At 51.1% G+C, this 72089-nt stretch overlaps 1 long non-coding RNA gene across 1 annotated transcript; it reads left to right on the top strand.

The window, feature by feature from the left end:
* Positions 1-37814: 37814 nt before the first annotated feature.
* On the top strand, positions 37815-39420 carry LOC120616269 (uncharacterized). Its single transcript, XR_005656563.1, has 3 exons — positions 37815-38215; positions 38615-38738; positions 39194-39420. It is a non-coding gene; the product is annotated as an uncharacterized LOC120616269 (long non-coding RNA).
* The last annotated feature ends 32669 nt before the right edge of the window (positions 39421-72089 follow it).

The following is a 72089-nucleotide window of genomic DNA, read 5'->3' as shown; positions in this document are numbered from 1 at the left end:
CAGTTATTTTACGTAGCATTTTTTACATGTGTGGCTATGTTAATCGTAGCGAGGACAAGGCAAGTCCTAGCCGACGTGAATGTTGTATTCAGTGACCCAAAGAAATATCCACCAGGGCTGTGTAGAAACTGCAGTGGACGGACAGTGACCACATACGAACGGGTTTAGGTAGTCAGTGGCGCCGACGGCTCACGAACCTGAACACCGGCATTTTTTTGTTTTTTTTGTTTTTTGTTTTTCCCTCACTGCAGTTTATGTGAGAGTCACTGGAGAAAGAAACCTTTGGCACACTTATATTTTCTTGTGGAATGTAACGAATTTCACAGTGGAATAATTTTGACAAGAGTTCTTAGTTTCCTTCCATATGTTTGTTTTGTTTTCTAGAGAAAGGGTCCTTGCCCTGGCACATTTGAGTGCTACCGAGCACCATAGGAAAACGGTTTATTTTTTCGTGCAATGGTCAGTGGCAAAAAACGAAAAAGAAAAAATGAAAGAAAAAAAAGAAACAAAAAGGGAAGGTGCGTTGCAGTTGCGGGCTAACACAGAGACCTTAAAAACAGGCAAAGCCAGGGCCCCTCTCGGCTCCTCATCAGGGTCTGGACCGAGGAGAGGATTATGGATGAACACGTATGTGGAATGCCACACATTCCTTTCGTCCCTGCTGACCAAATATATAGCATCCTTTGTTTCAAAGACAGCCTGAGTCGCTGGGTTTTCATTCACCCCCAGAAACACTTGAGAAGCAATAGCATGAGAACAAGTGGCTGATACTAGAAACTTAAATTTTAATTTCGTTCTGTAAAAAAGGCGGCCTAAACGTTGTATCTGAGATATGGGAAATTAGAATGATTTCGGAGGAAAACAAAGAGCGACAGACGGTACCGGTGGATGTCGGGTTCGTCGAAGGGCGGGTCTCTTATTTCCTTGAATTTTCTATTGATTTACTTCAGAGTTATCATTTCTAAAGAGATTTTTCTGGGGCTAGGGATCTTGGCACGAAATCTTCAGCATGTCCAAGGAGGCTTCACTCTGGCACTTATTGATTTTACAGACTACAAAAGAAATTTAGGCCCGTAAATGGTTATGTGAGCTTGCCCCCTCCGCTCTCACCCCTTCCGTGTTGCACGCACACGCAGACACACTCGTGACCTCTTTGGCATTGTGCCCCGAGCCGATGAATAGTGTCTGCCTGTTCTCGCCCAGTTCACTATCGGTGGAACGGGGAAAGGAGAAGTAGGGCCACAACAAAGCAGTGCTGTAAGCGCTGTCATCTGTGGCCGGCACCAACTTGATCGTTCTCATTTACCATCGATTTAAGCTCAAAAGGAAAACAAAGAAGCGAACACTAATGATTCATCTGCAGAAGTTCGATTGGTGACTCTTAGGTGCCCGGCATTGCGCCGATGTGCCGAAGGAATGGGAAGTCGAGCAGGACGTGATATCTGCTCTTGAGATCCTCAAATTCTGATGGAAACAATATTTGTTTCCATATAACAGCAAATATAGAAACGCCAATGACATCATATAAGGAGTTCAATAAGAAATGAGTAGTCACTAGGCAGCTAGTACATGAGGAGGGTTACTAGGACAGAGTCGAAAGCAAATAGCGCGCACTGGGGAAAATCGCAGCGCATTAACGGGAAGAAGATCCGGTTTCACTGACGTGCAAAGAGCATCTTTGCATAGGATTACCCAGGAGAACAATGTGGAAATGTTGTAAATAAATACATCGTTCAAAGAGATACGCATAACCCTTACAACTATGAAAAGGTACTCGACCTTAATTATAAAAAAACCACAAATTAATATTACACTTAAACAGCATCTCTTACCTATTAAGACTGACAAAGATACAGAAGTTTAATAATACTGTATGATCGAGAATGTGGGACAAACTCTTCACATACTGCTTGAGAAAGTATGAATTGCTACCCCACATGGATGTGGGACGAATGAAAGTGATCCAAATCTCATACTCTCTGACAGAACAATTCCAATTTATTCTGTCGATATAATAGTACATATTTGCACAATGACTTCTTACAAGATTATCGATCGTATCATTGCTTATAATAGCCAAAGTTGGAAACCACTTTGAGTACACCGATAGGGGACTGATTAAATACCCTATGCTGCAACCCTACAATAAATGGTATGCGGCTATAGGAGAATGATGCTATAGTCTACGTACTGATAGGAAAGCAGCTTTCTCCAGGACACATCATTAAGTGAAAACACACAAGCAAACAAAAGCAACATGCAGAACATACTGTATAGCATGCTGTCACTTTTTTAGAACCGGAGGGAAAGGATGCTCGTATTTGCTTATTTACGCATCAAGACCTTTGGCAACGCAAAAATCAATTAACGGGAAGGAATACTGGGTGACGGAATACAGTGGCGGAAAGGAGACTTTTCATTGCACGCCCATTTGTATTTTTGGCTTTTGAACCATGCGAATGCATTGCCCGTTTGAAAAACTAAATTTACTTTTTGAAAAGAAAAGAGGAAGGAACAAATAATTCTAGCCTGGATGGTCAGGAAAGACTGTAGAAAGGAAGTGGTATTTGAGGTGACTCTTGGAAGATGAGAAGTTCAGGCAGAGAGGAAGGAAAAAAAGAATATCATGAGCAGATGCTCAAAAGTAGGAAAATATGTAGAAGGGTCAGCGAAGCCATAAACTGGCACTTAGAAGGAAGCTTCAAAGAGCTGAGGAGAGAGCAGTGATACGTAAAACAAAGGGAATGGAAGGTTCGGGAAGGAGGGCATGATCATTAGCATCGAGAGCTGCAGGGAGGTCACTCAAGGCTACAGCACTCCTGCAGCTTATCTGCAGTCGGTCGCCCGTTCAGCTCTTGTATTTTTGCCATTGGACTCTGTAATGAGGGTGGTGGTTTTATTTCTGGTTTTGTTAACCCATAATCTGCAGATTGTTTTTTTTTTTTTTTTCAATGAGGTGGCTAGAACGGTTAAGAGATATTTTCTGTTTGTTTTCTAGAAACGTAAGAGGCCGAAGAGACGACTCCAAAAATTTAAAAATCTATTTTGTGAGAGAAGTCGCATACGCTAAGCACCTCGTGGATGGTTACAAAGCCATCTCTTTCAAAGTACGAAGTAGAACAGGGTCGGGCCTGGTTAGTACTCGGGTGGGAGACCGCCTAGGAAGGCCAGGTGCCGTAGGCTAGAAAATAAAAAACAAGGGATTGTAAGCTGACAAGGTCCTTGCAACCTATGAGGTCGACCAAGGGTGGCCTCGCATGCATAAGCAAACGAACGAACGAATCGATAAGAAAAAAAGTTTAAAAAAAAATGAAAAAGTGCAAAATAGTACAGACAAACTCTTCATTTCCCCAGCACTCTATTAAGATGCTGAATAGTGCATGCTGACCGCTCAGCAAATGAAGTAACATGCATGTCAGGGAACCAGTACAGAGCACAGTAGAAACGTACGGGATAATGTAAGGGACGGCGGTCCCCTTGTGGCGATAGTGACGACCCCGACATGAAGAGGAGTTCTTACCTTACCTTAGGGTTTTCCTCGCACCTAAGCCAGCTCCTGCCGGCGCTTTCCTTCGGACTTGCCGTGAGTGCTCGGTTGTGCGGTTAAGTCAATGAAATCGGCTGGGGTTCCGAAAGGCCTTCGTGGATTTCTGCTGGGAAAACGAGTAGGACGTATCAGGCTCCTGGAGACAGAAGCAGCCACGACCTGAGCGAGACTGCGGTCTCGTGAAGGAGCCCGGCGTGGTGCAGGCCCGGAGGGGGGGAAGGGCCGCCGCCCATCCGACTGGCCAGCGGCTTGGCGGGTGGCGTCGATCTTTTTGCTTTTCTCAAGTTCGGTTTTTTCACTTCTTAAGGGAAGAGTCTGGATGAGATCCACGATTTCTCAGTGTTCCCCGAGCGGGGCCATTTTATTTTTCCAGGATCACCCTGCTAAAAAGGCGAAGAGGTGAACGAGTGCCGGGAGCCGCTCTGCACGAGGCGGGTGTGGGCAGCCAGCCGCGCGCTCTCCGTAGCGCCTTCGAGGGAGCCTCGGGATGAAGCGCCGTCACCCGTTTGTGAGCGACCAAATCAGAGCATCCTGTGGCCCCTTCGGGTTCTAGCTTCCTAGTCATTCGGGGCTTTAATATTCTGAGAGTACTAAACAGACGGATAGCCTAAGGATGGCGTTATTCTAAGGCGACTGTTATCCATGTTTCCTTTGATCATTTTAGTGGGTGTTCAACTTTTCATTCCAATAAAGCCATTCGCCTGGGCGTCTTGGCGGTTTAGGCTACTCCGATAACGTTGCTGAGATACCGAGAGAGCAGCTTCGGAATTTCGTAACGGAAAGATACGTGAGCCGGGGATTATTTATTGTATAGGCCCAAAAGGCCGAGACGGTGCACGCCATTTAAAGCCATCTCACCGCCGTCCCGGTGAAACGAACGAGCCCGATCCGTCTGATCTCGGAAGCTAAGCAGGGCGGGCCTGGTAGGTACTTGGAAGGGAGACCACCTGGGAAGACCGAGTGCTGTCGGCGTAAGGAAATAAAAAATAAGGGATTGTAAGCTGACAAGGTCCTGTAACCCAGGTCGAATTGCTGGTGGCTCCTCGCTTAAAAAAAAAAAAAAAAAACCATCTCACCTTAATGTCAAATTGCGTTTATTGGCATTATGTTTCTCTCCTTTGCTCTTCTCCTATTATTCTCTTCGATCTACAGGATGGTCAGTTATTGTGAAACAGAAGTATAATGTCTCAAAAAGTCACTCTTCCTCACGGCGCAGCTAGCTGTTAGTCTGTCCTCGGTTACAGTGCAATCCAAGGCTTAGGTGTTGTCATGATTTGGGGTAAACTTGAAGCCGTGTACTTGAAGCCGTCCCCGTGAGTTCATTACAGAGAAAGGGGATCAGCCGGGTAGTGAATCGATCTATATTTCTAACCCTTATGGGACGATTACCTCGAAGTCGGAAAGCCAGCATCTTGCGTGTCAGGGAGATGGATTGATGTCGCCCAACTGCGATCGATCAACATTCTCAGAGCAGTGACCAAAACGGATGGTTTAGGAGAAGAGTTCATGGTGCCGGGCGCTCACTTTATTCAACACAACTGACCGGAGCGGGTTAACTGCTGCCGGTGAGTGAGGACTGTGGTCGCTTTGGCCGCCTCCATGAGCTCGGGCAGACGTGTGTCAGCAGCATGCTTTATGTTGCGCCAGTGTCGAGGAAGGCCCCTTCCAGGCACGGCCCGACTCCCGTTGCTGCCGTGCAGTCCTCGCCATCGCTGGTACGTGCTACGCACGATCGGCACGTGCTCCCGAGAGCGGAGCGGCTGCACAGGAGACGGACGGGAAAGGGAGAATGATACCAATCGCCTCCGCAGGGATTGATTTTAAAGCCTGCCATCTCGTCAACCTCGTTTCAGGACGACAGCTGAGGCTTTTGCCAAGTATCGAACCTCTGACGCCATGCGGCTTGTCACTCTAGGCTCTGCCTTATTCTAAACGGAAGGGCTGACCCTCCGAGAAGCCATCGTCTGAATCTGAGTTGGGTTCGTCACCGAGTTCAAGATGATTATCTGAAGTTTGTTTGAACCTCGAGGGAGGATAAAATCGAACTGAAAAAGCTCACCAGAGCGAATTCCTCCAGTGATTTCTGGCCTTTCAGCCTTCGCTGAGAAATGAATGACATGAAAGCGGCTTTTGTCCTCTGGCTCTTTGGGACTGGACGCTAGAGTCCGGACATATCGGGCGCCGCTCTGGGGATAATCCAGCAGGGAAAGAAATATATTTAATCGTTTTTGAAATGAGAAAGAGGACACGGAGTGCAGTCTCAGGTCTCGACTGTGTTTCTTGAGCCGACGGACGTCGTCGTATACGACAGTGTCTGTCTCTCCCACTGAGAGTTCAGTGGCTAGAGCGAGTCCCACAGAAACTCTCAGAAATAGTACGAATTGCAAACTTTAAATGCGGGTCTAACTCATTCCAAAGTTCGGCTCTGCCACTTCTTAGAGATGAAACCAAGAGCAAGCGATTAACCTCTGAACTTCAGTCTACTTATCTTGGAAACGGGGCCGGCAATGCCGCCTTTGCACGCCTCGAGTAAAGATCGTCTAACCTCTCAGCACAGTGTTTGGAGCACGGTGATTCTCTAGAAACCGTAACTGTTTTTACGTTCATGGAACGCACGGTCGACACGTGACTTAGGCAGTTAACCTCCAAGCGTTTTGTAGTCACATTTGCCACCGTCCCTTCCAAGGCCAGAGGTTTGACTGGAAACAGCACTGACGGCAAGGCAAGGGTTCCTCTGGAGGAGGGTTAGTACACTAAACATCGCCATTTTGCTTTATAAATGTTTGTAAGACAGGGATCGCGTCCTCGTGGCAAACAGCAACCACGTGCAGTGAAATATGTTTTTCCTTTGGAAACTCTGCCACGGCACTATCCTCTAGCAGCCAACATTTTAAGAATTTTCAAAGGAGAACCGTTTTATTCATGGCGATAAGAAACGAGGGGCTTTGTTTAGAGTGGAGATTATGCTTTGAGAGGTTTCGATCCGCAGACTCTCGCCTTCCTCGTAAAGGGACAGGACCATTCTTTGGATCGTAAAGGCCTGTGCCGGGAGTGAATGACAGTCCCGAGCCGGCTGCAGATTTTGCACCAGGATCGAGCCGGTTTAAAGTGGCCATCGAGGGCCAAAACTAGTATTCGCTAGCTTGTGACACTTCGGCGGGACCGTGTCGGGAACTTCCCTTCCGAAATGGTTATCTCGAGATGCAGTACAACCTCAGTCACCAAACGAACAGTAAAATGGGAGAGCGTCAGTGAGTCGGTTCGTGGCCATTCATCTAGTCTGCTTAGTACGTCCATGGGGTGCAAATTTTTTTTTAAATCTTCAATTTAATTGTCGGGCTCTGTCCCCAAAATGAGGAGGCATCAAGCGGTCTGAGTGCAGAATATGTAGTTCGATATCCTGGGGAAGCCGCAGAATTCCAGCTGTTACATAGGAGGATATGGCAGAGTTGCAGTGGCTGGCTTCGTGGGTGGCTGACATGATGTACAGACTCAATTCCCAAGGCGACGTTTTCAAAATAATTAGAATACAGTTATCGTTGGAGTCACAGCTCCTTTCGAAGTTTCCACTGAAGCCAAAAACCCCTTCGCAGGATAGGTAGTTTTGATGCTTAAACGATTTTGTTCCTTTGTAGTCACCGGTCGTGTTTATCTTTTAGTTGAGAAGTTCGTCTTTTTCCTAAACGCTAGCCCAGCGCCGCCCGTTTTCCCTACGTCGCTTCGTTCTGAAATCTGAAATTCGTGACGAGAAAGTCTTTCGGAAAAAGAAAGCCACTCGTTGCCGGTAGGCGGTGGCGTCCCCTCGTCCCCCGTAAAGCCACCTTTCCGGGAAAATAAACCCGTGGATACCGGTCTGGTTTTCAGTTCTCTGAAACTCATTTCTTCGAGGCCGGCAACCCAAAGGTGCTGGCTTTAGGTGTCCGAGTGATCGAAGCAGCCGACTCTGGAGCGAAAGGCAGTGGCTCCCGATTCGGTCCCTTTACCGAGTGCAGGAATTTAAACTCTAGCGTAGAGAGTGATGATAGGGCTTGTCATCGTGAGTAGGCACGTACGCAGGGTGGCATTAAACGATGTGAAAGGTGACAGCGCACGTGTTTGTGAAGATGCGGGAGGAAGCGGGTATCTTTCCGGTTCTGCGTATGTCTCCCTAGGTTCAGCTTCCTCTCTCATATTTCATTCTCAGTACTTTCTCATCGTGCGTTCGTAGCGATTATGAAAAACGCAGTTACCATTTCTCGCTGAAGTCTGTTGCGTGGTAGCTCGTTCTCTGGGTTCAGCGCATGCTGTTCCTTTTTAAAAACATATCGTACACCTTGAGCTAGTCTCTCCTCTAACCTCTAGCTCTCTGATGACTTCAAGAGTTTAAAGGGACCCTAGCGTTTCGTCAAATATCTAATCGTTCCGACGGCTCTTGGATTATCCGGATGTCCCCGCGAAGGGGTGACCCTATGCGATGGGAAACTTACTTCCTTGTTCGTGCTCATGACACACAGGCCAGCAGCATCCTGGCTATTTTTAACGACAGCGTTACCTCGTCGGTAATCATTTCTTTTCTTCCCACCGAGAGGCGTTTTAAAAAACTCACTGCACGCTATCTGGTCTTTTCCTAACTGCGCGCTATCAGTTGCCGATCGCTTTTCCAAGTAGCCGGTGCTGATTGGAATGCCACTTCCATCCACTAAGACTGTCTGGGTAGTTGGAGGGTTAGAACAACATGGACGAGACAGAGTTAACGATGACGCGAAGCACCCTGCACATTTTATTCTTTCTGTTCTTTACCGGTGTGGGCGGTCCCATCTGAAAGGACAGCTGTCTCTCGTTGCACGGAATGTCGTCATTCCGATCGGATCTCGTGCCATTGGATTCGGTCTTCAGATGTCTGCCGTGCCGCCTCACGTCCGCTCACGGCGCCCCGAACGCAGCGACACAGATCGCGTCTTCCCTGGGTTCTTCTGGAATAGAGTAGGGCGGTCACAGAGTGTGCAGTGCCGCCGGCCCACATTTTGATAAAACCGCTTCTCCTGCATATATCTTGTTAACGGTAGGGGGCTGCTTCGTACCTATGTTTTTCTTCACGTTCCAGTCGTTTGCCCATTCATTTTTCCTTTACTAACATGGAGTGCTTTCGGGTAACGTAGCGTGTGACTTTATCTCACCAGCAAGCGCGATATTCCCGTCTCCCCTCGATCCTGCCCCCTCGCAGGAGTTCTGTGTTTCAGCTCATCTTACACGAGGACGAAGAAACGATTGCCCCCTTGGGCTTTTCGAAATCTTTTAAGGACTCTTACGTTGTTCAAAGGCTTCTCCCCGGACCGTGGTCTTTAGACATCACGATTCCATTTTATTCAGTTTGTTTGTGTGTACTTTGGACCGATAGGTGTTGCTTGGGAAGTTAAAGATGTCGAGTCTAAAACTTCGAAAGTGACCAGTCTAATTGAAATAGTGACTAGGCCATTTATAAGTAGGAGAGCTGCTGTCACAGGACAGGGGAACTGTTTCATTTGTAAAGAGAACGGAAACAAATTTGGGCATGGATGTTGAGCCAAGGCAATAAATAAAAGAAACAGGACAAGCTCAGGTACAAGAATGTTTTTTCAATTTAGAAGAAATGATTCATTGTCTAGGTCTGTCTGTGGAAATCACTTTTAAAATAGCGGAGAGGCCAGAAAATACGCAGTGATTTCTGGACCCCAAGAACGTTCTACGATTGGAACGACAGAATCATTGGAGCGGGGCGGGGAACAACCCCGTAGTTTGTGTGCTTTGTTCTCGAAATCCATTTCCCTTTGCTACAGAGAGAAAGGGCTGTTAACCTAGTGTCTGGAGCTTTGAATCACCCCCGGTCCTGTTGCCGGTGAACAGATAGCCTCTCACGTACTGTACGTGAGATGCAGTGTCAACGACCGAACGTGTGATCGCGAGATCTTACGAGGGAATGATAATCGACAGGATTAACGACAGCGTTGGATTTCGCGCAGCAGTTTTCACAAAAGGTAACCGGTGACACCGAACGCCACAAGTCGCATTGTCGGTAGAGTTCCTTCGGAAACGAAGGCAGGCCCTTAATTTGTTGGAGCTCATTTTGAAACCATGGGACCGTACGTACTCTCTGCTGTAGAAATAATTTATGAACATTAATTGCGGGAAAGAGAGGAGCCGTTTGCTTCACAGAGCCCATCAGCAAGCTGTCCTTCCGGTTTTATCAGTAAGCAAAGCCGAGAGCAAGTAACAGATGGAACTGTCCCTTGGTGGCGGCACCGAGCGCTCATGAAATATAGCACGATCTTCCTCCAGTGTGTTAACGTTTCTAACAGTGGAAGATCAGGAGCAGGCGAGGTGTGGGCTAGGATGAGTGACGGCCTCCGATGAAGCATCCTTTTCTTCCGGGAAGATTCCGGGAGCAGATTGGGCCTTGGCGGTCGATCTCAGTGGCTTGATCGAGTGTCATGACAGCATGCATCCGGAAAGGTCCTGTGGAAGAGGCACAAACCTCAGGAGACCGAGGCGAACGTCAGGCCCGAGCCGTGCTCGTGATGGCTGGCTAAATTCCGGTTCCTTTAAATAGCCATCGAGGAGACCACGAAGCCAAAGACGAAGCGCCCGGACGCGGAAACCGGGCGCCCGTTTACCGTCTGTCGCGATCATTTCGTCCTCTGCCAGTATTTTATCGTGCTCGCTCTAACTATCAGAAGGTATTGGTGCATTCTCTCTCTTTGGGCGGGGGGCTGAAATCTTCTTTGCGTTCGTCGTCTGTCTTCTCACGTCGGAGGCTGGGGATGCCGGAGTTAGTACACACTCTCTGTCCTAATGGAAGCATCTATCGGGCCAACTTCAGTGACCGCTGCGGAACAGCTGCCTCGGGCAGCCGGAGAGGAAGTGGTCCTCGGCTGCAGTGGGAGACCACTGAGTCACGCCTCGCTCACTCTCGCTTTCCCTAGTGGCTTTTCTGAAGGGTTTCCGCTCACCCCAGGTGCCCAAGTCCGCCTCTTGCCCTCGACACCGAACGCTTCTTTTCTCTCCCGCGTGAGTGAAAGATCAAGGCTGCCCGAGAGAACTCCTCGAATAAACGACGGCCGCCGGCCTCTGCAACTCCCATACCCCCGCCTTCACGGATTCTCGCCTGTTCTCCGATTTCAGGGAGAAAGGTCCTTGCCTCCTTTGTAAATGTAACTAAACACGGGTGTGCTTAGTTCCACCCAATGCCACTCATTCTTCCATGCTTTCGTTAATGTTCAGCCTCATTCTCTTCAGCGCATCCTCCCATCGACTCGCACGTACCCCCGCAGAGGAAAAGAAACGAAGCATCTCTCGCTACACCGCATCGCCCTTCCAGCCGCTCTCTCTTCCACGCCTACGGAACGCCTCGAAAGCTCCTGCCGTCGTTCCTGTTCGTTGACTTTTCTCTCTAGTGCAACAGCATTTTCCGCTCCCCCGTTCTTATGAAAGCCCACGATTTCCGTCTGTCGAGAATGGCGGTCATAGTTTTAGACCCTTCGGCACGTGAGCACTCTTTCTCCGAGGGCGAGATCCTCGAGCTTCCACGTCTTGGGAGGAAGCAGGGCTTCTCGTGCGAGGACGAAGAGATCGGACGCTCTGTCTTTCTGCACCCGGGCGGCCGGGGCTGGGCCCATCATCTCGGCTTAGCGGTCAGGTGGCCCCAGCTGGGAACAGAGCAGAAGTTATTCACAGAGCCTGGAGCAGAGGTGATGGTGCCAGCTCTGGCGTCTGTGGTGGGTGGCCCGAGCGAGACTTCTCCGCGTTGTCTCGCGTCCACTAACCTCTTTTGGGTTCTTTGTGCTCTCTGAGTCGGTTTCCCAAATATTGCAGAATTCTGTGAGCCAACTAGCGTCTCCGCCCCACGTTTCTTTCATCCCTTGATTCAGACGTGTCTGGTTTACGTTACTCACCGAGGCAGCTGGCGGTCCTCGGGAACGGGTTTCATGAAATGGAGTCTCGGGAGAGCGGGGTTGGGAGTGAGGAAGGGGGCTTGGTTTCCAGACTGGGGCCGAAAACCGTGAAATCCCATTTGTCTTTGGGGACGGGTCCGAGGCAGGCCGGCGCACGCAGCGGCGAGAGAGCTAGTTGACTCAGCGTCTGGCCTCTGGAATGAAAGACGCCCTTGGAACCACACGCCCGTGCAAGGTAAGGCGTTGGGGGAACCGAGCTGCCGCCGTTATTAAACGGGGAAAATAAAAGACCAGGGGCACGGAATGTTTTGAGAGCATCGGCTAGCCGACAGAGGCGAGCGGTGCGTTTCTCTCCTCAAATCCTTGATTGGGGCACAGGCGGCATCTCGGGAACTCTGACGATGCTCAGAGTCTCTTAATTCTCTCAGCTTCTTTCAACGTTCAAGTACTCGAAATGACCCTCGGGCTTCGATATAGTTGCCGAATCATACTATCAATGAACTTCGAAGTCCGGCTGGTCTTTCTATGGAAAAGTGATGGTCCCGATCCGAAAAACGTAGGCCCCTACGCATCAGACCTGGACCGTGTGAGCCGATGCTAAAGACTTGCGCCACGCTCAGCTCGCACCCCACCTACCGGCCCCCCGAGCCGTGTGCCCTCTCCTTATGCCTCATGGGACTGTCAATCTCTTCTCGACCCTATGTTCAGCGACGTCACGTGGCCGACTTGAGGTCAGCTGTGATAGAAGTGTTTAAGTCATTTAGTATATTTTTTAACTTTTCAGTTGCAGCTGACGTAGCCTGTCATGTTAGTTTCAGGCGTACAACGCGGGGCTTAGACATCTATACAACTTACGCGAAGCGACCACTCTCAAAATCGAGTCTCGCCGGACACCGTCCGTAGTTATTAACGACGTTGTCGACTATGCGTCTTACGCCGCGCTTTACATCCCCGTGACTGTTTTGTCGCTACCGAGTCGTCCCTCTGAATCCCTTCCGCCTTTTCACTCATCCTCCGACCCCCTCCCATCTGGCACCCGTCCAAATGTTCTCGGTACCCGTGAGTTTGTTTCCATTTCGTCTGTCCGTTTGTTTTGTTCTGTAGATGCCACGTGTAAGTGAACTCCCATGGCATTTGTCTTTCTCTGTCTGACTCATTTCACTGAGACCCAGACCCTCTAGGTCTATCCGCGTTGCTGCAGATGGCAAGATTGTCCTCTTTTCTCAGGGCCGAGTAATAGTCCTTTGGATTTACGTACCACCTCTTCTTTGTCCATTCATCTCTTAATAGATGCTTGGATGGCTTCCCTATCTTGGCGATCGTAAGTAATGCTGCGATGAACATATGGCTGCACGTGTCTGTCCGCATTAGTCTTCTGGGGTTTCTTCGCAGGAAGGCCCGGAAGAGGAATGACCGCGACCGGGTCCTTTTTTATCTCTTGCGACGGCCTTTGTTTTAAAGTCTGTTTAGTCTGGGGCACGTTTTGCTGCCCCGGGCAGAAGTATCGTAAATGCTACAGAGCGGGATTCCCCTCCCCCTCCTGCGGAGCGTGGGATTTCTAGACCATCCCGAGCACGTCACGGGTGGCCTTGGGATTTCCGAAGGGCTGCCCTCCTGGTCTGGATGGCTTCTTCTTGCCTGGAGACCGTGTTTGTTTTTATCGGACGGATTTTGCGAGAGAGAGCTGACGCCCCGCTTGGAACCTACCGACCTCGTCTTGTCTACAGACGTCCGGCTAATCGACTCCTCTGGGACGGGTCAGAGGCCGGCCGTCCCAGAGGAGTCAATTGCGTTGTCAAAGCTGGGTGGCGTTTGTCCTTTTATGTCAGGATGACAGAACTCGGGACTCTATGTAAGGACAATCGTGACTGATACGAGCGATCGACCTTGGAGAGACAGAGCAGAATTTTTCAAAGCGAGGACCGTGTCGCTCTGAGCTGGCCGGAACGGGTCCGACTCTCAGCTCATTTGCTTGACCGCAGTCTGGATTCGGAGGAGGCCGAGAATAGCGAGGGCGAGGGTCTAGAAATCTCTTAAATAAATAACACAGAGAAGAGCAGCACGTACGGGGGGGCGAACGCATCACATACAGATTGTGTTCACCTAGTTTGCCCCCCAGGGGGCCTAGGTCGTGACCAAGGCCCTAGGAAGAGTATCGGTGAGGGGAGAGGCGGCGGTTTTGAAAAGAGTTTGCGCTACCGTTCTTTGTAGGCCGAGGATGTCGGGGGCAGATGCTCCAGTCGAAATGGTTTCCGTGGTTGAAATGAGGAGGGACCTGCCGTATAGGGCAGCAGAGGCCGAGTGGCAGCGTGCAAAGGTCAGAGGCAAAATGGTCGCGGTTACCCTCACAGGCAGCGGGGCGCGCTCGTCCGTCAGCACGCTCCGAGTTACGGGGATCTTTGATGGCGGTCGGCCGGTCTCTTGATGAAACGGGCGACAGGACGTCAGTCCTTCCCGATCTGTGCTGCGGGAAAAGAAACACTCCACAGCTGGGAGGCACGGGCCGGACATGGGCCACCAGTATGGGGAGTCGCTCGTTCTCGCTTCGTTCCACAGTCGAGAATTACTGGGCGGTGGACTGCAATCACATCCCCGGACCGCGCAATGAATCTCCTTCCCGGCTGGCGCCAAAGGAGCTGTGGCCGTGTACTGTGTCCTGCGGATACACAGCCCTTCGTCTCCGTAGCCTCGTCTTTGTTCCGGGTGGATTCAGAAGGGCTGGGAAACGGTGTCCTTGCGGAGAAAGAGTTCCAAAGAATTATCGCTCTTTTACGCCGATGCTTTAGCAAGCATCGAGAGCGGCGATCTTGCGGTCGAAGGGGAATGTGCTTTTAGGGGTCGCCATTCACATAAATGTTCGCAGGTACCCAACGTGATGGTTTTGACTCTGTCGCCAGATTCTGGGAGGTGTTTGTACGAGCAGGGCCGGAAAAGCGAGCGGTCGGTCCTCGGCACGAAATGTCGGCGTGGCACAAATAATCTATATGTGAGTAGCCTACCGAAGAGGTGGAAAATTCCACGTGGTAGAATTGCATATTGGAGGGGAAATAACCAGAGCTTTGGGATGTTGTAAAACACTGATCCCGAGCTCCCGAATTCCCAGAGAAGGAGAAGGCCCCTGTGGTCTACCGATCGGAAAAGCGACTTGTACTTCAGATTAAGAGTGGAGCGTTGATCTGAGTCTGCCTCTCTGTGGTCCAGTCGTATGGTTCTTTTTCTAAGTCCAGAACTGAAGTGGGCCTCTTAAGCAGCTGGCAGAATCTCCCACTGGCTCCCCGTACCACGAACAGGGCCACGAAAGCTTCCGAAGTTGTCTGTCCCTACCTCCCAGAGTACTGAAATCCAAAGTAACAGCGCATCCGTAGGTGAATCGCAAAAATCGGAGACAGCGCCCGGAGCACGAAAGACTTCGCGGTGACGATTCTGCGCAAGTGTCTATTTAGGCTGGCGTAGATGACCTACAGGGTCGGAAGACGTGGACGCTCATCGAGTGATTAGAAACCGTACCCAGTTGTCCACTTAATGAGCGTTCATTGGGTACGGACCAAGATCCATCCTTTGTGCTAGGTGTCAGGGTGCACTTATGAGCAAATCTTGACACGGCCTTGGCTTTTGTGGCAGAGAGATTTTGGTGGAGGAGAGTGGCGTCGCTCAAGAGAATTCTAGGATCTCGTGTTGAGGGGAAGCCGTGTCGTCTTGCCGTGCGTATGTGTGTGTGTGTGTGTAGGGGGGGTTGGCGTTGGAGAAGGGAGCGGGGAAGGTGACGAAAGTCCTTCCGGAGCCAGTGAGACTTCGGGTGAGCTCGGCCTAGCCGCCGCCTACCTCTGCCTCAGAGGGGAGGAACCGAAAGGCCACAGACGGCACGAGAGAGGCGTGCGCTTGAGGAACTGAATGACAGACCGTACCCCCGGAGTGCGAGCGTGAGGGGCAACGTGGCGAGAGAGGAGGCGGTGCTAGGTGACGGAGGCGCGATTCGCCCGGTTCGTCTCGATCCTAACGGTAAGGCGAAGTCCAGTGCCTGTTTTTAAGGTCGTGATCAGATATTTAAAAGGCTTCTCTGACTGCAGTAAGGTTTGATCAGAGGGGCAAGATATGTCATTAAGCTGTTGCTGCGGTCCAAGCTCGTCGTATGGACGTGGCTATCGGTAGGTAGATTTATGGACTATCCGGGAGGCGATCGTAGTAGGCCGGGTGAAGGACGGACCGTTGACGATGGATCGAACGTTGGGCGTGCGGCAGTAGAAAAGGTGAAGCGGCGCTTTTGCATTTCGGCTCGTAGAGGAGACATAGATATATGTATATAAACACGGGGACGGCTATAATTCGAGATGGCCGGAGTGGGTCTGATTCCTGGTTGAGTCGCTTCATGACAATCTGGATTCGGTGGAATGAAAAAGACATGTACGTAGATTCATTTTTGGACCTATAGAGATCGAGGGGTCTGACGCTTATGTGAAGATGTCGGGAGAGAAATTGGACACGGGGTTGCGGGATGAGAACCGGTTCGGTGACGAAACGAATGATAAACACGGGGGTCCCTGGCCGGTAGACGGGAAGTGAGCCTCGGGACTGGGGAAAACGCGGAGTGAGAACAGCCCGGGGCTGTGCGCCGAAGGACTCCGGGGGGACGTGCCCCTTGCCTACCGGAGTCGAGTCAGTGCGGCGCGATGCGCCCAGCGAGAATTGGCGCGAGGTTTGTGGGCTTAAAAAAAGAAACCCAAACCCATGACACCCACGAGGCCCTCTCATTTCTAAGCGGCTTACTCTGAAATAGGGAAACGAACGGCAGACATTCCAAGCTCGATTCCTCTGGTTCTGATCATGTTGGCCGTTAGGTGTTTCGCCTGGTGATTCAACAAAGTGTAAAACAGGGGTTTTCGAGTTCGTCCCCAACCCCTGGGCCAGGGACGGGGACCGGGCCGCACGGCAGCGGGTGAGCGGCGGGCCAGCCGGAGAAGCTCCGTCTGTCTGTGCCTGCGGCCGCTCCCCGGCGCCGGCATCGCCGCCTGGGCTCCACCTCAGATGGGCGGGCATCAGCTTCTCGTCCGCCGGCGGTCCCCGGCCATGGCGGCACCAGGGACCGGTGCTCCTATAATGGTTCTCATTTCTAAAATGACTTTCTCATGCTCTACCTCGCTCTTGTCCTCGCTTCTCTCTGGGTGCCTTTGTCAGTACTTCGCAAACGTTGCTTCCTATTTAAGTTACAGGTCTGGGAATGTGTCTGCCCTCTGCCTAATTTCCCAGGCTCGAAAGGCGCTCATGTACATAATACATAACATCTATATGATAGATAGATAGATTTCATCCCGTTTTTGCCCGAAGGCAGGCCAGCAAAAATGAAAGACCAACCCTCATTTTTATTTTTTATCTTGAAAGTAAACATTCACATTCACGTTCACAAGCGAACAGTATTCTTGGCATGTTTCTCAGCAGATGGTCTCCGATTTTTCCTTCCCTACATAAAAGTGCACTTCTGAACGTCGACCACTGGGGGGAAGCATAGTGCAAAGCTAGAGTTGAGCTCATCCCTCCGGTGCCCCGCACAGACTCTGGGAAAAGCCTCTGGGTCACGCTCGTCCTGTGCTTTTAACGTGATGTCGGCAGAGCCTTTCGCCTGTCCCTGCCTGCCTGCCTGCCTGCCTGGTGCTTCTTTGTCAAGTTTCGTCCTCTTCCTCTTTTTCCGGGGCTCTCTGAGAGTTAAAGCTTTTATTTGGAAACTTCTAGCAGCTTAATTAATAATCGGGAAACCGAGCCGAGGCTGGCACGGTGCCCTTTCCCCGCTCCGCCACATGGGCATGCTAGGGTAATTGCAGTTATTTACATTTGGCGTCCAACTGACTCAACGAGCGACGCTGCCTTTTCGGGGGTCTCCGAGTACCGAAGCTATTAAATGAAACAGGTTAACGTGGCTACGGCGTTTAGCTGCGGGGATGGGAGGCGGCGAGAGTAAATCTGCCACCTGTTTATTTCCATGAAAATTCAATCACGGCACCCGCGGTTATTCTTCTTCCGCGAGCAATTAACAGCGGCGGTTTCGGGCCCCAGAGACAGGCCGGGCCGGCCGCCCCCCCACCCCCCGCCCCCCGCTTTCCTCGGCTCCCCTTAGCCGCCGGTGTGTTCTCGTGCCGAGGGGCCCCGAATCTCCACGCCGGCCAAACCCGGAAAAGCAGACCGGCCGCTGGGCGTCGTCGACATTTGCCGGCGGCAGAGCAAAACCGGAGAAATCGCAGCCGGCCCTCTGCGCCCCGCTCTGAGCGGCGGGGGTGCCCGGGGAGTGGCCGGCGAGCCGGGGCCGGGCCCGGGGACCGAACGCGCGGCCCGACGAAGCGGGGAGTGCTTTGAAAAGCGTCCGTTTCCTTCCTTATCTTTGCGGAAGACGTGCCCGTGGAAGGAAAGGTTGGTGAGATGCCAGAGCCTCCCGGCTCGAGCGACAGCACGGTGACAGAGAGAAAAGCCACATGCGTCCGCGGCAGGCGTCGTGAAGCAGCCTTTCGCTTCCAGAGGAATGAGTCTCAGAAGTCCTCCAGTGAAAATAAAAAAACAGAAAGTCAAAGTACAGGGCGGAGAACGCCGACTTCCATCTTTTTTTTTCCTTTTCCTTTCTGCTTCTGAGAGAAGGGAAAGAAAAATGGCAATTACCGACTCTTACATCTAGTGATTTCCTGCCTGATCTAATCCTTGCACAGGGGTTGAGAGAGTTGCTTCCCATGGATCCTTTGAATACCATTGTATGCAGACAAAATCGTACCATAGCGTTTATAGAAAATGTGTAGACAGTTTTAAGAGCACGTTAGACTGAAATGATGATCCATTAAATCGTACCTAGGTTTCCAGCTAAAAAAAATGCTTCTCCAGAAGTAGGTTGGTACCAGATACTATCACGGTGTAGTTATTAATAAATTCAGAGAAGGAGAGAAATCTTTTTTTTTTTTTTTTGGCATTAAGTAGATGATGAGTCACCTCGGGTTTCTGAGCTCCGAGCTAGGGGCTTGCAGGGGGGGGGGGGGGGGGGGGGGGAGTAGGGGATGAAGGGCTGAGGTTACTCCTCCACGTGGTCACAAGTCCCAGTAGATCCCTGAGCGGGCTTGGATGTCAGATGTCAGCCATGTGCAGAATACTCCCAGAGGACTGAGTGAGTATATATACTTCCTTCCTTCCCTCCTTCCCTTCTTTTCCTTCCTTCCCTTCCCTCCCTCCCTCCCACATCTGAAGGCGCCCCGCGCCAGCCAGCCTTAGTACGCTGCTGGAGTGGAAGGTAATGAGGTGGACTCTGAAGGCAGCGTGTCGCAGGAAGCAGGTACAGCCTAATTAAATGTAATCTTCTTTTAAATGGTTTCTCCAAAGAGAGACAGTCCGTTAGAAGTTCAAAAGGACATTGACAAATCCTCTCCAGGCTAGTTTGGACCCAAGGCTAATACCCGGCAGGTGAAAGAGCGAAGGAGATTTTGGAACCTGCGTTTTCTCCTGATGAGGGCCGATGGGACCGGAGACCACATCCTCGGCTGTCCAGTGGGTTCGAGTTCACGGTCCCGAGAGCGGTGCTTTTCTTGGACTCGCGAGAAGATCCGAAGACTTTCAATTTCGACGTAGAGCCCATTTTCTTTTCAGTTCAAAGCGTTTATTCTCCATCCTGGCTTTTGGGAAGATGCCTGATTTCCACCGCTGCTTTACCTCCTGAAGCGTTTCAGGCTTTTTGCTTCTGCCAAAATGAAGCAAACAGACAGCGTTGTACTTTGAAGTCTGAGTTAAAGCAAAACTAAATGGGCCGTGTTTATCTGATCCATTAAGGCATCGCCTCCATCCCTAGAACTGCTGTTTCTCATTTAGGCGGCATTCTATGCAATCCTCGGGAAATTAACAACAGAGAGCGAGTTGGGGGACGGGGGTCATTATACAAAGAAATGCGGGCAGAGGCTGGAAGAATTTGACGAGGCTCCAACGTCAGCTACATAAACTGACTGGGCTCCAGCATAAGCTGAGAAACGTCTCGGTGGAAGTGGGGCCGTGGAACGACGGTCACGACAGCTCTCAAAATAGATTCGAAACTCCTATCGTGTCAAGAGATCTGCTAGATTTAAGAGACTTTGGCATGACTGATGTTTATCGTCACAAAACCCTGGTCTTTCTCTCAGAGACTGGCACACGTACAGTTCACGTTAAGAGTCTGCTTAGCATGTGGTTAGATTTAGAAGAAAAATTCAAAAGCGTACATTAAAACCCACTGAGAGGTTTACAGGGCTTTTTTGTTTGGTTGGTTGGTTGGTTGGTTTGTTTTGGAAACCAAACTGATCCGCCTCGATCAATTAGAACCATAGGACATGGTAGGTATATGAGCCCTCGGGGTGTCCCCGGTCAACATCCTGTTCCAGTCTTCGCGGAAAGCGTCTGAAATCCCACGTGCTTGGCCTTCTTTCCAGCCAGCCCGGGCCCTGTGCGGGTGACTGCTCCCGAAAGACGGCGCGCTCTCTTTCCTCAGAAGCCCCGTGAGAGTCCGCAGGTCCTTGGTTTGACTGACTTTCAACGTCTAGTCGGTGCCGACAGATTTAACTTGACGCCGCGTAAGGACGGCGGTTGGAATTTGGAAGGCGAGCTGCACGGAACGTGCCAAATCTGAAAAAGCCCGAGATTCGTCTACAGAATTGGGCTTGACGGGAACACCGATGTACGATCTTCAGGTGCAGGTGTTTGTGTGTGTGTTTGTTTGTTTGTTTGATATCATAGGGCTCGAGGCAGCTTGGGATTTTCTAATATAGCTTTCCTCGAGTGCCAGTCCCCCTCCCCGCACTTCTAGTTGTAGAGAAGAAAACCAGAAAACTTGGCCAAGAGAAACGTTTTTGGCACGCGGGCCAGAGATAACAGCGGCTTCGTCCCTCAGTTTGGTTTTCCACAGCGTCTGTGTCACGCATCCATCCTTCCCACCAAGGCGGAGGATGCCAGTTCAGTTCCGATTTACACGCCGATAACCTCCGGATGATGCTATAGTATACGTTATTAGAAGTCCATGCATATCGGCGGTAATTCTTGGTGAAGACTTTCGTGGGTACCTGTGGAAGAAAAAATGTTCTCTGGAGCAGCTTTTAAGAGGAGATTTCTTCACCGAGAGCTGTATCCGTTTAATGAAAAACTTATTTCTCGAAGCATCTATCGACACATAAAAGTTTACGTCATTAAATGGCAGCCTATGTGTGGGGTGAATTCGGAAAACAGACCACTGAGAATCAGGAAAAATGCACAGATATTTTAACCCTCGAGATGCCGTTGCCGACCGACTGCATTACGCTGAAGTAAGATACTCAGTCGGAGGCCGGAACGAAGCAGGTGAGGCGTTCAGCTGTCATCTCACCGGTCTACATAAGGATACGGGACGACTCGAGAATGCCTACATCCACGTCAGTTTTGACAGGAGAATGAAAAAGTTCCTTACCCTTCCTCGCGAGTTTAGCACGCCAGGCTGCCTCGATGGCTTTGAAACGGAAGATTCATCAATTATCTGTGGATAGAAGAAGACATTCGATCGACTTCAGGTTTGGGAAAAGGCGGATCGGGACCTCTACGATCCGACAAAGTCTGTGTGAAAGAGAGAAGCAAGCAAGAGCAAAAAAGAGAAAATCAGTGAGGCTAGCGAGACAGGATCGCGGCGGGGGCGCCTCGACTCAAGGTCTTATCCTGCTTCCCCGCTTGCACGTTGCCTCCGGATACTTAGCCATCAAGTTCCACGTAGTTCGATTCTGGGTTCGATGTTTCATCTCGCCTTTTCAAACCACCCTCGATCGCCTGAGCTCATTCTATTGTAATCATGACAGAAAAGCATCAAAATTTCGTACATTTTATGCGTCTTCGCTTCTTAAATCGTGCAGTGAACTGAAAAAGGATAGTGAGTTAAGCAACGCAAGGACTCGGGATGAGATTTTTAAAAATCTGCCGTGAACGGACAGCCGAAGATCCGAGAACAGTATGTTCCTCGGGAGGGGAAGGGAGTCAGAAGGGGTGTAAATCAGGGTACGATCTATCCCGTTTAATGGAGTCAGCATTCAGAGAGATTTGCATAAATGGCGAAGCATCGCCTCTCAACTCGCGAGCGTCCGGGAGAATCGACAGGCCCGAGGAGCGTCGTCATCGTGTGGCACGAAAGCCGGGAATTTCAGGCTACCGAGGCGGGTCGGTCGCGTCCCAAGAACTCCACGCGCACTCTGGTCGTCGCTGCCGGTGCCCGCCGTCGGCCAGAACCACCCGACGAGGTAGGGCGAGACGCCTCGAAAATGTTATTGGATTTGGCCTCGGAGCTTTTCTATCGACCCGTCTCGTTTTAAGTTATTTTTCTAAACGTGGCGCACTTCCGACCTCACTTTGACGGTCCCTTCCCCAAAATACACGCAAACCTACTCCTCTGTGTAGGTCTGAGACAACCGGCCCAAAGCGTTCAGAATCTCTTCCCCGCCGTGTCGTCGGCCTCGGACAACCTCGCAGCAAGGTCGGCCCTACCTCATTTACGTTTCCAGCCGCTACGACCTTTTCCCCTTTCGGTGCACGAGTCGTTACCGAAAGGTGGGAACCCGATCAAAATGGAGACATCGTACGGCCTCCAGACTCGATTCAAGAAAACCGCGCCGAGACATCTCGCCGTAAATTCTCTGCAGCCTCTCTCAAAACATCCCTCACGCTTCTTAGGAGGCAGTGTGGCGTGAGAAGTACTGTATTGGAAAAATGAATGGTTTCTTACGTTTACTAACGGCAAGTAAATTTTATCGGTCACAGTATGCTCATTTCTCGAATCGCTAGGGCCGAATGAAGGGTCGGGCCCGTTCTCCAGCTGTTCTGGGAGAAATGCCTGAATGTGACTCAGATACAGTGATGACCTGTTTTGGAGAATAGGCCCGGTCTGGAATGACCGATTTGGGTTGCTCTCGTCGTGAGCTGCTTCCGGGCCTGGCAGGCGAATCATCCTAGCAGATGCCGCAGTCGGCTTCTTATTCGAAACGATGTTCTATAGCATGTCGTGAGAGAATTTTCCGTGCTCATGTCAAAGCTTGCACAGTTGCCTTTCTGAAAACTCGCCCACCCTAAAGCATTTAGGCCAAAGCCGCTTAAACCGTTTGTGCTCAGAGAACCGTTTCGTCGCCGTCGTGGCTAGCGTGCGTCCGTTTACCTGTCACGCCGCCGCGTCCCGATACTTTCGTCCGACGCACCGCTCCCGTGCTCGGGGGACGGGGCGATATCGGCTTCCCCGAACGAGTCTCTCCGCGCTGCTGCCCGGTTTCCGTCTCGAGGTCGCTGGGGGATGGTAGCCGTTCGCGGGCCGCATTCGGAACGGCCCCGAGGGAGGCCGCGGTCTGTAGCGTAGAAGTTTGGGGGCGTCGAGCGCTAGGGCGTTCTCCCGTCACGGCGAAATCGGAACGCGTTTTCCTCCAGGGAGAGTAGTCCGCTTACTGCATACCTTATTCCGGCTTTACGAAAGGAAGGTATTCACCTGGCTGTGGATTTTTTAGATTAGGAATCGACAGTGTTGACATCCTTTTTAGTCTACCGTTTCTTATGCCACAGAATACCGTCGTGCCGGTAATCCAGCGCTTTGCCGGAGAATATAACCGTGGAATCCGACTCCTGTCCAAAGTCTACATGGAAGAAATCGTTGTATCCTCTAGCTCAGCTTCAGGTGAAGCCGATTCCAGGCTGTAGCCGATTCGATGGTTTGGCGACGCGACTCGACCCAAGCTAGCGACCCATAGCCGAGAAGGTGAATCGCTGTGCCTTGACTTCTGGAAGCGTCGTTTGCCTGAGCTCATTTAAATATAAGGCCGGGGCACGCTCGAGGAGATCCTTTAGATATTAACGTCAAACTCAATATCGTCTTGTCCTCAGGGATTTCTCGGGACCTTTTCCATGTCCTCCATTTGACAATGTAGACAGGGCCCTCTCGTGCAGATACGAAAGCCATGTGATGCTTCACGTGCAAGTGATGTTTCAGGCCCCATGTGTCTCACCCACAGACGGGAACGAGTCATCAGTCTGGCGAGTCCAGGCTCAGATCTTCCTGGAGCGTTATTCGTTTATCCACGCAGCAAATCGCGTGCAGTAGATAGTTTCATGCTCAGCTATCGAACGAGTCCTGCTACTTCCGTGGTGAGTAGGAGAGAGAACAGAATTCCCGCTTTAGAGAAAGGATCCGGGGGAAGAGATCGGCACAGAGTCCAGGAATACACTCAGTTGACGTAAAAGTACGACAACGAGAAGTACTCTACAGGGAAGAGGTGTCGTCATGGACGCGTATGTAATCGTCGTCGGACTTGCAGTCGTGTCTCTCTTGGCCGAATGATTCGCTTTCTTTTCCTCGTTCTGCGCTGCCGGGTACGGATGACAGTTCGGTCTCAGACCCAGGCGCGCACAGCCTCCCTAATAGCAGGCCACGTGCCGTTTCGAGGGTCCGCTAAGAGGAGAGGCCGTCCTCTGGGACAGCGTTTCTGCGGGGAGGTGGCCGACGCCCTCGCCGGTGAGTGTCGCAGACGGGGCCGGCGTGAGTGGTTTTTGCCACACGTGCCTGTGGCGTTGCTAGAGAGAACAGTCTGTCGGAAGCTGCCGTCTAGCCTCTCCGCACCGACCGAGCCCCAGAGTAACGGGGCCACGCTCGGAGAGCCTCTCCTCGGGGGTCAGGGCCATCTCTCGGAGCTCGGAGGTCGGCACGGGCGTAGAGGGGCTCTAGCGAGAGTCGGGAAGATTTCAGCACAGGATAAGCTCGCCTTCCACGGCAGCTGCCGGGCCCAAAGGGCGGGAGAAATGCCGACAGATCTGCTCTGTGGCAAGAGGTGGCGTCTGGGGTTATTGGGACTCAGTCACCAGTCCGGTGCCGCCTCCCGAGGGTCACGATCCCTCCCATCCTCACCTGCATTTTCGTCCCATCGAGAATAGAATAGAAAAGAAGGCGAAGTCTGGCTCTCTGGCTCCGGCAGGACCTAAAGGTGGCAAGGAACGTCGAGGCCGACGCCGGGGTCGGAGAGGTCGTCCCGGATCTGGGGAAGCGCACGCCGAGGAACGGCGAGATCGGGCAGAGCGTCTGGCCAAGGTCGTGGCTTCTCATCGAGCCTCCGACGGCTCCAGTTCGGGCCGGACCCCTGGACGCTGCCCAGAGATCAAAAGACACCCCGGGGCTCGCTCGGGGTTCGTAGAGGAGCGAACGGCAGCACGGCTAGGGCCTCGCCGAGGTCGCAATTCATAGACGGAAAGAAACTCTTCCTTTCAACCGGGCGGGAGTCACGTACATATCGGGACGGTTGGCGACCGACCCTGACGGGGCATCGCGGCGGGCTGGTCCGTGGTCGCCGTCTGGGGCGTACGTGCTTGCCAGAGGATCGCCCGGCAGCGGGGCGGGCCCGTGCGAGTGCATCTTTGCGGCTCTGCGGTTCCACGGTTACCTTTTCAGAGGCCCCGTGGCTCTCCGACGGCCGAACGCGAGGGGAGACTTTCTGCTCTCGGAGCGAAAGAGTTAGGAACGCCAAGCCGTGGTAACAGCGCGCGGCATCCGCAGGCAGCAGATTGTGAGTCCCGCTCATCGTTACGACCGTGCGTCCTTTCCGGTTTCCCCCTTCCTGCGTAGACTGCATCCGTCATCGGCGACGGAATCTTCTCCCTGACCTGGCGGGAACTGACCCGCGGGCAATGACCTCACGGTCTTGACTTTCTTTCACCTCGCGTAAGAAAACCGCGAACGTTTCCTGGCCAGTCGGAGGGAGGGATACCTTGGACCGTGGAGGAAAACAGAATAAATCCGTGGAATTCTGTTTTCCTCCGACGGACCGTGGGGTCCGTTACTGAGGGGAAGAAGAAGGGAGCCTTTTACGGGCAAGCAGGCATAGTGGCGCATCGAGTGACATCGCGTGACATTTGGCAGAGATCGCTGGCTAGCGAGGCATTTTTTCTGTTTCCGAAATATTACGAAGGACTCTCGATAAGTGGGAGAAGGGCACGGGTTGGTTACACTTTGTACCTCTTTGAACATTTCCGCTTGGTTCAGTGGACGACGTCTTTTTCCAGCCCTGTAATGCCGGACGCCAGTTCTCGATCACCCCTGACTCTGAGTGAACAAAATCTGTGGAGCCGAGCCGAGCCGCCAGAGAAAATTGCGTGCGGGGAGGAATACCGGACTTTAAAATTACCTGCCACACGAAACCCCCGCCTCCTTGTGATGTCCCGACGTTCCGTTATCATTTGACCGCACAGACAGTTCCGAACGTGAGAGATTGTTCGTTATACGTTCCCGTTTGGGGAAGGGTGTGGCCGACGGCGTGGCCGAGACACTCGTCGCCTCGGGCCTGCTGGGTCTCCGTCCCCCTTTGCTAATAAAACACTGCGCTTTTACCTCACGGATCCATCGTCCTCCGGTCCTCGGGCCTGGCGCGGGAGGGCGGGCGAGCCGGTCCCCGTCACGTGGCCCGAGTCCCGGCTAACCCGAGTCCCGGCGTTATCGTCGCGGGGACAGAGGTGACCTGAAGGCTTCTGCCACGTGCCCGTTTCAGGCTCAGGACGGTGGAAGTAGCGGCTCCCTCAGATGCTGCCGATGCGCTTTTCCATGGCCCGGGAGGTGCCAGCCCGGGGAGCGAGCCGATCCGAAGGGAGAAGAAGGGAAAGGTGGCGCGGGAGCACGCTCCGCGGCGCGTGGCGAAGCCGTGGCACAGCCGCGTCTTCCAGGTGTGCGAAACGACAGGTTCCCGCCCTGGCTTCGTTCGGCTTGTAGAATGACGGTTCGCGGCGGCGTTGTGGCATCAAGGAGCACGGTGCGTTAGAACAGGGAGAGAAGGAACTCGTTTCGGGGTTGGAGTAAAGAGCTCCAGTCTCGGTGCGCGTCCAGCCGCACGGCCCGACGCGGTTCCCGGAAACACACGTTTAATACTAATGTTTGGGTCTATTCTAACCTACTTTGGAGACTTAGTAGGGGGGGAAATAGACCAAATTTCCCAAGCCCCTAGGCCTCGGAAGGGTTCTTGGTAGCTGTCTCCGAGGCTACCGTCTCCCTGGTTTCATCTGTATTCGACAGTGGCCGAGTGGGGTTTCAAAGAGAATGAAAATGGGAGGGGACGAGAGGGGGGCGGGGATCGGCAGGGGGGCGGGGCCTGAGGAGAGCCCGGCCTGCCCTCCTCTCCGGCCCCTCGACGGGTCGTGGGCGCAGTCGACCTTGGCCGCGCGCCGGCGCCTCTCGTCCCCCTCCCGCTCCCCAGCTCGCCGCGGCCGGGCGGGCCCGTTCGCGCGCGGCACCTGCCCGGGACGTGGACCTGGCAGTTGCCGTCTCCTCATCCCTCGTCAGAGAGGAAGAGAGGCGCGGTGTCGCGTGAGCCTGCCGCCCTTCGGACTCGGGGTTCCTGCAGTCGGGCGGTTCCGCTCACGGCGTGCGGAGCGTCGGCTCCCGTTTGACCGCAGTTCCGAAGCGGGGCCGTGCGGGCTCCTACCCGTTCGGCTCTGAGCACGGAGGTCCTCGGAGTCCCGCTCGACGATTGCGATTTGTGCGAACGAGAAACGGTATGTCACGCGTTATCGACTCTCAGCTCCCCGATAGGAAACACGTATAAAAATACATTGATTTACGTGTTTCTTCTCCGGGAAGGAGAAAGTCGAACCCGGGGCTTCACAACAAAATGGAAGAAACCCAACTGGAAAGGCTTCAACGAAGGTCAGGATCCGATGAGGCTGCGGGTAGTAAACCACCCACCGAAGAGAAATGCAGTCGCATACATTTCCAGATGACAGCACCGGGTATAGAACGGCGGTTATGTATTCAATTTTATGCCTGTCCTATGGCACTGTGGATGAACGCCTTCGGAGAGGAGAGGTGGCTTGGTGTTTTTCCTATCTCATTCGTCTTGGCATCCGTCTTCTCAGATGAGCACCCGACCCGTGAGTCAGATTCGGCAAGTATTTGTTAAACGTTTTGCCTCAGAGTCTGTAGTTTAGCAAGGACGTGTGTTACTCTCTCCAGGTAATCGGCTTATTCGGCGTATCCCTAGAACATTTTCAGTCTAATAACCAAAACCCTAGAGAAATCATGTCATAGCAGCTTAGCAATACGGGGAAGGCAGAGGAATGAAATCTATAGGCATAGCCACAGGTTTTGCAGGACCTAAACTGGCGGATGATACAAGTAGTAAACAGAACGAAATACTAAAAAGTCCGGGAGAGTTTCGAATCCCCCTCTGCATTCAAAAATGCTTCTGATAGACTCTGATTTTAAATCTACAAAGACCTGTTTGCGGAACACTTCCTAGGTAGCGTTCTGGTGAGAAAGTATTGGCAGAATGAAGAGTATTTCACTCGGGGAAGATGATCCTTGTAGATGGGAAACCGGCAAGGAGAGGGCTGACGACGGACGACATATTCAAAGCACTTTCTTCTGGGAGATGAGTGAAACGAAGCGTCTAACTCAAGTGGGGTCTAAGAAGAGTAGAAGACGGAGCAAAGCGTGAAAGCTTCAGGCCGAGATGTCGGAGCTTGACACGAGGAACAGTGCGAGGCCCTGGGCTGTGCCGACAAGTCGGGCGGATCTACCTTGGGAAATCGCGTGTCGCCGACCGATGGCGAGTCGTCCCCGAAGCGGGAGATTCTTCCCGGGCCAGCTGCTGGAGGTCCTAACGTAAGCGGCTCAGACAGTTCGGTAGGTTCTCCGTTGCTTTCACCGAAATGAAAGCATCTTCTCTTTTGTTCCCGAGGATGGTATTTCATGGTATCTGCTGGAAGCGAGGGACAAGGCGGTGGTAGTGGTGGGACTCGTCAGCCACGGCGTTATTTGTTCCACTCGGTTTTTATAACAGGGCTCCCCGTGCCGCTCCTTCCCTATCTTCGGGAACGACGGGGGGATCCGATGCCGCCCGTCGGTGTCGGGCGAGGGAGGCTCTGTGTACGACTAGACCACACACGAGCACGTTCGTATCCTGAGAATGAGTCGCTGCCGACCCAGTGCCCGGAATCAACGAGTACCACAGAGGTCGCGGCGTGCGTGGCTGCGAGAGCAGAACGTGCGTTTCCACCGGGCTGCTATAGTTTTGGACTTGTTAAAATTTTAATTACGGTGACATCGGTTCACGACATCCAGGAAGTTTCGGGTGTGCCGTTTAACGGTAGAGCATATGCAGATACACACGTGCACACAGATGTTGCATCGTGTGTTCGCCACCCATAGGGGTCCGATCTGTGGTGACGGAAAGAAATCTACCTCGCCCCGCCCCCTCAGCCCCTACCCTCGGGGAGCCGCTGGCCTATAGTCCACGTCCACGAGTCTCTGTCCTGGTCCTTTGTCGCTTTCAGATCGACATCCCATAGACAGAGACAGATAAGCGATATCGTGGGGTTTTCGACTGTCAAGGGAGCAAAACAAACCCGATCATCCCAAGGTCGGTCTGTGCCGTCGCATGGGGCGGCGTGTCTTCTCTCCTTACGGCCGAGCAATAGGTACCGTGAAATACGTAGCGCAGCCTCTTCCTTCAGGCGTCTATCGTGGGACGACGCTTCGGTCGCTTCCGGGTCCCGGCCACCGTGAAAGGCGCTGCCATCTTTTCACGTGTGGGGTTTCAAGCCTTGACTGGGTCTGTGCCCCCGAGGGATTGCTGGATCGCCTGGCCGCTCAAGTCTCAGTCGGTTGGTACGGCCGCTACGGAAAGCGGTGCGGAGGTTCCTCGATTTGCAGTCCCGCCAGCAGGGGACGAGGGTTCCCGTCGCCCCACAACCTCGCCAACACTCGTCATGACATGTCCCGTCGATGATGCCATGTCACACCTGTCAGAATGGCTACCTCCTTGGGGTTTCGACGTAACGGCTCGTGAGGTCGAACACCTTCTCGCACGTCGGTCGGGCCGAGGATCTGAACGGACGCTTCTCCCGCGTCTCGATCGGATCGTTCGTTCGTTCGTTTTTCGGTGTCGTCATTGCGCCGTAGGGTTCGTGGTGCTTTCGAATAGCCAAACTATACAAAGACTCTAGGGGCTAAGATGCAATCAACCGACGGTGGACGGAAGGGAGTCTCTCATAAAAGCGTTGGCTTTTGCAGAGTGCCACAAGCGTCCCGGGCCCTGTCGCATCTCAGAACGGCCTCCGGCGATGGACTTCCGGGGAGGAACCCGAGTCGTGCGGAGTGGGGGTGAGGTGTCCATCCGAGGACCCCGGCGCCCGGCGACTGGCCCTCAGCCGCAGTAGCCGCATTCGAAGTGCCCGGTGGCCGCGTGCGGCGGGCGGCTGGTCCGTGTGTCCGTTCCGGGCCAGAACTGTGAGAGAGCCCGCCGGGAACGACGCGTAAGCTTCCCGGGATTTTCCCCGTGAGCGGGTCTCTCTCTTCACCCTGTTTACGGTCTCTCGTGCGGTCCCGAGGCAAGAGGAGGCCGTGAAGAGAAAGTGTTAAAGATGACAAGAACAGTTTCCAGTACGTAGATGAGAAGTAGGGAAAATGGGTCATGCGAATAAGGAGATGAATAAAGTCATCGGAGCCTCAGGTGCCGAAATCGGCCACGGCTGGAGACACTTCCGAGCCGTGGCTTCCTCTCTTTTGGGAGAGGAGTGGTCTCCCCGGGTTGGGAGGATCATCCGGCTGTCCCTTCTCCTCCTTTCCCCGGGGGGCGGAGGGGGGGGTGTCTTTCCCCTCCGGAATATCGCAAAAAAGAGATCCAACGTTTTACAGAGAAAGCTGATCTCCCCGGTGTAGAATGACCCTATCCCTCCCGTCGATGGACCCGCTCGGATCTCGTCCCCGAGAGACCCCGGCTTTTTTCCCGATGCAGGTTCCGTTAGAAATTCTCTTTCAGGAGTGAGGAAATGAAAGGGTCCCTCCACGTATGCTATGATTGTCCTCTACCTCAAGTCACAGCCCATCCCTTCCCCGCTCGCACTTCTCCTTATTTACAGTGTTAGAAAGTCATCGATGTACTGGAACAAAAAGCAGAGCCGGGGGAGAAATGCAGCCGACCGCAATCACAGTCGTATGCGCGTTGGTTGCCGCCAGACCTCCGCCGAAACGTGAGCTTCCCGCGTGCGGGGATCTTTACCGGTTTGGCCCAGGGCTTTACGGCTGTGCCGGCTTCTGCGGAGAGAAGCAGCCGAGAAAAGCCCTGGGCCAAACCGGTAAAGACATCGTCGAATCAGTTTAATCACATGGAATAATGTGTCACCGGACGGAGGTAAAGGGACAAGACGGTCACGGCCCGAAAGAGAGACACGTATAAATCTGATGAGCTCACCCTTTAGAATGGCCTCGCTTTGTCGACGGCTTGCCGTAGTGCTATTCTAACGGAGGCCATCCTTACCGACCCGCATCACGTCCCTAGGCTCTGATCTTGCGCCGTATGATGTGATGTTTGCACTAGGCAGAAAATGAAGAGACTCTAAAAGTTGCTGTAACTTTTAAAGAAAGAGATTTGAAGAAATGGGAGACATCCGAACAATGGATAGTAAATGGAGCTTTTCAGACGACACGTTAAAAGTAAATGAGGTTACGAACGAGGATACGGCCGGACAGCGCTCTGCTCTTCGGATGAAAGGTAACTGTTTGGTCACATCAGATCGGGATGGCCATTAGATAGAAGAGATTATAGTGATCTTTGATTCGCCAAGAAAAGGAAAAGAAAAAAAAAACAACCCCAGCATAATTGATCACAGTTCAAAAGCTATCTAAGGAGGTGAGCTTGGTCTCATTTCCGACATTAGCAGGGGACCTCCTGCGTTTGCGGCGGTACGTGAAGGGGCCAGGCCAGATGCCGGGTGAGCTTGCTTCTGACTCTGGACAAGCCAGAGTCATAATTCCAGAGATTCGTCTGTGGACTGTTGTAATTGCTGGAACTAATCAGTTGGGCCTCGAGAACGGGACCGATGCTCTCTCAAAGCATGTCGTGCCCATCATAAAGTCAAGATCACACAGCTGGCTGTTCTTTTCAGTCGGCCCCTCCTAGCAATTGTGCTCATAAACAATCTGCAGTTTTTCTTTCGTTTCCGACACCAGTCTCTCTCTTCTGTCACCGTGTCGGACACGAAAGGTAAACGACTTTTACGATACGCTTTTGCATCACGACTCACCGTACGGCTTCCTGCCCGCTTAATCCTCTCTCTGTTTTCCTTCAAGAAGCCATTATGGTCATACCCCTAGTCTCGAAGGCATCGTGACTAAGAGTTTCCGTTGCTGCCCATTTATTTCATTGTAAATTAGTGGGATACTGTCTTGATATCCAAAGCCACCGACATGCTTGTTTTTTGTTTTGGTTTTTATAGTTTTCACGAGCTGCGCTCATTTCCCCGGAAAGCTTCACGTCAGCATTGGCGAAGCTCGGAAGAGCTCCGGTTCGATCCCAAAGGTAAGGTCAAGTAACGACGATCTGACATGATAGGAAATAGGAAGCAACACTCTGCATGGAATAACTGAAAGCTGCTGTTTCAGTAAAGGAGCAGAGAGGGCAGTGATAATCGGGGACGTGTGGGGGAGGAAGAGGAAGTGGGTCGCGCGCGGCTCACTCCAGTTCGGATCGACGGAAGCTTCATGCTGGGCGGGCAGGGCCCGGAAGATGGGGAGCTTCGTGGTGAGCAAGCTCCATGCAGATTTAAATTCCATTCCATTTCCCGTTCCCTCCACCTCCACGTCGAAGCAGCTCAGTCATCCTCACCGGGAATTGAGAGGTCAGGAGTTCCCTTCCTCCATCCTGCCCCTGGCCCGTGGATAGGGACCGTTCCACGGAGGAAAGGTGGAGAGTCCTTGGAAGGATATCGCCCTGTCCCCAGCCGACTCCCAGGACGGAGGTTCCACGATGGGAGAGGCGAGCCGAGAAGACTAGAGGCCGTCTACAGGAGAAGAATGCCTCTCCCGTAGACAGAGCTGAACAGAGTCTCTGGCAAGAGCTACAGTTTCCATGGGCCCCCTTAGTGTGGAGAAGTTCAAGGCCATTTCAAGTGACGTCTGTTCCTTTGGGCACGCAGGCATAGGTTTATCGCTCTCGATTAATGCAGAGCGTCACTCACTAGTCTATCTCGGCCACAGGCCAGCTGGGTCCACAGGTTTTGGCCATCTCGAGGACATTGTCTAACGATCGGTGAGCCGCCTCCTTTGTCTAGCACCAGATCCCGAGAGATCATGGAGCGAGCCAGTCCAAGGAGAGCCCTGCGAGAATGATGTCGTCATCCCAGGGTGACTGCGCCCCACCTACGGCTGCACCCGAGGAAGGATCTCACAGAGGTGGAAATCGGTGTCACGAAGGGAGCGGAACCAGGACCCCAAGTGTAAGCAAGCAGGCAGGCCAGCAACAGGAACGGGCCTACGAAAGGGAGACGGGGCCACTCTGGAGACCGATTCCAATATAAGTCTTAGAAAGTGACATCGAGGCAAACAGACACTGCCTTGGAGAGTGCCAACTGAATCGATGTCCTTTTGTTTGCTTGTCGTATAATGGCTACTTTTATAGAGCAGCATGGCCCATACAAAGAACCCAACACAGGAACAAAGCGGGAAACAGACAGAAATTCCGGAGGTAGAAGACAACATCCCATCACGTGGACAATACCAATATGAGTATGTTCAAAGAATAAAAGGAACGGATTGTGGCACTTTTCCCGAAGAAGTACGAAAAGCGGAGAGGTAGGAAGTCTCTTAGGTAACAGCCAAAGAAATGAGAGAAATACTGTTTAGTGAAAGAACACACAATTTGAATCACAAGGCTCCACAGCACATATCCAGTGTTCAACAAGCCTTCCAGATTTATGGAGTCAGTAAAGTAATAATACATCTCAAACAAATCAAGCCACCGCTTACGAGAAACCGAGATTACAGCATCTTCGTAGGAGGCGCTGAAAAGAGAAGTGAGGAGGGCATTCCTCTCTGCCTGATTGTGCGCGAGAAGTTGTGACAGAGCGGCAAGCCACGGCGATAGAGCAAAAGGACACATCTGTGAGTGCATTTAGCCAGATTACTGGATCGCATTTATTTATTCCGATTCGTAGACTCCTCTGGGTTTTATATGTTTGTTTTTCCTGTCTTCTATTCTCTAGGGAATTTCTGAGAAATTTTAAAAAATTCTTGGTTGCCGTCATGGAAACATTTGCCATCTTGAGTCAGATCAGTGACAGCAGGTGGGACGGGGCCAAGACGGCAAACTGATGACTATTTTGTCAGAAGCGAGCGTTGCCGAGAGCGCACGTGCAGGTGAGTATCGCAGAGGGCTGGAGCCTGCAAACTCGACCTTCCTGCGATGTCTTTGTCTCCCTGCATCGGCCCAGCAGGGGCCAGCTGGCCGACGCAGGGAGACAGAGGCTGTGACAGGTGATTGGGTTTTGGCTTTTCCCTTCCCCTCTTCTTCCACGCGTCCTCTGTGACTGTGCTCTGGCTCTCGCCTCCCTCCACCCGGAGCACGTCGCAGAGGCTTCCGCAGCAGTCAAAGGTGTGACACCAGGCACCCGGGGTCGGGCGGCCTGCTTCCAGCCGCGCCTGTTTGGCGAGTTGAAGTTCAGCAGCAGATGCTTTGGCCGCCCCGGCGACGCGGTGCTCTGCCTCGTCGGTGCCAGCGACGGCTTCGGCGAGCTTGGGGTCCCGGGCCCCGGGGTTCCCGCGCTAGCGACCGGAGAGTGGGGCGTGGATGTCTGCGAGGCATCCGTCCTCAGCCGTGGCCCCGAGAGGGCGGATCCAGCCGCTCGGCCGGGCCAGGTGGGACGGGAGTGCAGGTCGCAGACACCGCGTTCCCTTCTTGCGGAGCCCAGGATGGTGGCGGAGCACCGCGGTACGAACCCTCGAGGATCTGTTCCGTTTCTGTGTCCCTGCTGGCTGCTCCAGCCCCAGCCCCAGCCCCAGCCGCACCCCTTCTAATGCTCCTGTAGCTTATCTCATTCACGTGTCCCATTTCTTCCCGTGAAAGGACCAGTCGAAGGTTGCGTTTTCCCGACGAAGACGACGATCCCGATATGTGACCGAAGTACAGTGTCGCAGAACCCCGACCCGGTGTTCCTTGGTTTCTCCTGCATTTCCTTATATTTAATTTCAGTGTTCCATGTTATTAAATATGACCAATGAGGGTTCTAAACGTATTAAATACGGATAATGTTAGCAATGAATCAAGATTGCTATTTGCAGACCATGTAATCATATCGGTGTCTTTGAACTCTAGAGTTCAAAGACGCCATGACAAAACTTGGTCTGCGATCGTTGACTCATTTAATCTATGTGAAGTCATGTTCTTTATACCCTTTTCTCTGAAAAGATTATTTATTTTAAAATAAATCCCAGAAGGACTTGTGGGTATAATACACGAGGTATAGCTCCTTATCTGTGCCTGAAACATTCGTCTAAAAATGTAGTCGTAGTGTTCGCTAGTCTGCGTTTCAAATTGTGAATCGTTTACAGATGAGCTATTGTGATTCCCCGATCACGATCGGGGAATTACACGTCGTAATTTCTGCAAGTTTCAAGGATCGTGACCCGACGATTCGTTATGTGTTCTTTCGAGTTGGTCTTAAACTTGGTCATGTGGTTTCAGTTTTTTCTCTGTGCACACAAACTCGTGACGAAAATCGACTTTTCTCTCTGTCTTGTGTTGTACTGTGGCCATAGCTCATGTTAGAATGGTCAGAGCTGGCATGGTGAGGACAGTATGGTCGAGGTCAACCCTTGGCACTTTGAAACTATAATCCATGAATTCAAAAGTTTGAAATCGACTCTGGTCAGTCCTCCAAAGTTTCTCTGTGATCAAATTCTGAAACCTGACTTTTCCTTTCAGGAATAAAACCTTCTCTTTAAACTGCAGTGAAAACTGAACTAGGGAGGATGCCTTAATTCAGGTAAATGTTTTCAGCTGACTGACTGACAAACATGTTCCCGGCCGAGGGAGGAAGGACTTTGCGCGAGCGAGCACGCGCTTTCTTCTCTCTCTCTCTCTCTCTCTCTCTCTACTCTCTCTCTCTCTCTCTCTCTCTGGGCCTGCTTGAGGCAGGCAGCTCTCGTGATAACCCGGTGATTTTACAGGGGCCTTGGAGGCGTGCTGTCTATCCCCGAGAATCTTGAGGCAGGGAGGGGCCTTGCAATCGCCCAGGATGGGGTGACCGAGGGTTTCACAGGAGTTTGCATTTTCAGGCAGAAAAGGCGGCTCAGAAGCAGCGCAAGCGATCGTTAATCCCAAGTTCAGAAGGACCTGGCCTTCGGCGCCCGCGATGGCACTCTCCTGACCCCCTCCTGCCGACGCCGCCTCCCGCCATCTACCGACCCGGCTGCCTCGGAAGCACGCGTGGGATCATGAGAGACAGTCCTGCATACTGCAGCATGGATGCCAGCCCGTAGCTCTCACATCCACCGGCCGGCGTCGTTCCACCAGTGAGCCTCCGAAGCACCCGTGAGTGGTGGTGACGCGTGTGTTCGGCGGGAAGAGCGGCCATTCCGTGTCCGCGGGTAGCCTGCCCCCTGAGGCCTGCTCTCTCTCTCTCTCTCGCCCCGGTGTGCTTCCGCCTCACTGTTTGTCTGGTGGTTTTTTTTTGGGGGGGGGGGGGCTGAGCAGGGGAGGGGAGATGAGGGAGCCAGATGTGACGTCCTGGATAAAAGGAACCGTAGGCCTTTGGTGATGTGGGGTGAGGAGTGGGGGCTGAGGGGAAGCGTTCGAGCCCTGTGATGAGGTCTCCACCCAGAGGCAGAGGCTCAGGAGGACTGCTGAGGCGCAGAGCCTCCTCCTGAGTCCCACCCTCTCTCTCAGCTCCAGCCCAGTGGGGCCGTCCTGTCCCACCCGAGGGCGAGGGCGTGGAGAGTCTTTCTCTGCTCAGGCCAGGGAAACGCGGGTCGGCACGTGGTCGACTATAGGACCGCTCGCAAGAGAAACCTTGATCGACCCGTGTGCAGATAGCCTCCTCTCTCGTTTTCCGTGGGGGGATCTCTCTTTTGAAATTCACCTGGTCAAGCTCCAGAAGGTGATCAGCCAGTATCTGAGAAAGATCCTTTCCTAGGGTCCAGGGGGACCCGGTCGTTGGGGTCCTCCCAACGACAGGGTCCTCCCGTGCGTGAGTGCATTACACCGGAATGCTAGTCTTGTCTCTCACATTGCTGGCCACTCGGTGTGGGCACATCTGTCAGTTCAGGTGCTTAGGAGCTGGTGTCCACTATCAGTCTGCAGACATTGTCTCACCTAAGAGCAGGGATTTCCCTGTGTAGACAATCACGGCTTCTCCAGGCAGAAACCCGAGGGCTGACAGTGAATCCCGTGGCAGCAGAATTCCCGCGCAGATCTCTCAGACTGAGCTGTTGATGTTTCAGTTCAGCTTTTCACTTCTTGCTAGGGCGGTGCCTGACATATAATAATTGTAAAAAAATGTGCAGACCTGGAGGCGTGCAGTATGTGAGCAGCTGGGGAGCAAGCTTGTCACGGTCAGAAGTGCAATGTTAGGGGGTCTCTGCGGTGGTGAGGAATGTGCAGAAACCTTTTAAAACACAGGATAAATGACGGCGTGTGCTCACAGCGTCAGTACGGGTGGTTGATAAGCATGAGCACGAGTGCGGTGGCGGGGAGGACGGGGCGCCTCCTCCGGGCGCTCTTCTACCTGCGCCGTCTCCGTGTGCACAAAAGAGGGACCACTCACACAGTGCAGCACGGCCTGCGGCGAGGTCTGTGCGAGTGAGGAGAACCGCAAAGAATTAAGCAGCTCTTTGGATGACACCTCCCATGGATGTGTGTGTGTTTCAGAATGACCACCCCCTCCCCCCCCCACAAAGGCTTCCTTTCTCAAAGAGCTAAACGGAGAAGAGACATGTGGGATTTAGGCTGTTTGTCCAGGTTATGGACAAACACCATCCTGCTACACATAGACGACGTCATCTGAAGCGCAGCCAGCTGGCAGTTCCCGCGTCAAGTGTGAGAGTCCCTGCCCATGCCGTGTTTATATGTCGGTAGTGGGCGAGAGACACTTCGATCCGCCGCCACCCTGGCTAAAGGGTCCCTTGCCAGCCAGCACCAGCCAGAACGTGCCGCCGCTGAAGGGATTCTCCGTCTGTCTGAAAAGGAGCGGCACCTGCTGCCTATGCACGACCAGACGATTTCCTTCTCCTCCCTGAGGAGAGTCAACTTCCAAACCCAGTGACGTCACTGAAGAAGCTCAGGGACTTTGGCACTGTAATTGGCGAACGCGTGGTTTCATTAAACAACAGCTGTTGAGGATGGATGGGCCAGACACCTACAGAAAGGTGAAAACATCCAAAGACCAAGCTGTTGTTTGGGTCCGGTCCGTCGTGGTTATCTGAGTTTCATTCTCCTACACCGTTCCCGAGTTTCAAGTGTCGTGATGGCAACCCTCAAAGCATCCATAGAGGGACTTGTCAGTCGTCAGAAGGCAAAGCCTCCAAGAGGTTGATGGGAGAACTAAGTCAAAGTCCTCCTTCTGGGTGTATGCTGCATTTGAATGCAAAAGTCCAAATGCAGATGTACTCCAGTGTTTTCCTGAGGAGGCCTGTGCCTATGTCAATCCTGCCCTTAATACAATGACCCTGCCTTCCACTTCCTGGAGTGCTGTCGACCAACTTAAAAAAATTCAAAGACTAGCCTGAAAGTTGATCAGAACTCGTGGATGCTGTACAGATGTGCATTTGATAAAACATTTAGTGTTCGAGGCTGAATAAGAGGGCAGTCACGTGCAGAGAGGCGGCCACCGCCGACCACATCCGGTTTCAAGGCTGTCTTTTATGCAGGGAGGACAGACTGACAGCACGTATTACAAAGTCAGTGAATATTTTGAACACAAGCGGGGCAGGAATGGACAGCCTCTCAGACTGACAGATACCTCCTGAGACCCCGACTTGGTGAGTGAATTCAGCTAGAGTAGTGGGCTGGGATGGCTGGGGAGAAGGGCAGGGCCTTGGTGATTTGGGAACATTTTGTACAACACTGAGATGACTGCACAAAGGATCCTGCAGCATAAGCCTGACATTGCAGCAACCGCTCGGCAGCAATATCTCATGCATGCTCAAGACAGCAAGATGAGACCAGCTGTTAATTGTCCCTTCCAGTCTGGCCACCGGTACTGCCATCCTGTTTTCCAAAGTAGCTAACATTGTAGACTTCCAGATCAACCCAGGCCCCTGCTGGGGAAACGGCATCTTCACGGTTAGGTGGTGTGAACAGAGAGGAGGAGGGGCACTGCAGATGGTGAGCTCCTTGGCATCAAATCTGAGCTAACCTCATGTCCTTGAGCTCTGCAGACTCCTACACGCCTCCTTCCCGATGAATCCACTGGCTGAAGCGTTTGTGCTCGACCCTGGAGCGTTTTACAACGTTTTCATGACCCTGGAGCCCAGTCTAACGCATTGGAACGCTCGCAGGCAGGTAGGGTTCCCTTCCCGTCGCTTTCTCCCCAAGAGGAGAACGTTTGCACACTTCCAACTGTTTTGGTCACTGACATGAGATGAATAGTTTTAGGGGGTGGAGCTGTTTGCGTTACCACGTGCATATTCTCAAAGGGTATCACACACGCAGCGTGACTGGCACGCGACGTCGCGTGCCAGTCACGCTGTGTGTGTGTGTGGAAGCGAGGTGGCGGTTCCATGTAAGAGTACCGTACTTTTCCTCTTTCCGCACCGACGAGAACTGGTCGTGTGCATGGCATCGTGTATGTCTTTCTCCCTATGGCATAGTCTCGGTGCTGAAGCTATGGTAAGTGAGATAAGGTCTAGAAAGGCTTCCACTGTGGACAGAGTTCTGGTAACACGGTGAATCGTGTGTCCACGATTCTAAATCAACTCAAGCAGCTCATAATTTCATCTTCCACATGGTCGTTACAGGCAAAAGATGGGTCACGCTGAAAACTTGGTTTGATGGCACGTGGAGATGAGGCTATGTACCGTGGGGCAGGGGGCCTGTGTCTCAGCCGGGGAAGACGGGGAGCTGTAACTACCCAGAAGTGAGCATGTCTGGATTCAAAAGGACCTCGCACGCGGCGGAGGCATTTCTAGGCCATCGGCGAGCTGTGGCGTGTCGCAGTGGCCCCGGGTCGATCGGGAAGAAACTCTTCTGGGTAAGCGCGTGCATTCGGGGTGCTATAAGTGGATTCGTGAACTTCCAGGCATAGCGACGGTATCATGAAGCCATGTTTATATGACCTCCCCCTCCTGCATCCCCAATCTAGGACGGGAGGGCCAAAATCTCAGACACCTGCGCAGATCAGACCCTAGGGCCAGGAGGTCCTCCCGGTCAAGTTGGATTGGGGTACGTCTCTGGATGTGAGTGACAGGTAGCTAGTTGGCCTGGGCCCCTGACACCAGTATCCGCGATTGACATGTGATTCCGCGGAATCGCATGTCATCTGTTGTTACCATCCTTTATCGTTCCCTTCTGCGGCACAGATCTCTGTGCCTCTCATCTGCCGTTTGCCAGGATGACCAGAGCAGCTTTGGCGGCGGAGCCGGGACACACAAACACGGCACTCGTGCCGTCTCCGTGTGCTCCCTGCCGTGATTCGCTTCCCTCTGAAATGTCTCCCGGAGGGAAAGGCCATCCCTACCCCCGCCAGCTGTAACCCAGACTAGCTGTCTCATTTTAAGAGCAACCAAAATAGCCGTTTTTTTTACCTTTTTCGGTGTGACTAGCTTGCTCTCTCTTCCACCGGACACCTAGGGACCTTTACCTGCGCTTGCAAAAAACGAAGTGTGGATGCTGTGCTCGCCGACCACCGCTACCACAGTGCAAGGGGTTCGGGTCGGGCCCGGGCCACCCGCTGTCTTCCATCCAGGTACATTTGTCTGTCCCAAACCTCCGATAGCGACTGATTTTCTTTTCTTTTCTTTGAAGTCCATCCTACTTGCTGCTTCTATATAAGACTGTAAGGTGTCTGCTATCATTCACAGCTTAGAGCTGATAACAGTAGTTACAACAAGGCTCATTCCTGCCTGGGCTTTCCATCTGCCCTCATCCCTCTTGTTCCTCCGATCCCAACTTAGAGAGAGAGGAGTGTGTCAGACCGCTAGGACTCTCTCTCTATTGACCCTGGAGGCTGGCACCACTTCCTCGAAATGCTTATTCTCCTAAACCACTTCCAAAGAATAGAATGTCCCCTGTTAAGTCTGACTTAGGGAAATCACGGCAGAGACAACTTGAGACTCAAATGAAAGGGCTGCCACTCAGTTTTACATCATCAATTTGTGTAGCATCGTGGATAAGAATCTCTCAAGAGTCCGATGGAGACGTCTACTCTGCTTCCAGAGTAGAGTACAGAATTGGGACTGAATAGTCCAGTCAGTCATCAGATATCCTTAAATGTTTAGGATGACTTTGCCATATTTCTCATCATTATGAAATGCACGTGTCCCTTTTGGTTTTCTTTTGGCAGTTTGGGGGCACACTTTGATGTCATGGAACAGTACACGTGGCGTTGACGCTATACTTTCGTGGCCCGTTATTCGTTATACCAACGGGACACCGTTGCCTTTGTGTAATTGGATTCTCAACAGCGTGTGACCCTGTCTTTCGTTGAATTAATCACGAAAGAGTCTCTCGTATGTATGTATGCCAAACACGAGCTGAATATGTTATGATTTGACAAAACGGAACCTCTTTACTGTCACTGCACCGATAAAGAACATTTGTAACTTTTAGCTGTGCGGTAGTTCATTTGATTGGAAAGAGCAAAGACACTTCAAAGTGGTATATGACGATCTGCTTCACACTTTTCCAATCAGCCAGACAACTTGGGCTGGAGGAAGGATATGGACCCAGCATCCTTCCCCACCACCGTGCTAGAGCAAAAAGGGATGTGGAAATGCCCGTTCATGCCTTGGCTGTTGAGGGTACGATGTCAAAGGGACTGAGAGGACGTTTGACGAGTAGCAGAACGTCTCTCGCCTCAATTTCATGGAAAACGGCACACGACATGATTTTGGACATGTAGTCAGATTCGTCCGGCCAATCTCAATGAACCCCCCAAAGGTACCGCGTATGTTCGTATTGAACAGCTCACGGCCTCGGTGCTTTTCTTTCTCCTGAAGTGTGTCACTCTTCCTCAAGCCCACGCAGCACGCCCGCTTACGCTTGGCCCCAGACTGTCCCTCCATACCGATCACCCAGTTTTCCCTTGTGTGTTTCCTTTTCTTTACCGACAAGGTCGCCAATGCAAATTGGTGGTACAGGAGCTGTCTCTAACCTCTTCTTCCCACCGCTGGAGAATGTTCTTCAAAATACCATTTCTGAGCACAGTGCCTTGAGCCATGTTTTCCAAGTTGGGAAGTTGACAAAGCTGGCAGTGATTCAACCTGCTGGCAGTTTCTTACGGGAGTTTGTCCTGTCAGTCAGTCAGTCACAGTCTGAGGCTGCACCAGGCTGGTACCCTGACTCTTACGTCTACGAGCATGTCCTCAGAGGCGGCAAGGGCATCTTGTGCCTTGAGTTTGTAAGCTTGCTATGAAAACCATGAAGGTCGGAGAAGGTCGGGTTCTTGCAGCTGATGAGCTGCATCTACATGTCTGACTCAGTGACTCTGTTTGTTTGGTCGGTCTCCTCTATAGACCAAACTTAACGTTTTTGTACAAACAGTAAGACATGACCTGAGGGAAGTGTCCAGATCACTCGGGCCGATTAGGACTTCTCTCACACATGTCACTGATCCACCATGTCGCCGCACTGCTGGGAGGCGGTGCTGGGGGCCGCGAGGCCCCACTGTCTGCTAGCACCTGCCTTCTGCTTTGCTGGCTTTCAGCCAAGTGTGTGTGCCTAGGCTCTGTAGGACACACTGACCTGTAGGACCTCGGTGACACGACTAAGTGAAATCCCTGTCGGTTCTTCATGCTCGTGAATTCCGGCTCGCTCTGTCTCGCTCTCTCTACCACCTTCTGTCTGCTTAGACAACCTAAAGTCCATGGGGTGAGCAGTTCAGAAGGCAGCATAGACAAATCATCTCTGCCTCCAGCTCCCTACTTTACTTGTCCTGGGGAAGTATTAATCAGATTCCGGGGCGTGATGGGAGTGGAATGGCATCGGGGAAGATGGCTGGCCGGTCACTGTACAACTGAGTTCCCTGGAAGAAATTCTCACGTCCCCCTGCAAACTCCCCCACTGTCCAGCTGGACGTGTCAGAGAATTGCGTCCAGGTCCCTGGCCTTACAATGCTGCTTTTAACCTGAAACTCCAGAACTTAATCTCAACCTTGAAATGAGACTCGAGTGCAAAGTAACTGGCAAGAGACTCCAGGAGTTTGACCGACAGTTTAGGGGTATTTGGAATCTGTGGACATTGGGAAGAAATGAGACTGCCCGTATGTTCCTATTCCGGTGATGGGTGGAACAGTAGGGGTTCCGGATCCTGCCGACTGTGCCCAGCGGAAACAGCTTTCGCTGGTGCTTCAGAGAGGGCTCCCCTGGAGGGAGGTGGTCTGAGCACGCTCGGTGGCGCCATGCGAATCGAACGTACCCCCACACCGTTCCTGATTTCGGGCCCTGCTGATCCCCGAGTCTGAGCATGCGCCCCAAACGGATGTGGGAAAAGCACGGCCCGGCAGGAGGTCTGACCAATCACCTAACCTGCAGAAGCCCGTGCTATCTCCATGGACTTCCGGTGGGCTCAGCGAGTCCCCGATGAGAACCTACCCCAACCCGCCTGTGTGGGCATTGATTCGGCAGTGACATAGGTGGTTGAAAGTGTGCAGGTCCGATATGGTGTCGGTTTCTAATGCCTAAGTCCCTGACATGCAGAGAGGCAATGTCTGCAAAAAGTATAGTTCGAATTTCCTCGCTCGCAGCACAGGGAAGTGGTCACTCTGAAGGAAGCAGCAGCACCCATGTCTGGTGCTGCACAAAGACCCCAAGGAGTTAGGCAGCCATGTATTCCGCTGGCTATGTATTCCGCTATGACGTCGACCGTCTACTTTCGGCACCCCGGGTACCTTCATGTGTTCCATTTAGCATAGTTGCTAATTTCCCTGGTAAAAACGACTAGAGTGTAAGAGAGAAAGTCCATAGACAATCAAGACTGGTCTGCTGTCACTCATCTAACTCGGTGACATTTCTGGGTGTCCCTGTGTCTAGGGGCATGGTGAGAGAGGTGTGAGAGCATGCACAGTGGGCCGTGGTCAGGCAAAGTAGCGAGCCAAAAGCTGCTGTCAGGTGTTCAGTTAAGCGCTCCGAGCATTGCCTTCTGAGTGACCACGTGACCTGAGCTGCCCCTCGTGGACTGGGTACGGTCCGACGCGCCGTGCCGTGAAGCCAGGCTCGCACCCCAGCGCTCCTCAAGAGGCATCTGGGCCACGTCCTCAGGCGACATCTTCGGTTCCAAACGAATTCTCCGTGTCTGAGGTCTAGGGAAGACAGTGCATCAGAGTTAAGGAAACAGAACCAGGCCACACGCGAAGGCACAGGAAGGTGCACGAGAACGTAAAATGTACGGGCTACCCAAAAACAGACGGCTGCAGCGCCCCCAGCCTGCCCCGGGAAGGCCTTCCCTCTCCTAGAAGTCCTCCCGGGGGCAGAGGCGCCGGGTACGTCCCCGGTTGTTTAGCCGCAGTCTAGGAAGTCGTATAATCTTTTTGGCCCGATGACCTAAATAAAGCCATGCTTTCTGCAAAAGACATCCGTAGACTGTGACCAGAGGGACAGCCGATCAGAGAGCCTCACTCCATCTGAGGAGCATTCACTTGCATGACAGGACAGTTCGTTCCCCGTGTCCTAACCTCGAGGTCACCAAATGGACACCGACCAATTACTGCACGCCTCCCATCGTGCAGCGGGCTCAGCTGGTGGCAGGTTGCAGTGACCATACACCGGCCTTGCTGAGCGAGAACGCTACATGTGTCTCGCCAGTCTGTCGGCACATCGGATCAGCGCCGATACCTGACCGGTGACACCGCATCACGGCTACGCGGGGGCAGGCCGATGGCCGGGGCAGCGTCCGTTCTCACTAGAAGAGACGCTCGCCTGCACGTGGATCCGCTGTAGATGTTATTTTGTTTGCTTTTTGTTTTTTTTTTTGAAAGCTTTGCCGATCACCCGAAACTTCCGTCTGGCAGAAGCACCGAGATGCGCTGTGAGTCCAAATCTCCCCGCGCTGCTTGAGACCTTCACCGCACCCTCCCCTCCTGCCCTGCCTCTCCTCGGCACAAAACTCCCTGGAGCTGGGGCAGAGGCGGAGCTGCTAGGTTCCGGGCTCTACCGCTTCACTCCGGGCTCTCCACCCACCGCAGGAGCCGGTGTGCTGGGCCTGGGCAAGAGCCTCTGTATTCAGAGTGGGGACTGCTCGGAGAGTCCCCGCACCCCTCGTCCACATCCATCGAAAACTCAGCCGGTCTCGCCCGGCTGTGAGGGAGTGAGAAAGACCATTGTCTCACCCTGCCTGGGGCGGTAGCAGCTCTTGAGCTGAGGGGCCAGGGAGCTCCCTCCTCTCAGCTAATGGAAGATCCACTCCAGGTGGAGTTGGCCGAGTTGTGCATGTGTGTATGTGCGTGTGGTGGGGGGAGCGGGGGCAGATAAGCCATGTCCTTCTCATTCCTAAGTGTCTTAATGTTGTGACTGAGACGTAATATGTATTCTTGAACAGAAAACATTTAAGAAAATTTTAGAAGTGATGTATGTTTTTTAGACTCTGCAGTTGGTAAGAAAATTTTTTGTCTTCAAAACTTAAGACACTTCCCAGTAATTCGAGAGATGGCCATCGCTCGTCTGCTGCTTCAGACAGAAGTATAGCAAGAAAACAAGTATAGAAGCCAGCCCACGGTAGACACTGGGATCCACAAACACGAGCCACCCCCCATGACATCCTGCAGAGTTCCAAGGCAGCACGTCATGGGAATCTGGAACGTGGAACTTGGTTTCTATAAACGACGGCCTGTTGAGATGGGAAGATACCAACAACCTACTGCCTGATTTCTTTTAGGCAGGACTTTGATGCTGGAACTTCTGTCTGTTGGCCCTACTGACTTGAACTGTAGGAGCTGGTGAGGTCCTTCTCTGTGTGTTGGTGTTTGTAAACGGTGGTTGTTGTGCAATAGTATCTCCTGTTTATACCAGCCATTATTTGCGCGCCCCAAGCTCCCCTCCACAATGGGATCTCTTGAAAGGCACGTATATGATTATCTGTCTATCTATGTCTCGGGGACATCTTCACAGTTTAGGGTTCAGTCTTTCAAATCAGAGTCCAAAATGTAGAACTCTCGTTTCCTTGGCTTTACAAAAACTGAAACCCTAGAGTGTCCTCAGGGGCTCCTGCCCAGCGGGCTCACCCTCGGGCTGTTTTGGTCCCACCGTTTGGGCAGAGAAACCCAGGTAGTCTCCAGATCTCGTTCTGCTGTTGGCCATGATTTCTTCGGGTCACTGGCCTTCCCACGTCCAAAAAACCTAGAGGACCCCAAACTCTTAGCCCGAGAGGAAGTAGCCTATGTTCTCGGCAAACGTTACTCTCTCTACGATGCAACATTTTGTTGTGGCCTCCAGGGGTTTGGGCCTTGGGGATGCTCAGGAACCTTGCTGTCATGGGCGTGTTGTGCCCTCTGCTGGGGAGATGTGCGCTACTGCTACAGCACCTAAGGGCCGGGCCCTCGTGTGCCCGGCCGAGGTCATATCCGTCCAAATACTGCCCTCCGGTTCCATCCAAGCATTAGAGCCGCTGTGAGAGACACGGTGAGTTAGTCAGTTAGTCCCTTGTGCTCCATTGCCGTGCAGCTCCCGAGCCAGCTTTGGGACCCAGGCTGCCGGGCTCCTTCCTACAGCATGACGACGAGGAACGGCAGCTGCTTGGGGCTCTATCTTCCTATCCCAGTCAACCCTCCCATTCACATAGAAAGCGTCGTGTATTTGTTAAGTCTTTCCTACGTACCACGAACAAGTTCCTTTGAGAAGGGCACGCGTGGAGAAGGAGTTCGTCTGTCTTATTCCATACACGTCAAATACGATGCTAGATTGTTTGCATTATCGTGAGGAGCCCGGGAAATATTTTAACGTAAGCGCCACCACCTATCGCTCGCTTTCCCACGGTTAGGTAGCAGAGGACAGGCATTACAGGGATCTGGACGACGGTGACGTTTCCTGTAGACCCGACGATGCGCCAAGCCCCTGTCAACTCAGAATCCTAAACTCCACCCCCGGCCTCCTCCGTACTGGCTTGAGTGCTGCCGACACGAGCTCGCGTTTCAAGTATCAGCTCTTTCTGCCCGAAGGCAACAAGGCAGTTTACAGACACCCGATGACCTAAGCCCCGTAGGTCTTGCGATGGGGGTGTGGGTGAGGAAACGAAGAGCACTGTTTCCAGGTGCCTCAGTCATTCCAGTTTTCTTTAGAATCGAGGACAAACTTCTTTTTGAATCCACCTTTGTCGTTTGTTCCTAGGCAAACAAGGTGACTCGGGAAGCCTGCGATGGGAAACAAGGTTCAAAAACAAACAAGAACCCAGGTGCCTGTTGGGCACCCCAGTAGCATGGGGACAAACCGTCTTTTAGCATTCTTTTCATGATCTCGACATGAGAAAGTAACGTCACGATTGGGATGCACAAAGTAATCTTAACGTTTGTATATCAAAGGGAGCCCCGTGGACTCTGTGTGTGGTACGGACAAGAATCTCACTCACTCACGCACACACACGTTTCTTCTCACGCAGCTTCCGATTTTCCGTGAGAACCACGATATACGTTTGGGCTCCATCTATCAGCAAATTAGATCTATTTCAGCAGCAGCGCCAGTGAATACTTCCTTATCTACATAGCCCAACTCATCGGAGGTAGGATCTATTAGTGAAAGCACCTCACAGTGTACCTGTGCCTTTGCCCGAGCGGCAGTGTCCCGTCTTCCACATCCCGCGGGCGTGCGATGGGAAGCGAGTTACCACTTGAGACGTGCGACTACCAGAACTGGCCTGCCCTTCCAAGCGGCCGACCTCTGAGTAAACGGTACAGCGCTGTGAGGACGAGACAGTCTTAGATCACCAAGAGAGGTCGCGTGACACTCATTTCCCCGTACCGACCCACCATCACCACAAGTAGCTTAAAAGATACCCGTAGCACACTGGACAGGAACTCAGATCGCAGCACCTGAATAAGGACTTCTATTCGGACCATGGAAAGAACCGCCACAAATCAACGGGCAACAGAATGGCTGTCGTCAAAAAGACGTCACTCCCGGCGAGAGGCTGGGAGAAGCGGCCCCGTGCACTGGTGCCGGGGTGCTTTTCCATCGTGGCCGCCCCAGTTTACTGCGGTTTCATCTTCCGCGGAGAAACGACCCAGCAGGTCCATTTCCGGGTAGCAGGTAGTACGGAGGTTCTTCCAAACATTTCAAATAGCACTGCCTCGAAAAGATGCCTGCGGCCCCACGTTCACAGAGACAGTATCTACGATAGCCATGACGTGGAAACCACCCGCGCCCGTCGACGAGCGAAGAAAGAATAAGTCGTGCAGAGAAAGACGTACAGCCGGGAAGATCTCCCTTCCGCGGGCGCCGGGCACGCAAATACGAAAATCCGATCTTTCGCCGAGTTACGGATGTTCTGGGGACATCCGTATCGCCGCGGGATGACCGTAGTTGCCACGAAGAGAGTACACCCGAAGGATTTTTTTCCCCTCGTTTCGGATCTACACGACGCGGTGGATGTTAACGAAACTCACCGCGGTCGTCAATTAACACGATGTACAACGCACACTTTCTGGTTTTCCCTTGTCATTTTGTCTTTACAAACCTTCCTCACACTTTTATCGAGATAAAACTGCCACGCGGCACTAGCTCTAAGGTGTCCAGCAGCCCGACTCGACTCGTGCAACGTCTCGGCAACATACTGTACACGTGATCAAGACAACGGACAATGGCGCACGGGCTAGCTGCGGCGGTGGACTCAGGGAATCCTCGGAACTTTTTCATGTTATCTTTTCAACAAAAAGGAATCTTCAGCAAAGTTCCCGTCCGGAAAACCCCAACGATAACTTCACGGCACGTCAGTCGTGTCCCGCGCCACGTCATCTTTGCCGACATTAGACTTGCCCTCGCATGGCCCGTATTTCCGTGGAGGAGACGTCAAAGCTAATGAACATCTACGAGGGATTTTACAAAGTGGCGCTGCGGGAAAAATACGAGCCAGGAAAAGGGGATCAGACAAGTTGGCGGTGTGCGGGAGACAGTCATTTTAAACAGAGAGGTCGGGGTGGGACCTAACGAGCAGGAGCCGGAGCAAAGTCGTGACACACACACCTCGGCGAGTGTGTGGAAGAACAGCCGCGGCACCGGCAGCGACTCCTCCTCTGATATCACAGCGAGGAGGGGAGAACGGGGACGAAAATGATCAGCATTTGCACGCTTCTTCTGGGTCCTTCTAAACGACATAAGGGGCAATTGGCCACTTCTTATTCCCTTTTCTGTCACACATCTTCGCCTCCTATAAAGCAGGGGCTTCATACCTGAGAGTGCTCCAGTTGCTACAGTCCACACTTGAAAAAGAACATTACACATCTGACGTGCGTCGTGGACAGTAATTACGCCTCGTGTAGGCTTGCGTCTGTAGACGCTGCGTTATTTAAAATAAAAGTCACACGACATCTCACTTCACACCCGGTGGCACTTAGGCGGCTATTTGCCTTCGATTCCCCCTTATTTTGCGTCTTTCTGCGTTCGAGTGCACGCTGGCTAATCGGAGACCCACAGCTCAAGGAAAGTGGGCGGTGTCATTAATAACTGCCCTAAAAAAAATAGTTCTTCCAAATGTCACCGTCACGGATCACGGGACAAAGGATGCACACGTCCTGATGGAAAAGCCGTTTATACCACGAAAGTGTCACTCGAGACGAGAGACGCCAAAAGCCACTCCGTGAAGAACCAAACGAGCCACGGCCGTCACACGACGGAACTAGGTACCTGTGGCATTCTCTACAGGCAGTGTAAGATACACGGCCGACATCCCCAACATCCACATCTTACTGTGCCTTCCCATCTCCGAGACAGAATAATGGATCACACCATGAATATGCGGTTTCCTTGTATGCGAGTGCACGAAAAAGGTCGCAGCAGCTCTTCGAAGATATCTGTCCCGAGTCTCTGTCCTCGAGTGTTTCGTATCACAGTGTTATCATTAGTCAAGGTTACCAGCAAACTACCTTTGTTTCCATTTTAAAATCTAAACATACATTTACTCACTGGACTCCCTTATAATTGATATGAGTCAATTCCAGTAACTTGGGAGAGGCCCGGCAAAAACAAACATGTACAGAATTTTGAACATTTACGCGGGCATCTACACGATTCCCTGGATTGAGGAGGAGCTTCCAGAAAGCAACAGTACCCTCAGCAAAGGGGGCTATAAAGCCATTTGAGAGAGGTCGATGGCGACATCAAAACCACACGACGCGGAGGAAGGCGTGAAAACGTACGGCTTTGGCATACAAACTCCAGTGGCTGTCGACTTACAGCAGCCTGTCTTTTTCTCCTCTTCATCTAATTACAGGTCTTGGCTCTGTGCTTAGCATGGGGCCGATGTAAAACGACCGACATTTCTCAGCACGCCACCATAGAAAATTATCGGACTCCAAAGACGAGAACGAGCGCAACAGAGAACGGACAGGAGAGCCGGCGGAGCAACAAAGTAGCAGGCGGTCCGTACCCTCCAGCAGCGACTGCAGAACGGAACGGACTCCGTTCTCCCATCGGAAGAGCGAAGCTAGAAAGGACGGGGAAACGTGGCCGAGTGCGCGACGTCCCCAGATCTCTCCCCGCGAAACGGCAATAAGCCGGACATCGAAAACGCGGCAAAAGACACACCCAAACGGCCCGGCGGCACGTCTCAGCGTGGGATCTGCACAGAAGAACTACCACGGGTCCGAAGCGCGCCGGGCGCCGGGCAGTGGACTGGGAGAAACAAAGCGGCTGCCCCTCGCAGCCGCCGGAGCGCCCCGCCGGAGCAGGGGGAGAGGAAACGGAGCGGCGAGGTCCCCAAACGTTCCCGCCCGGGAAAGCTGCAGGGCCCAGTCCTCAGGGCAGAAAGCAGAGAAGCGGGACGGGACTGCCGACGAACAGCAGCTGAATTTTGCCGGCCGGGGTCGCAAAACCGAGGCTGAGCCACAGCCCCCAACCCACAACCCAGAGGGCCCCTCTCCCCATAACCCTTCCGAGACCGATCGCCGCGGAGGCCCAGCGGGATCTGAGCAAACACTGCCGAGACTGTCGCCGACACCGACGGGGACTGAAACTGAGGGTAGCGACGTGATGTTAAATTTTCCTGTAGATATTTAAAGGGCCGCTACGACTTCATACAAAGCAGGGATCCAAGAGGCTTAGACGCCACCTACTGGAAACCAAAAGAAAAGCGCCTTCTTTGCAACAAGCTAAAGAGAGACCTTCATACCCTCAATCTTCTTTCTGGAAAACCAGCACAATACATTTCCGTTCACGCCCCGGCGGAGAAATAGTCCATTAAGCGCCACGACCCACCAAGGTGACGAGACATCTCACAGAGAAAGAGCAAAACCTCCAGGAAATAAACCTACGGACGTAGAAATATGCGACTTAAGTGCCAGAATTCAGCACGGTACTTCCGAAAAGAATCAGTGCCACCCAAAACGACGCGCATCGACACTTTCGAGATTTGAAAAGAGCAACTACATGAGCACGGCAAGGAGACTGAAGCCCTCCGGCAGGGCAGGATAGAACTTCTGGAGACGAAGGACACACCGCCAGGGCTGGAGAATGAAACGGCAAGCCTGGGAAAGAGTTGAGCAAACGGAGGACAGCATCAGTGACCGCGAAGACGCGAGTCCAGAAACGCATCGGAAGGAAGAAGAAAGAAACCGAAGAACGGAAAACAAGGAAAGAGAACTCCGAGAACGAGCGGATACCATCGGGAGAGGAAGCAGAAGAATACTGGGCATTCTCGGAGGCGAGGAAAAGGAGCAGGGACTAGAAAGCATCTTCGGACGAATGGCGGACCAGAATTTCCCAAATCGAAAGAATGAGCTGCAGCTTGCAGCTCAAAAAGTCAACAGAACACCCGATTAGTTATCCCGACCCAAAAGGCCTTCGCCAAGATGCACTGTATTAAGGTTATCAAAAGTCAATGACAATAAAGAACTCCCAGGGCAGCCAGGAAGAGAGACGCTAACCGACGCAGGAAAACCCATTCGATGATCCTGGGATTCCTCGGCACAAGCCTCACACGCCAGACGGAACGGAACCAAAGATTCACACTATCACATGAAAACAACGACCACCCGAGAATAAGGTATCCAGCGAAGCTCGCCTTTAGATACGAAGGAGAAATTCAGACCTTCCCAGACACATAAAAATCGAGGGAATCCTCCACTGAGGCCTAGATTACAGGAAATACCGAGAGGGGTCAGCTCACCTAAAACACAATGACAAAAAATTACTTAACTATGAGTAAGGCAACTAGCCGGCAGATAGAAGTAGAGGAGTGCAACCCTTATTAAGAACCAGGCATTCTAAACTTAAGCACCAAGAAGAGATCTGCTGTAGCAAGACAGTAACGCACATTCAGCATACAGAGGGACAGATTGAGACGACAATGACTGAAAAGCAGAGGACTCGAAGATCCAAATTCGCAAAGGGGAATGGAGGTAAGGCACATGCAGAAGAAAATAGATATATATGTACACATATATACACACATACCTACATACATACATAACGATCCTTGACATATGTGTAATGGTAACCACATGCCAAAGAGTCAGAACTGGAGTATATAACCATAAAACGAGGAGGACCAGAGGGAAGATCCACAAAACCCAACCAAAGTAAAAAACCAGACACACAAGGACAAGGCAACACATCTCAGTTCCAATGACAAACAGACTCAAAATGAAAAGGCAGAAAATGATATTTCGAGCAAACGGCATTCGGAGAAAAGCGAGAGTAGCGGTACTAATATCGGACGAAATAGACTTCGAAATAAAAAAGGTAACGAAAGATCCTGAGGGACACCTCATGATGATAAAGGGAATCTTGCACCAAGAAGACATAACGCTCATTAATATCTATGCTCCCAATCACGGAGCCCCAAAATATGTAAAGCGATCACTAACAGAACCGAAGGGAGACACGGACCGAAACGCTATCGTAGTAGGGGACCCAAATACCCGTCACCGTCGGAGACGGACGGATCATCCAAACAGAACATCCATAAGGAAGTAACGTCCTTCAGTGACACCTGAGAACGACTGGACATAACCGACATTTATAGAGCCCTCCGGCCCCAAACAGCCGCTTACGCATTCTTCTCTAGCGCACACGGAACGTTCTCAGTCATCGACCACATACTGGGACCCAGAGAGCGCCTCCACAAATATAAGACGGCTGAAATCATACCAACCTTCTTCCCTGATCTTAATGCTTTGAACCTACAGATCGACTGCAGAGAGAACTCAGGAAGAACCGCAGATACACGGAGATCAAACGACGTGCTACTGGAGAAAAACCAGGTCAGAGAAGAGATTCAAAAAGATCCGGAGCTACATAGAAACAAATGGCAACGATCGTACGAGGTATCCCAACTTTGGCGACACGGCAAAAGTGCTGATAAGAGCAAAGTTCATATCATCACGGGCCTATCTCCAAAAACACGAGCGAGCCCAAGTCAACAACCTGACGTTTCATCGTAAAGAACGGGAAAAGAACGACTGAAGCCTAAAGTCGGACCGAGATACAGAGTCAAAATGACAACAGAAATAAATGACGTTGAAACCAAACGCAACAGAAAGCTGGCTCTTTGAGAAGGTTACTAAAATTGACAAACGCCTGGCTAGACTCACTAAAGAAAAAAAGAGAAAGGACACAAATAAAATCAGGAATGAGAGAGGGCAAATTACGCCCGACACCGCAGGAATACAAAGGATCATACACGAAGACCGTGACAAGGTACATAACACCAAATTCAGGAACCGAGAAGAAATGGACCAGTACTGAGGAAAATACGACCTTCCTAGACTGAAGGTTTGGTAGACTTCACTGGTGATCAGTCTCCTCAGATTTTCCAGGTCTTCTTGATTCAAAGAAGATTTAACACCCATTCTCCGCAAACTCTTCCAAAACATCGAAGAAGAGGCAATACTTCCCAACACAGTGTATGAGGCCGACAGTACCCTGGTACCAAACCCTGGGAAAGAGGACACAAAACAGAACACCACAGACCACTCTCTCTCCTGAACACGGATGCAAAATCCCTAACTCAGATACGAGCGAACCGAAGACGGCAACATATTAAAAAGATCGCACGCCATGATCGAGTGGGCTTCGTCCCGGGGGCACAGGGAGGGTTCGACACACCCGAGGCGACTCATGGGCTACGCCACATAGACAGATTAAAAAATTAGAATCCTCTGCTCATATCGCCAGATATAGAAAAGGCCTTCGACAAGCTACAGCATCCATTTATGATCGAAACCACGTAACACAATCAGTACAGAAGGAAAGTAACTTCCCATAACAAAGGCCGTGACAAACCCTCGGCCGACAGTATTCTGAATGGCGAAAAACTAAAAACCTTCCCTTGAAGGTCAGGAACAAGGCGAGGCCGTCCACTACGTTACCGGTATTCCATATAACACTGGCTGGAGGTCCTAGCGAGGGCCGTCAGACAGGAGAAAGATATAAAAGGCATCCGAAGAGGAAACGAAGAAGTCACACTGTCGCTTTTTGCGGATGACGTGATTCCCTAGAGACTCCACAGGAACGCTCGCTACTAGAAACAATAAGTCAAGTCTCTGGATACAAAATCGACGTTCGACAATCCACAGCGTTCCTATACTCGAATAATGAAGCGTCAGACAACCAAGTGGAAAATATAATTCCTTTTGCAGTTGCAACAGAAGACAAAATACCTAGGAATGAGCTTAACGAAACACGCGGAGGACCTATATGATGAAAACTAGAAGACCCTAGTAAAAGAAGTCAAAGAAGAGACAAAGAAATGGAAAGGTATCCCATTGGCTTGGATTGGAAGAATCGACACGGTTAAAATGACCTGATTTATCGCCTACAGCATTATACAGATTTCACGCAGTCCCCACCAGAATCCCTTCGGCATTTTTTACAGAAACAGGAAAAAAGTCATCAGACTTGCACGGAAGCACTAAAGACTCCGGATTGCCCAAGCCGTCCTGAGAAAAAACGACGAGGCTGGAGGCATCGCTCTGCCCGACTTCACATCACACTACAAAGCGACAGTAATCAGAACGGCATGGTATTGGCAGCCAAACAGACACACGGACCAGGGGAACGGACTCCAGAGTCCCGGAGTAAACGCAATGTTATATTTTTTTTCAGCTAAGAAGCCAAAAACACACCGTGGAGAAAGGAAAGCCTCCTCCATAAATGGTGCTGGGAAAACCGGAAAGCCACCTGCCAAAGGACAAACCTAGACTGCTGTCTATCACCACACCCCCAAATTAACTCGAAATGGATTAAGGACCCGATTATGAGACCCAAAACAATAAAATGCACAGAAGAAAACCTAGGAGTGACTCTCCAGGACCTTGGACTTAAAGAGAATTTTAGGAATTTGACCTCAAAGGCAAAGGAAGGAAAAGCTAAAATAAATCAAGGGGACTCCATCCCCCTAAAAAGCTCTGCTCGGCAAAAGACACTGTCAACAAGGTACACAGAGAACCATCCGAATGGGAAAATATAGTTGCAGGTTCCAAGCGACATCTCCGATAAGGGCCTAATATCCAAAAGGTACAAAGAACTCGTACGACTCAAACAAACGATCCAATCAGAAAACGGGCTGAGGACCGGGACAGACGCTTCTCCCTACAGGACACACAAATGGCCAAGGAATGCTTGAAAAGATGCTCGACATCGCTAGCTATGAGGGAAACGCAGATCAGAACCACAGTGAGCTACCATCACCTCACACCTGTTAAAATGGCTACAGTCAACAGGACAAGTAACAACGAGTCTTGGAGAGGATGCGGAGAAAAAGGAACCCTCACGCACTGCCGGTGGGACTGCACATTAGTACGGCCACTGTGGAAAACAGGATGGAAGTTCCTCAGACAACTAAGACGTGAGCCGCCATTGTGCTGGCTGCGAAATTACTGCTTGGCTATCGCCCGTGGGAACATAACGCTCTAACAATAAGCTTTCTGCTTCTGTACCCGCCGCTTGCACAACCGACCTGGGGGTTGGCGGTCAAAAAAGAAAACCAGACGTGTGTGTTCAAACGGGATGAAGAATGGAGGCTTAGGCCTTAAAAACCCTGTACCTCTACATTTCGGAGCTGCTTGAGGTGGGGTCTGCGTACCCCTGGCAGACCCAGCAGGCTGCATAAAGAGTGTGTTTCCTAGAACTCACCGGTTTCTGGTGGCCCGTGTGCCTATCGGGGGCTGGCGGCTACAACATTCGGAGGCCCCAGCGAGATCTCAGGGAGTGGCCCTGGCATCTCAGACCGGACCGGCCTCCGAAGCGGTTGCTGTCCCTGTTACGGACTCACGGGGGCGGCCGCCCTGAGACGCTCCAGGGCCCTTGAACGCCGTGACGGGGTCAACGCAGTCGTCCAGGACGCAGCCTCTAGGACGCACCCTTTGTTCCCGATCCCGCCGGGAATCTCCGCGGCCTCGGCGTCTGGATAAAAACGTACCTTTCTGTTGACCGGTCCTTGGGGGCCGTGGAGGGACTGGACGCAGTCATATCTCCCGGACCGTGGCCAGGCCGTGGGACGCCGCCTCCCGTGCCCTGTCATCGGGTTCTGTCTATTGTCTTTGGTCCTGTCTGGGTTGTAGGTGGCGGACCTCTCCGGGTCCACCTCTACCCCAGTAACTGTTCTCGTCTGACTGTCGGTCTTGCGTTTTCCGCGCAAGCGATGGGGGGAGGCCCGAGTTCACAGAAGACACCCTTAGGGTGTCCCCTGCGACATTTCAAAGAAGGGTTTGTAGAGGGAGCTGACTGTGGTATAAAGTTTCCTCCAGGCGGACTAAGGACATTGTGTGAAGTTGAGGACGTCTCGATCAATTTCCCTACATCGACCTACGGTTAACCCTGGTTCAGAACCCCCCTCCTGGTCTCCGCCGGTGTGCCCTTTCTCTAGGGGTGTGAGTCTTAGTTGTGGGCACCCCGAAACATACGGCGACCGAATCTCCAAGACGGCCCAGTCTCGCAGTCCTCCAGTCTCCACTGAGGACAGTGATCCTCCCCTACCCTACAATCCAGGACAACGGAGGCCAAATAGCACCGCCTCACCTCCTCGGACGCGGGCAGGTAACCCCTACGGGCCTCCCGCTCCGCGTAGGGCTCCGGCCGATACCACCACCCCGGCCATCCTCCCCTCGCGAGGAGCGCCACCCCAGGGGCATCGCACAGACGGGCCCTTTATGGTTCACGTGCCTTTCTCCGCTAGTGACCTGTACAACTGGAAGGCACAGAATCCGCCTTTCCCTGAGAAACCCCAGGCACTAATGGGACTCTTAGAAAGTGTCTTTCGGACTCACCGCCCCACCTGGGACGATTGTCAACAGCTTTTAGTTTCCCTCTTCACCGCGGAAGAACGTGGACGCATTCGGGCCCAAGCACCAAAGATAGCTGCGGGAGGGAGGAGGGCTGAGGAAGCGGGGGAACAGACCGAGGAGGAATTTCCCTCCACCCGCCCAGACCGGGGACACAATTCTCAGGCGGGGAGAACGGCATTAGATCGGTGCCACCGGATTCTAATTGGGGGAATTAGGGTGGCTGCTCGTCAGCCAACTAACTTCTCTAAGGTAACTGAAGTTACACAGGGACCTCAGGAGTCCCCCGGAGTGTTTCTCGAACGACTACAGGAGGCGTACCGGGTATACACCCCCACGATCCCGAGGCCCCCGAGAACCAGCGGGCAATTAATGTAGCCTTTGCTACTCAGGCAGCCCCTGATATCCGGCGTACATTGCAAAAATTCGGAGGTTTCGCAGGGATGAACCTGTCCCAACTTGTCGAGATAGCCCAAAAGGTGTTCACCAACAGGGAGGCACCGGATGACCCCAAACGTACGGCTAGATTAATGGTAGCTGCCATGCAGGACGAGAGACCAGGGAAGACTAGGGCACGACAAGGGAGGTCAGAAAGAGGCCCACGTAAGGGTCGCGCATCGAAAAATCGATGTGCCTACTGCAAGAAAGAAGGCCAGCGGAAGAATGAATGTCCTGAGAAGAACGCGAAAGACCAGGGAAACCGCAAGACTCAAATCCTCGTCACTGGGGGAGAGGACTGACGGGGCCGGGGCCCCCACACACTAAGCCCCCAGGAGCCCAGGGTAGCCTCGAAAATTGGGGGCAAAACTGTTAACTTCCTGGCGGACACAGGGGCTACCCGCTCAGTGTTACTCGACCCAGGGGGACCAATCTCCAAGCAAAAGACCACCATCCAAGGGGCCACGGGCAACACATGAGAATCCCCACGGACCACTGCAGGACTGTAGATCTGGGGCGAGGGATAGTGAGCCATTCTTTCCTCGTCATTCCAGAAGGTCCGGCCCCGCTTCTTGGTAGAGACCTGCTCCAAAAGCTGAGGGCTACTATCACATTCGGACATAGTACACCTCAGACGTCCACGTCTGCCCCGTCAACTATCTTCGTCCCCTGTCCTCTATCTGAAGAGTACCTCCTCTACGCGAAAGGAGGAGATGGGGACCCGTCCACGGGGCCCTTACAAGACAGACTCCTGACAGAATATCCAGAGGTATGGGCTGAAAGCAATGCCCCAGGGTTGGTTAGGCACCAAGCCCCGGTAGTGGTGAGCTTAACCGCTACCGTGACCCCTGTCCGAGTTGAGCAGTACCTGATCGCTCAAGATGCCAAAATCACTATGAGGAAGCATATCCAGCGGCTGCGGGAAGCGGGGATTCTCGTGCCGTGCCAGTCGCCGCGGAACACTCCCTTGCTCCCAGTCCAGAAGCCTGGGACTCAGGACTACCGGCCAGTACGAGACTTAAGAGAAGTGAACGAGAGGCTTGAAATCATCCACCCGACCGTACCCAACCCGTACACTCTCTTAAGCTTGCTACCCCCCAAGAGAACTGTTTATCCTGTGTTAGATTTAAAAGATGCTTGCTTCAGCATTCCCCTAGCCCCCAGCAGCCGGTCCATTTTGCCTTTGAGTGGACAGACCCAGAGAAGGGATTCTCGGGCCAACTAACCTGGACCCGTTTACCGCAAGGATTCGAAAATTCTCCTGCCTCACTCGATGAGGCCCTCAGTGCAGATCTCCGTCCCTTCCGTCAACGTCATCTTGACTGCACAGTACTCCAGTACGTTGACGATTTGCTATGAGCAGCTGAAACCGAGGAGATCCGTCTCGCGGCAACCAGGGACTGACTGACTCGGCACCCTAGAGGCAGACGGGTACCGAGTCTCCGCTAAGAAAGCCCAGCTGCACCCAGTCGGTGGCCGCCTCGGGTGTACCCTCGAAAGAAGAAAGCGGACTCTCTCCCGGCAGAGGATTGAAGCCATTCTCCAGATTCCGGCGCCCGCCACCAAGAGACGAGTAAGAGAACTCCTCGGGGCGGCGGGCTTTGGATTCCGCGTTCGCAGAGATCCTAAAGCCCTTGTACTCGGCTACGGGAGGAAGTCGGTTGGACAGAGACAGAACAGAAGGCCTCCGACCTCCTCAAGCACGCACTCGTATCGGCCCCAGCCCTTGCTCTTCCGGACATCGCTACGGGATTTCATCTTTTTGTGACTGAGACCAAGGGAATCGCCAAAGGGGTCCTAACCCAAACCCTAGGCCCATGGCGCCAACCAGTAGCCTATCTGTCAAAGGCTGGCCGCCCCGCCTACGAGCCATAGCGGCGACGGCTCTCCTAGTCAAAGAAGCTGACAGACTCACCCTTGGGCAGAATCTAGACATTACGGCCCCTCACGCGGCAGAGGCCCTTCTCCGCAGTAGCCCAGAACGATGGATGACTAACTCCAGAATCGCCCAATACCGGGCTCTCCTCTACCAGCCAAGGATCAACTTCTCCAAAGTGACTGTCATCAACCTAGCCGATCTGCTGCCAGACCCAGACCCTGAGACCCCCGTTCATGACTGCATAGATTTCACTGAGGCTGTGTGTTCCTCGCGGCCAGACCTCAAAGACTCCCCTCCGCCTGAGGCCGATGAAGTTCCGTTCACGGACGGGAGCAGCTTTGTGCAGGGAGGAAGGAGGTACGCTGGGGCAGCGGTCGTAACCGACTGGCACCATCCGGTCACAGGCTCTTCCCTATAGGACTTCTGCTCAAAAGACAGAACTCATCGCCCTCACCGAGGCACTAAGATGGGGAAAGGATAAGGCAGTCACAATATACACTGACAGCCGATACGCCTTTGCCACTGCACATGTACACGGAGCCATCTATAAGGAAAGAGGGCTTCTGACTTCAGCTGGGAAGGACGTCAAGAACGAGGAGGACATCTTAGCCTTACTTAAAGCCATGTAGATGCCTAAGGCTCTCGCTATTGCTCTTCGTAAAGGGCATCAAAAAGGGAATAGTCCTGAGGCCGAGGGAAACCGACGAGCCGATGCCCAGGCAAGAACAGCGGCCACAAGGCCAGTGGGGCCCCCACCGCATCTACTGACTGTTGTCCCTTACCCAGAACTGCCTCCGTCTCCGACCTATACGGCGGAAGAGAACACATCTTTTCGAGATAAGGGAGCCACCAGGAACCAACAGGGGTGATGGACGACCCCAGATGGAAAAATAGGGCTCTCACGGGCCCTGGGAAGGACTCTCCTCCACCGACTACACCAGACCACACACCTAGGGCGAACTAAGATGCTCCAAGCTTTCGACCCCTACTTTCACTTGTTAGAAAGGAGAAGCACTGCAGAGGAGATGGCCTCACGATGCCCGGCTTGTGCCCGAGTTAATCCAGAGAAGGTGAAGATAGAAGAACCTAGGCATGGGGAAAGAGGAACTTATATCCGGGGGACTACTGGGAAGTCGATTTCACTGAGGTAACCCCGACTGTGGGGGGCTACAAATATTTACTTGTTTTTATAGACACCTTTTCAGGATGGGTAGAGGCCTTCCCCGCCAGGAAAGAGACTGCCTTAGTAGTTACTAAGAAACTACTACAAGAAATCCTCCCTCGATTTGGTCTCCCCGGAACTTTAGGGTCGGATGACGGGCCAGCCTTCGTACCAAAGGTATCACAACGATTGGCTAGCTACCTAAATTTGCGATGGAAACCTCACTGCGCCTACTGGCCCCAAAGTTCGGGCCAAGTAGAGCGAATGAATCGGACCCTAAAAGGCACATTAGTCGAGTCAGGATTAGAAACTGGTGGGACCTGGGTAGAACTTCTCCCCTTTGCTCTTCTCCGAGCCAGGTGTACGCCGTACATGAATGGATTCACCCCATTTGAAATTTTCTTGGGAAAACCCCACCTTTAGTACCTAGAAGGGAAGATGAGAAAAAGGCAGAAGTACGTAACCTTGTCTTACTTAAGTCTTTACAGGCCCTTCCAAGTATACAGGAGGAGATTTGGTCCCGGGTTCGTGCTGCCCACTCAGCCCCGGGGGATGGACTTCCCCATCAGTTTCGGCCTGGGGACTGTGTGTGGATCCGGAAGTTCACTTCCAAAGGACTAGAACCCAAATGGAAAGGACCCTTCCCTGTCTACCTGACGACACGCACTGCAGTTAAAGTAGACGGCATCCCATCATGGATTCGTCACTCTCACGTGAAGGCAGCACGAGAGTGGACAGCTCAGGAAGACGGGCCCTGAAGACTAAGACTCAAGCGTACATAAATCAAACCCTCTGTTTCTTCCTTTTTTCCTCTTTAGCCCAGGCATACAGAAACATACACCAGCCTAGAGTATGGGAGCTTATAGTAACCGAGACCGCTGAAATCACTGCCCAGAACGTCACCAGCCACGGTACTCCAGAGATCCGAGTAGACTCGTGTCGGCTTACCAGAGATCCCCTTGCCATTGCAACAGCCGGACAACCTTGGATCGGGATCCTTCCCCGGTGGAGGGGCACACTTAGGCTACAAGGGGGGACCCAGCTGTGGCATTTTATCGGCTGAGAAAAGCCTCTCAGGGATAGGACTCCATATTTGTCCTCAAGGACATTACCCAGGGATATCTGGCCGCATGGGTAATGTTGGACTTGGATGTGAGGGCCAGGGCCAATTTTCTTGTGCTGACTGGGGTTGTGAGCCTATCTCCACTACAGATAATTATAAAAAACCGAATGATGATCATAGTAGATTAATAAGAGGACCAAGCCCCTCCACACGCTCTCTCGGGTCTTGCAATCCTATCGTAATCACCTTCAAAACCGGTAGCCCTGGGGGACAACATTATTGGCTCGCAGGACGGACATGCAGTATCGGATTATATAGAACCGGGTATGATTCAGGATTATAGTTTACTCTACAGGTTAAGCACCCTCCCAGGAAGGCTAACCCTATAGGACCCAACAAACCACTTCTAGTCTCACACCTAAGAAAACCTCTGTTTCCGGAGCAACTCCAACTCCAGCTCTAGCCCCCGTCCAGGTAGTAGCCTAACAGCTATCAAACCCCAGGCATTCGACCAGCCACCACCAGAACCAGAAGGAGCATTAATCACTACGCTAACGACAATACACAAGGTCTTAAATAAGACCACCCCAGACATCGGACAAGATTGCCGGTTGTGCCTAAACCCCAAACCCCCTTCCTATGTCGGGGTAGGAACTCCCCTAAACTTAACTAAGCTCAGCAGCGCACGAGGCTGTGAATGGGAAATTCCTCGACTCACCTTAGGAGACATTCAAGAAGAAGGAACCAAGCTAATCTCAAAGAACTAATCCAAGCTCTTGGCACAGTCACCCTACTTCAATAACTGCGATCGTCCCATCGAAGTACCTATCTCAGGGAGTAGATACTGTCAGGCTCCAAATAATACTTGGTTGGCACGTGATAGCGGGCTCACTCGCTGTGCTGCATCCGATCTTTTCAACTCGGGTGAGACTGATATTTGTATCCTAGTCTTTGTACTCCCCCAAGTGTCCCTTTACAGTGGGCCGGAAGGCAGACTCCACCTCTTCCACCAGGACAGGCTAAGAAACGGGCCGGACCAGCCCTTCTCGTAGGACTCAGAATAGCAGGCTCTGCAGCTGTAGGTACTGCTGCTCTCATCGAGGGAGAAAATGAATGACGTGAAACTGGAATACAGATGAAGAGATCAAGACCTTAAAAGACACCATCAGCTGGCTAGAACTTCAAGTCGATTCACTAGCAGAAGTAGTCCTCCAAGATAGAAGAGGTTTAGATTTATTATTCTTAGAACAAGATGGAGTATGTATGGCTCTAGGTGAAACCTGTTGCCAATAACCCTGGAATAATTAGAAAAACCTCACTACGAGTACAGAGAAATTGAGATGCCAGGGAAAAACAAAGACTAGAATCAGATAACTGGTCTCACAGGATGTTCAACTGGTCGCCATGGCTAACAGCCCTCCTATCCGCTGCAGCTGGACCTGTAATCCTCCTCCTCATCTTGTTAACTTTGGGCCCATGTTTCCTCGATTTCTCGTTTAGATATATAAGGAAAGGGATTAATTCTGTTAAACTTTTAGGACTACACAAAGAGCTATGAGCAAATTCCGCATGAAGAATCAAGGATTTCATTTTCCGCTAAGGCCAGTGGGGAATGTGCTGGCTGGAAAATTGCTGCTTGGCTATCACCCATGGGAACATAATGCTTTAACAAGAAGCTTTCTGCTTCTGTACCCCCACGCCCCCCGCTTGCACAACCGACCTGTGGGCGGACAGTAAAAGGAAGAAAAATAGACTTGCGTGTTCAAACAGGATGAAGAATGAGGGTTTAGGGCTTAAAAACCCTGTACCTCTACATTTCGGGGCTGCTTGATTTGCGGTCTGCGTACCCCTGGCAGACCCAGCTGGCTGAATAAAGAGTGTGTTTCCTAGAACTCACTGGTTTCTGGTGGTCCGTGGGTCTATCGGGGGCTGGCGGCTACGACACCATATGATCCAGCAATCCCTCTACTGGGTATTTACCTCACAGACTTGAAAACCCATATCCAAAAAGATATTTGCACACCGATGTTTATGGCGGCATTATTCACGGTGGCCAGGACGTGGAAACAACCGAAGTGTCCTACGATCGATGATTGGCTAAAGCACCTGTGGGACATATATGCAAAGGAAATATCACTCGGCCATAAGACGAGATGAAATACTGCCATTTGCGACAGCATGGATGGACCTCGAGATAATCAGGCTGAGCGAAATCGGCCAGACTGAACAAGTTGAAAACCACATGATATCACTTATATGTGGGACATCAACCTAAAAGCAACAAATGACCAGGACAGACAGACAGATTCATGGACATGGACTATAGGCTAGCGGCCACCCGAAGAATAGAGACTAGTGGTTACTAGTGGGGTGGGAGAGGAGCGGGCGTAGACGGGGTAAAGGGGGTCAAATTTAGGGCTTAGTGGGTACAGTGGATCAAATATATGGCAGCTGAAGGAAACTGGACTTTGGGGGGTAAACACAGGATAGAATATACAGAGGTCATATGATAATGTACACCTGACAATTATATAATCGTATTAACCAACGTTACCCCAATAAACTTAGTTAAACATTAAAACAAAAAGAAGAGACGGTGCTTCGTTTGGCTTTGTCCATTTAACCAAACAAGACCCATCTCTATGCTGCCTATAGGAGACTCTCACAGATGTAAGGACACAAAACAACGGACAATGAGTGAAAGGACGAGAAAACATCTTCCATGCAAATGGAAAGCTGCAATGGCAATACTTACATCATACCAAAGAGACTTTCAGAGAGGACGCCAGAAGCATGGCAGAATGAGGTGTCCCCAGATCTCGCCCTTGAAACAACAGTGAGCCGAACATCTGCGACTCAACAAAACACACCCAGCCTGCACACCGGCACGCCTCAGTGTGGGCTCCGCGCAGAAGAGCTACCACGGGTCAGAACCCCGGGTGTCGGGCGGTGGACTGGGAGAAACAAAGAAGCTGCCCTCTCGCAGGCGCCGGAGCTCCCTGCCGGAGGAGGGGAGCGGAGAAGGTGCGGCGGGTTCGCCGAACAGCCCCGCCTGGGAGAGCCGTGAGCTCCCCGTGGCAGCAGTGCCCAGGGATCGGGGCAGAAAGCAGAGAAGTGGGGACGGCAGAGAAGCAATGGCAGATTGTTACCAGCCGCGGTCGCAAAATGTGAGGCTGAGCCGCAGCCCCCATCACCCAACAAGCCAGAGGGCCCCGCCCCCCATATCGAACAGCACAGAGCCCCAGGGGAGTCTGAGCAAACGCTATTGAAACCGGCGCTAACAATGACAGGGACTGAGAATGAGGGTAGCGAGCGTGATTGAATATAAGGGGGGAAAAAGGCATGATTAACACTGCACATAAAGCCGGGATCCAAGAGGCTTTGACGTCTCCTGCTGGACACCAAAACAAAAAGGGCTGCTTTGCGACAGGCTAAAGAGAGACCTTTATGTAGTCTTCCTTCCGGAAAAAATGCAGAATACACTTCCAACTTCGCCCAGGCTGACAAGTAGCCCATTAAACACCATGAACAACCGAGGTGACAAGGCAGCTCAGAGAGAGAAAAAATCTCCAGAAAATAAGCTTTCAGATGTAGAAATATGCGACTTAAGTGTCAGAATTCAGCATGGTACTTCCGAAAAAAATCAGTGCCATCCAAAACGACGCACATCAACAATTTCGAGATTTGAAAAGAGCAACTACATGAGCACGGCAAGGAGACTGAAGCCCTCCGGCAGGACAGGATAGAACTTCTGGAGACGAAGGACACACCGCCAGGGCTGGAGAATGAAACAGCAAGCCTGGGAAAGAGAGCTGAGCAAACGGAGGACAGCATCAGTGACCGCGAAGACGCGAGTCCAGAAACGCATCGGAAGGAAGAAAGAAACCGAAGAACGGAAAACAAGGAAAGAGAACTCCGAGAACGAGCGGATACCATCGGGAGAGGAAGCAGAAGAATACTGGGCATTCTCGGAGGCGAGGAAAAGGAGCAGGGACTAGAAAGCATCTTCAGACGAATGGCGGACCAGAATTTCCCAAATCGAAAGAATGAGCTGCAGCTTGCAGCTCAAAAAGTCAACAGAACACCCGATTAGTTATCCCGACCCAAAAGGCCTTCGCCAAGATGCACTGTATTAAGGTTATCAAAAGTCAATGACAATAAAGAACTCCCAGGGCAGCCAGGAAGAGAGACGCTAACCGACGCAGGAAAACCCATTCGATGATCCTGGGATTCCTCGGCACAAGCCTCACACGCCAGATGGAACGGAATCAAAGATTCACACTATCACATGAAAACAACGACCACCCGAGAATAAGGTATCCAGCGAAGCTCGCCTTTAGATACGAAGGAGAAATTCAGACCTTCCCAGACACATAAAAATCGAGGGAATCCTCCACTGAGGCCTAGATTACAGGAAATACCGAGAGGGGTCAGCTCACCTAAAACACAATGACAAAAAATTACTTAACTATGAGTAAGGCAACTAGCCGGCAGATAGAAGTAGAGGAGTGCAACCCTTATTAAGAACCAGGCATTCTAAACTTAAGCACCAAGAAGAGATCTGCTATAGCAAGACAGTAACGCACATTCAGCATACAGAGGGACAGATTGAGACGACAATGACTGAAAAGCAGAGGATTCGAAGATCCAAATTCGCAAAGGGGAATGGAGATAAGACACATGCAGAAGAAAATAGATATATATGTACACATATATACACACATACCTACATACCTACATAACGATCCTTGACATATGCGTAATGGTAACCACATGCCAAAGAGTCAGAACTGGAGTATATAACCATAAAACGAGGAGGACCAGAGGGAAGATCCACAAAACCCAACCAAAGTAAAAAACCAGACACACAAGGACAAGGCAACACATCTCAGTTCCAATGACAAACAGACTCAAAATGAAAAGGCAGAAAATGATATTTCGAGCAAACGGCATTCGGAGAAAAGCGAGAGTAGCGGTACTAATATCGGACGAAATAGACTTCGAAATAAAAAAGGTAACGAAAGATCCTGAGGGACACCTCATGATGATAAAGGGAATCATGCACCAAGAAGACATAACGCTCATTAATATCTATGTTCCCAATCACGGAGCCCCAAAATATGTAAATCAACCACTAACAGAACCGAAGGGAGACACGGACCGAAACTCTATCGTAGTAGGGGACCCAAATACCCGTCACCGTCGGAGACGGACAGATCATCCAAACAGAACATCCATAAGGAAATAACGTCCTTCAATGACACCTGAGAACGACTGGACATAACCGACATTTACAGAGCCTTCCGTCCCCAAACAGCCGCTTACACATTCTTCTCTAGTGCACACGGAACATTCTCAGTCATCGACCACACACTGGGACACAGAGAGCGCCTCCACAAATATAACAGGGTTGAAATCATACCAACCTTATTCTCTGATCTTAATGCCTTGAAACTACAGATCAACTGCAGAGAGTACTCAGGAAGAACCACAAATACATGGAGATCAAACGACGTGCTACTGAAGAATAACCGAGTCAGAGAAGAACTAAAAAGATCTGGAGCTACACAGAAACAAATGATAAAACGATCGTATGACATATCGCATCTTTGGCGACACGGCAAAAGTGCTCGTAAGAGCAAAGTTCATATCATTACGGGCTTATCTCCAAAAACAAGCGTAAGCCGAAATCAACAACCTGACACTTCATCGTAAAGAACGAGAAAAGGAAGAGCAAGGGAAGCCTAAATTCACAGAAGAAAATAATCAAAATTAGAGCCTAATTAGGTGAAATTGAAAAAAAAAACAATAGAAACACAATAGAATGCAAGAGCTGGTTCTTTGGGGTTAATAAAATTCACACACCCCTAGCTAGACTCATTAAAGAAAAAGAAGGGACACAAAAACAAAATCATGGATGAAAGAGGAGAAATGACAACATACACCACAGACATACTAAAGATCGCACAAGAATATAACGTCAAATTTACTTGTCCATTTCTTCTAGGTTATTCCTTAGGAAGATATAACCATCCTAGACTGAATCGAGAAGAACTGGAAAATCTAAGATCCATCAGCAGTGTGGCAATTGACACAATCGTCAAAAACCTACCCAAAAGTAAAAGTCCAGGGCCAGATGGCTTTACCTGTGAATTCCACCAAACAGGCAAAAAGATTTAATACTCAATCTCAAACTCTGCCAAAAAAATTGAAGAGGAGGCAATACTTCTCAGCTCATTTTATGAGGCCAATATTACTCTGATACCAAAACCTGGTAAAGATAACATGAAAAAACAAAACAAAACAAAACAAAGCTATAGACCAATCTCTCACATGCACACACATGCAAAAATCCTAAATAAGATACCAGCGAACCGAATACAGCAGCGTATTAAAAAGATTATACACCACGATCGACTGGGCTTCGTCCCAGGGGCACAGGGATGGTTCGACATACCCAAGTCAATTCATGTGATACGCCACATAAACAAATTAAAAAATACGAATCAAATGATCACGTCGACAGATACAGAAAAGGCCTTCGACAAGAGATAGCACCCATTTATGATCGAAAGCACTTAACATTGTCAGTAGAGAAGGAAAGTACCTTACCATAATAAAGGCCATCTATGACAAACCCTCAGCCAACATTATACTGAATGGTGAAAACTTGGAACCTTTCCTTTATGATCAGGAACCATACAAGTCTGTCCACTATCACCACTGCTATTCAATATAACATTGGAAGTCCTAGCACGTGCAGTCAGGCAAAAGACATGAGGCATCCGATTATGAACTGAAGAAGTCGAACTGTCACTATTTGCAGATGACACGATTCTCTATATAGAAAACCCGAAAGACTGCACAAGAACACTTCTAGAAACAATAAGCAAATACAGTAAAGTCTCTGGATACAAAATCAACGTTCAAAAATCCATAGCATTCCTGTATTTTAATAAATTGTCCGAAAGAGCAGTGGAAAAAAACAATTCCTTTTGCAATTGCAACAAAAAGAATAAAACACTTAGGAATAAATTTAACGAAACGCGAAGGACCTATATGATGCAAACTATAAGACTATTAAAAGAAATTGAAGAAGATACAAAGAAATGGAAAGTTATTCCATGTTCTTCATTAGAGGAATCAGCATAGTTAAACATGTCCTTATTACCTAAAGCATTATACGGATTTATTGCAATCCTCATCAACATCCCATCAGCATTTTTCAAAGAAATAGAACAAAAAAACCATCAGATTTGTACAGAAGCACAAAGGACCCCGAATGCCAAAGCCATCCAGAAGAAAAAAAAAACGAGGCTGGCGGCGTCACTCTGCCCGACTTCAAATTATACTGCAAAGCAACAGTAATCGAAACGACATGGTATTGGTAGTAAAACAGGCACACGGACCAGAACAGAATCGAGAGTCCGGAAGTAAACCCATGTACACACAGGCAAATGTTTTTCGACAAGAGCGCCGAAAACATACATTGGAAAAGGAAAGCCTCTTCAATAAATGGTGCTGGGAAAACCGGAAAGCCACCTGCCAAAGAACAAAACTAGACTGTTGTCTATCACCACACACCAAAACTAACTGAAAGTGGATTAAGGACCTGACTCTCAGACCCAAAACAAAAAATTGCGTAGAAGAAAACACAGCAACTAAATTCAGGGACCTTGGACTTTGAGGATTTTAGGAATTTGACCTCAAAGGCAAGGGGAGTGAAAGCTAAAATAAATCCTTGAGACTCCATTAAACTAAAAAGCTTCACAGCAAAAGAAATTGTCAGCAAGGTAAACAGAGACCCATCCGAATGGGAAACTATATTTGCAAGCAACCCCTCCGATAAGGGCCTAATATCCAAAATATACAAAGAACTCATACGACTCAGTAACAACAACAACAACAACAAATGATCCAGTAAAAAATGAGCGGAAGACTGGAACACACACTTCTCCCTAGAGGACATACAAATGGCCAACAAATATTTGAAAAGATGCTCAACATCGCCGGCTATTAGGGAAATGCAAATCACAACCACAGTGAGATATCATCTCACACCTGTTAGAATGGCTATAATCTACAGGACAAGTAACGACAAATGTTGGAGAGGATGCGGAGAAATAGGAACCCTCACACACTGCTGGTGGGACTGCAAATTGGTACGGCCGCTACGGAAAACAGGATGGAGGTTCCTCAAACAACTAAGAAGTGAGCTACCAAATGATCCAGCAACCCCTCTCCCAGGTCTTTACCCCCAAAGACTTGAAAACCCATATCCGAAAAGATATTTTCACACCGATGTTCATAGCAGCGTTATTCACGGTGGCTAGGACGTAGAAGCACCTGAAGTGTCCTATGATAGATGATTAGCTAGAGCGGCTGTGAGACATATACACAAAGGAATATCACTCGGCCATAAGACGAGATGAAATACTGCCATTTGCGACAACGTGGATGGACCTCGAGATAATCGGGCTGAGCGAAATCAGCCAGACCGAACAAGTTGAAAACCGCATGACATCACTTAGATGTGGGATATCAACCTACAAGCGACAAAAGAACAGGACAAATAGACTCATGGACAATAGACTAGTGGCTGCCAGAGGGGAGTGGAAGGAGGTGGACGGGGTAAAAGGGGTCAAATATATGGTGACAGAAAGAAATCTCTGGGAGGTGAACACAGTGTAATATATATGTGCCTTACTGTTAAATTGTACACCTGACACTTACTAGTTTTCGTTAACCAATGTCAGCATAAAAAATAAAAATAAAAAAATGATAAATAACTGCTGGGAATAGAACGTCCAGCATAGTGACTATAATCAGTAATACTGTATCGTATACTTGAAAGTTTCAGAGAGTAGCTCTTAAAAGTTCTCACAACAGGAACACATTATTATAACTGAGGTGAAGGACATTAACTTATTGTGGTAACCTTTTGCAATATATACATACAGTAAATCATCGTGTTGTACTCCTAAAACTAATACAGTGTTATGTCAATTCGCAATGAAATGTTTTCGATTAAAAAGCATCGTCAGTTTACAGATCTTAACTGCACTACAACTCGGGGAAATACAGACTCGAGCGAAAGCAACAATTTCATACCCATCACTTCGATGACAATATAAGAGTCTTATTATAGCAAGGGTAAGAAATCAAAACCACCCTCCATAGTGTCCTACATAGTTAAGTAATGACTTAGACTTCCCATAAATTGCCCCATTTACTACTCGCAAAGATTCTCTGGGATAATTACTATTATACGAAGCAAGTTAAATAAAAGTAAAAATATTTTTAATTCGTCTTTTTGTTTAACATGGATCCTTATACAAATATATCCAATGGGGAGTAAATGCTAGCATATTTTTTCTAGCTGCGATGCTCATTGGTGACCTGTTAAATCCAATTAACACATATACCTTGTCGGTAACTTAAAAGTTCAGTTTTCTGGGTCTAGAGTCTATAAAACATTTAGATCTTACATAAAGACATATAAATATGTGGATGGCATTTACCAAAAAGAAAAAGGATCCCTTCCTTGCGAGAATCGATGTAGACGTGATTGTATCTGCATCTGTGAGATAAAGAATCGATTTCGTTTACTAATCCCCGAGTGATTTTCCCACCCTCTGAAATGCTTGGGGGAAATCAGTAACCCAAGCACTTCACTGAAAATACAATTCCATGTCAGCATGACTTGCAGAAATGAGAGACTGACCTTCTGAAAGGAATTGCGAATACCCTGGCACATTCGACCACCTGCCTCCGTCCTTATGTTTTCTACTGTAGGACATGTCCTCAGCGATTAAGTGTGGTACCTGTACTGGGTTTTTTGTTGCCGGCCTCTGAAACCATGAGCTACTTCGAGGAAGACAATATTTGAAGGGCAGGGGATTCTTACAGTCCAAAGAGTCATCGATTTATTAAGTTTAGAAAGGTTTAGAAATCGGTGAAGATCTGGTTTTTCAGAAACTAAGAGCGAATTTCCTTAGGTACGACCTGAGACCTCAATCAGCCTAAGAGCCAAATCTCAGGATGATGGGTACTCTGGGGATGATGGAATCGAGTGCCTACTGTCGCCCACGAGAGTCCGTGCGGAGGGAGAATACAAGGGTAGCAACACTGAATGAGTGATTTACCATACGGTAACCTGCTAATTTGCAGTAGAGCAGAACGTGGCAAGTCAATCGTGATTCCTAAAGGACTTTCTTATTTATTTTGTATTTGATAGATATGCAAAGGCACACATTGAGAAGTTAATCTCAAAGTGAGGCAGTAAAGTAGAAGGTTTAGAAGCCAATAAAAAAAAATAAATAAAGTCAGTGGTTCGCTTTTACCGAAGGCCAAAATTCATGTTTCCGGGCTAGGCAGGAGTCAAAAGAACCGCATTCTTTCTTGTTTAACTTGAGTCTATTGTAGTCCTCTGGTGTTAGCACACTTCCAGCAGCTCTCCATCATTGTGTCAGGGTAGTGCTTCATAATATTTTTCACATTTTCTGCCTCATACATCAAAGTATAGAATTTTATCCATAAGGCAAAGCTGTCATTCTGTGAAATTTTTAGCAATGTTCTCATTTTTATCTGACATCTAGAAATACCTAAAGTAATAAAAAATCATTTTTACCTCATATTTGCTTTCGTTTTCATTCTGTCCCTGTCAGTCTATATACACTATAGCAAGAGAAGATTTATATAACTTCATTCTGGGTGTTCCAGAAGCAGACAAA

Source organism: Pteropus medius, unplaced genomic scaffold (genome assembly GCF_902729225.1).
Source record: "Pteropus medius unplaced genomic scaffold, Ma_sr-lr_union100, whole genome shotgun sequence".
NCBI classification, from domain to species: Eukaryota; Metazoa; Chordata; class Mammalia; order Chiroptera; family Pteropodidae; genus Pteropus; species Pteropus medius.
The sequence above is the reverse complement of the archived record's forward strand: the minus strand, read 5'-3'. Positions and strand labels throughout refer to the sequence as shown.